Here is a 72,089-nt window from a genome sequence, read left to right on the forward strand (position 1 = left end):
TGTGTAATTGTGTAATCATTGTGACACGTGTCATTAACAGGTTTGCATTTGTGGGCTTCTGATTATAAAGACGTAGACGTTTTTCACTTGTCATCCATACTGGTGCACTGTGTTGTATAGCTGCAAGAAATTGTTGCAGACAGGACTTGAGAATAGAAGGTAGAGAATCAGATATCTAGCTCGTGGAGTAAGTCCTGGGTATTATTATACATGTGTCTGTGTTCAAATCGCTGCCTGGTAAAGTGGGTATTTGACGTGGAAGGGCAATGCAACACTTGTACGAGGAAGCTACATGAGGACTTTACAATAGTGATTACTTGAGTCTTATCTATAATGTTAGCATCTGATTCATTGTACACTTTGCAAATGAACAGTTCTGCATTCTTTAGAGCTTAATCCTCCAAGACACCTTTTCTTAGTGTTTTAAGAAGGTAAAGGTTGCGCAGGAAAACGTTATTGCTTGTTCTATTGATGTGTACCCAAATGTATGAATTAGTGACACTACAAACAGGGCGTGAAATGTTAAGATGGAGCCCAACACAGCTAGTCCAAATGGAAGTTGTTTCACAACGGCATCAAATGAGACATACGTTTTCTTGAAATATTGTCGTTGGTTCTATTTTCTAGTGGCCATCTTGTGTTTCTATATTTTGAATGCTAAACACTAAAGTTAGAATTTAGCAAACGATAAATTTAAGATTCTCCTTTTCCAAATAATTTGCAATGAGGTATTTAAGAATTTGTCTCACAATATATTATTTTTATTATTAACATTGGTTTGATTTTCTTATAACGTCACTGTTTCACTGTATTTTAAAAGTTAAAAATCAAACATGAAACCCGATGGGCAACAAAATTGGATTCAAAATTAAAATTATATATTCAAACATCTAATACCGCCCTCTACATTTCGACACACAGTTACACAACCCCTTTCAAACATGTGGTCAGCTTCCGGTCAGTTACCTCTTTCTTTGTGAACCTGACGATGACCGAAGAAGGTCGAAACGTTGTTCGCTCTTCTATGTAAAATATTTTCTCAACCCAAACGAGCCGTTTTTGCATATAAATTTCTCAACAAGTGGGTTTCTCGACATCACTGATTAAAATTGGATTCAGTTCAGAAAAATTACGGAGAAAAAAGTTTTCTGAACTTTTTTCTCAAAATGTCCCAAACTTTAGATTTTCCCCAAATCCAACTATCCTATATGTATTTATTAGCTTTATCTATTAGGAACAAGAAATCAAAATTTAGTTTGTTGGAGACCTCAATTTTCACTCCAGATACCTAAATTAGAGACGTATTCGTTATCTTCATTTAATAAATTATATCTTCGAGAATACTCATTGTCCTAAACCTTCTCAGACATAAAAATTTCGACAAAAATATGTAAAATAATTCTTTTTTCATTCTAATGCTGGATTAATCATGAATAAATAATAGTTTATCATATGGTTGTGAATTTTTTTTAGCCAAGAATTTCACTGTGGTTGATGACTGTTTCTAAATAATTAGTCACTTCTTATATGGTCATAAATTGTTCTGCTTATCTATCAATACTTTACTTTACGTCTTTTGGTAGCTCACTGTGAATTCTAAAGGCTTATAATGCCTTTTGATACGGCAGACAGAGTACAGATATGCCCATTGTGTAGCATTGTGTTTACCAATAAATAAACACTTCTCATTTCATCTATAATTTCAGTTTGTCTTCTGGTGACTTCAGAAAAGTAAATTAATTCTCATGTACTTACAAATATTTGACATAAAAAATAATACAAGGGAATATTATGTACAAAATAATTTTGAACCAAGAAACAGAGGAAAAACAATGGCAAACAAATAAATAAAACAATAACTTTATTCATTTAATAACTTGAGATAAGCCTTTTTCTACTTCCCAAATTAAAAAAATATATATATTATGGTGTTAGGATGGTATCCCATAATCCTTTGATTACCAGCATCGAAGATAAAAACACACTTACTTGTTTCGTCCTTTGAAATGAGCGTAACTTCACTTTAGCGAAGTGATACAGAAACAATGGTAAGCAGGTCTTAGCAATATAATGCAATCTCTACCTAATATACAGAATTGATACATCGGTAAAACTTTCGTACAGCTAGTTTATCAAGAAAATAGTAACTGTTTGCAGAGCGTTTACACAAAAATAATAAAAAAAGATGTGTAAAGAAACCTGATGAAAGGAATAATTTATATTATTTATTGAGGGATAAAAATATGAGATTGATATCAACACATTTTATTATAATGCCTGACGAACTGATGATAATTGCAGTTATGGCTTAGTAGCAAATTTTTCCTGATCCATAATTATTTCTCAACGATTAATCGCTTTTCGTGAGATTAAAAATTGTGTTATCAAAATCCCATAAAATATAAACTAACCTTAATCTCTTACGGTATGTTAAAACGTCTGAAAAATCTTGCTTTAGGGAAATGAACTAAATACCATATAATAGACTTTTCTCATTTTTCAATATAATCAGAAACCTGATGTTGACCGACTAGAAACAGTTAATGTGCTAAGTGAACTGTTAATAATTTTAAAAGAAGGTTTGTCTTTTGCAAGTGTTTCAAAGCTTTATTGTGCTATAGAAAACGATGGGCGGATGTCTTGTTTCGTTGGCTCCAGCCCAGAGTCTATGTGTAGAAAGTTGTTATTTTTAACTTCTCTACCCAATTAACACGGTGGTTGCCTGGCAACATCAACACGTCCCTGACATGATGATTCCACAAAACAGCCTTTGAGCACGATCGGGCTTGCCACTAAATTTTGGATGTGTAAGCGGAACCGACACCAATGGATGATTCAGAGCATGCGATAGGATTTCACGAAAACACAGGGCTCATTTCCTTGTCTTGTTAGATATATATAGCTGTTTATAAACACTTTTTCCTCACATTTCCTATAATAAAAGTGACCTCATCCCTCTCTAAAATGTGGAATGTTCTCGAATGTTCTTTGCTCTCAAGTGTCAAATTATTGAAATAATCAAGAGCTTCTGATGAGTCACGATTTTTAAGGACATTATGTACGTCAAACATCCAGGTGTTTTCTAATACCGTACATAACAAGAATATTTTTAGAATTTTTCCATAGCCAGAAGCTATTTCTTCCTTCCAGATATCAGTATTACAACTAATCATAAACATAAAAAATGGTGCTACAAGTTACCTGTAAGCTATAAAGGTAAAAACACCTTTTAGTGATGATAAATACGGTTTGTTCGACACATCTTGAATCGCAGTAAAATGTTATCCTTTCTTAATTAATATTTATTTTCTCCCAAAACACATTATTTTACTGTACTAAAATATTCATATGCGAAGTCCATAGTTGTCTTAATATTATCCAAGTTAAACGTTCGATTTAATTATGAATTTAGTGTATACGTAGAATACAACTACATGACTATGATAAGTGTAATTTAGCACTTAAAATGTTCCAGTCAACTTGCTTTATTAAAATCTGTTTCAATCTGACGAAAAGGATATTTCATTTTTAATTGTTCATGAGAGTGTTTTACGTTAGACTTCATTTACTATACTTTACCCCTTTATGCTTTTATTTGGCTCATTTGTCTTTAGAAATTGACTGACATCAGCATAAATTAATTTTTATCAACAATCTTAAAATATTTTGACAAATGTACTATTTTCGAAATTTAAAAAAGTGCACTGTTTATTTTAAAAATACACTACAAAAATAGACTACTATACAAAAAACACGTGGAAGAAAAAGTTTCTATTTTAGAACATCAAGTCTGCTTAGAGTGAGGTTAATGATTCTATTATATTATATTATATTATATTATATTATATTATATTATATTATATTATATTATATTATATTATATTATATTATATTATATTATATTATATTATATTATATTATTCTCAGTTCTGTTTGTGTTAACCTAAATTGCAATATGAAAAATATTGCAATAATTTCGCGTATAATGAATTAATTTCTCAACCACTTCTCTAACCGGAGTTCTTTTGATAAATGAGAAAACAGTCGTTAGAGAGGTTTAAAGAGATTCACAGAATATTCTGATTGTTATAAAAAAAAAATTAACGTGCTCAGTAAGGCTTCAACGACTGTGAGAAGCACGCCAGAGCCAGCTGTTTGTTTGAAGTTTCCATGTGTGTTGGTTTTTTTAGATCTTAAAAGCATAAAACCACACTCTAAACTAAGGCTATTTTGAGATTTTTTGTAAACATTACGTGACATCTATTCCTTTCATCCACAGCGTCCGATAGGCACATAATTAAAATTAAGGGTATTTGAATATATAACACACAATTATCGTACTGGGGCTAGTAAATACGTGATTTCAACTTTAACACAAAACTAATATAAATAAGCTGTATTGCTATACTATCATAATACAGAGGCAAAGCAACCTCTTTTAATGTCTTTAACGACACTATTACTAATTTTAACAGCTGCAAAGCATGAAAAAAGATGTAACTTTATTCGCACGTAATCCTATGATATTAAAGCGGATTAAAAGTACACGTGTTTAGTCTTCGAATATATGTCAGTTAATAGTTGTTAATTAATAACATTATTTATATCTGCCACATAGTTCGAGGATCAAAGAAACAGCTCTTATAAATATACTACCGAAGAATTCATAAATAAGACGAAGTGATTAGACAATCTTGTGTTTTAAAAAACACCATATAACACGTTTGTTTCTGTGTAAATACTAACAGAAAAGCTTCTTCGAACCAGGAGTACGTGTGCTTGGTTTTCAGTAACATATTCTAAAAGTAGGTTGATGTAATCATTACATATTTATTTTACACTGTTAATACTCAGCAACGTGAAGAAATACTAGCATTGAGCGTCAACAGTTCAGGTGTTGGAATGTTCAGCAGATAAAGTTAGTTTCGTGCGGAACAAGTAGATTTATTCATAAGGATATAAGCATACTTGGTGTAATATATTAATATTTAAAAAGAAAAGTTGTTTTCGAAAACTAATCAAATTAAATATGATTAAGATACACAGAAGATATAAAAAGACGCTGTTAACATGAAGAGACTGGAAGAATAAAAAATGGATTTATTTTCATTCATAGCTTCAATACACGTGTTATAATTCCTTCCAAATTTAGTATGAATATAAAAAACAACAATGATAGAAGTATTAAGGAAAGGTAGATCATGGTGGACTTCAAAATACATCCACGATTTTTATTTGTATTTAAACCACGGCAAACTTTTCTTTGTTTAGCACAAATGTACAAAAAGGGCTTTTTCTTTGTGCTGTGTCCCTCCCGAGGATCCGATCCCATATTTTATTATTCGTCAGAGAAAGGTTGCAGAAGTGAACACACACAATTTAATACTAAGCGTCCACTGATGACCTCTATTCACCTTCCTGTACATCAGACCCATGCTGGGACAGCGGTAAGTCTTCAGGTTAATAACGCTAAAATAATGGATTCGATTCCTCTCGGTGGACACAACAGACAGACCGATGTACCATTGCTATATGAAAAACACACAAACATACTCCTATATATCAAATACAACTACTTGTATTTTGATGTGGGATTGCACACATAATATTTTAAATGCATAGGTTTTCCCATATTTTACTTCTAACAACAGAAAAAAACTTACCTTAAATAGATATTGATCAAATGCTCATAATCTTACGATCAAGACCTTAAAACACTTTGGCATATGAACTTCAAACCTACTTACCTCAAAATTTCTGTATTTTCATTAGCCAGTTACGTATTTTTTTCATTGATGTTAACTGTAAAAACAAATTGTGGGCAAAAACAATTTAGTCGGCCATTTGTATCTCTTATTTTCTGGCCGTATTTGTTTGCTAAAAAATAAAACAGACGTAAGCATCTCTTTCCTTTCATCAAAGTATCTAATTTTTTAGAACAAGACAAATTTGCATTTTTATCTGAAGTTGTTTATTAAACAAACTACAGTTAGAAATAATTTCAGACTGTCTAGTTAATAAGACAGGCATGAATTATGAACAATCATCTATCTGTTATTCCTGAATTCAACACCCTAATTGCACCAGAATGAATGGGCGTGTGCCGGATCCCACCTACGACTTCTGTTAACTACTTGGAACACATCGACAGCTGACGAGCAGATCTGCTTATATATATAAATATATACTTAACTATATTTAGACACGTACTATTTGTCTCTATGTCTTATGAGGAAAAGAGACAAATACTACTTATAAAGTGAACAAGTACTCCTCGTTTCTTTTATGACAGGCTCTCGTCCACCCCCCAACCCCACCTTTTTAACTACTGGCCTTGCTCTTTGTTAAAAATGTCACTTAGTGTACAAACGGATGTTACAGCCTCTCGCTTGTAAGAACGACTCCGGCAAATCATCAACATAAGCATTGGTGGTAAGAAACGTCAAGTGGTAAATTTCTCATTTGTGAATATAGGTTTTTTTTAGGCTTAGCAAGTATTTTTCACGTGTTGATTTTTTTAATAAATGCTATATTATCAACCCATTAAATTAAACTGCGTTTCTGCTTAAAGTTATTCGTTTTCTTACAAAAGCAAAGAAAAATATATTAAACATGAAGCCATGTTTTGTTTTATAAATATTAATAATATTTTTTCATCTAACTTTTTTTTTTTCTTATTTCCAACACAATTACTTTCGTGGAAATATCCTTTCACCTCTACAAGTTGTACAATACTGTAGCTACTCTTACAAGCTTTTGCTAGATCGCACAGTACTCGGTGAAGTGGGCCAAGAAAGGAGACAGACTCGAACAGCTCACATAACTACTAGGACAGGGGCGGGTGGAAGCAGAGATAGCCACGTCAGTTTTGTTCTACTCAGTTGGAGACGGCGAACTGCAGTGAGGACGCTCCTCTTATCGGCTCCAGAGATCCGAGTATAGATTTTCTTGGCTCGTCAGCTTGGTGAGTCTTATTCACCTGAAGTAGTGTTGTTTTTTGTTGTTTTTTAGTTAATCAAGATAGGAAATTTTTTACTTATAAATATCGTCTGGAAAAGGATTTTTCAGCTAGTATCGTCATGAAGAGAAAGTGTATAATTTATGCAACATAAAAACCGTTGTAAGATAAATTAACAGGTTGTTTGTTTATTCTTTCATGTGGATAATTTAATTTCAAGTTTATGTAATAGATAAACGTTATCTGAACTACTTAATTAGGGCAAATAATAACCAACACCTAGGTAATAAATGATAAGATTTTCTGTTGTGCTTCATAAAATATGGACATTTTATATTTAGTGTCGTGGAATCAGAAATTAGTTTCTGACAGTCGTCGTAAATTTTTTTGTGAATATAAACTTTCCTTTCCAGTAAAATCCTTTTGGGGCTCTTAAGATTTAAGAACCATGGATTTCTTTCCTGAAAATAAAAAAAAAAATTATCATAACAACGCATGGCATTATAAAATGACAATCAGTTCGTTCTATTCCTACATTATTAATCTGTATGTATATACAATGAAACTTGCGCTAACATCTAATCGATCCTACTGTTTCAAATATTACAAATTATGAAAAAGGTGTATTGACTTCCATTTATTTATTTTAGATTAAAGTTATGTACACGAGCTGTAAGCTGTCAATTATACATTTAATATCAAAATATCCTGATTTTTTTTTCAAACTTTGTCAAAAAAGAAGTCAACAAACTTCATTTGAAATAATGTGCTCGTCTCGTAATCTGAGGATCGCGGGTTCGAATACCTGTCACACCCAACACGCTCGCCTTTTCAGCCGCGGGAGCGTTTTATGTTACGATAAACCCCACTATTCGTTGGTGTAAGAGTAGCCCAAGAGTTGGCTGTGGGTGGTGATGACTAGCTGCCTTCCCTGTAGTCTTACGCTGCAAAAGTAGGGATGACTAGCGCAGATAGCCCTCATATAGCTTTGCGCGAAATTTAGAACAAAACAAATCAACACCACAATTTGCTTTTCACGTATCAGACAGTAACTGAAACATGGAATGACATGACGTTACTGTGTAGATTTTAAAGGGTTTATGCTGAGAGAAATGTAAAAAATCTAATACCGCAAAATCAATTGTGCTGATTTGTTATTACAAGTACATATTTTTTTCAACGTTATCACAAGTCTCTGCAGCTTTGTGGTCGAGTGTCCTACATGTTTTAATGTTGTAGTCATACTTGAAATCTTTCTGTGCTGTTTAACAGGAGTCGTAGTGTTGCATTTTGATGAGAATGTTAAACACCTAATGATTAATTAATTCGTTAAAGCACCTGTTTATTGAGTTGCTTGGCACCAGCGAGTTCCTTTTGGACAAACTTCAGAACCTTACATTACATATTCACTCACAAAAGTAAAATGTAAATAAACCATTACATCAATTTTATTTTTTGTGTATGCATGGATACTTAGCATGTCATTGTGAAAATTAATATTCTGATTGCGTAAAATCATACATACACTAAAGTAAAAATTTATAGTAATTATCCTAAAGTGAAAATTAACGGTAACATCTCATTTTTTCTTCTCCCATTGGTAATACATTAAATAGGAATAAATCTTAAAAAATACAGTCATCAGACTGTCAAATGTAGAATAAGGCTTAGATATAAAAACACTTTAGCACAATTTTAAAACAAAGCACTTTTGTATTTATACTGTTACAGTACGATGCAATTGACTTTTAAAATATTCGCACATCGATTTTTTTACGTACATGAGCACGTGCAATATAAATATGTCAATAAAAGCACCTAGCTTGTTCTCAAGAAATTATAATACTGCTTTAAAGTGTGTGGTTTTTCATTTACAATAAAGCGGCATGCCAATTTTATAGAAAAAATAAAATATTTATTTTGGTATATGTTCACATTAGAGTGGACTGAACGGCAATAAAGCAAATAAAAGTGTGTAGTTGAACGTCTCAAGTCATACAATGAATGTTCGATTATGAAAGCACATATCGTAAGCAATTGGTTATCCTTGCAAGTACGTAAGTCTTGTATGTAATTTATATATGTAATAAAAAAAGAGCAAAAAATTATCTATGTTAACTTAGCGATGTCAGCAAACTGTATAAACACGTCTGAACTGAAACAGAATGAAGTGTTGTGTGGGAAAATGTGATACAGATTGTAGTTTTAAGCTGATGAAATAATGTATAACATGAGTAAATCCAACAGCGGAAACCATACTTAAGTGGATACAAATGCTATGCAACCGATTCATTTAACATTTTATCATTAACAGAAACGATTACCGATACGCAAGTGAAAATGAAACACATTTATTGAAGATCACTAAGTACATATACGTTATCGTGTGAGTTAAATATTTCTTTTTATTATTTTTCTTTTATGCGTTTAAGTTAGCGTTTGAAACTTGAAACTTATTAGGTAATCGAAACGCTAGTACCGTATTCGAGGTCACGATATGTGGACATAAATGCTACAATTTACTCATGCACTTTAGCCCTCGTGTAGCTTTGCGCGAAACTCAGAAACAAACTCGCGCACTTTTAGTGCAGATATTTTCCAAAGCTTTTCTCAATATTATGTCGACTGAAAATTCAGTGGAATATTATGCGTGCCCATTCTACAATATTTTTACGATTGCATAATTGAATAACAAAAACAAACTTGATTTTTGTTAATGAGACAAAAGTCTCTTTCTGACCTATTCAAACGCTTCGCGATAGATTTTAAAAAGTTGCATTTCAGTGATTGCCCAACATTGAATCCCACTCTGTCTACAGTTTGTTCTAGGAAGGAAATGTGGTTGAAATAAAACTTTGTCTACACGGACTCTTTCACATGAATATTAGTCAGTAGGCGTTTACTGTAACATCACAGCCCCAAAAACAAAATCAAATACATCTTATCACGTACCGAATTTTTACATTTTATTACTTATTGGGTTTCTAGATTTCATCACATTTTAGATATTTACATTTTTTTTTCACCTAGACTTTTCAAAGTTAAGCACCTACTAGATTTTTACCAAAACCGAGTAAAATTGGGTGCAGAAGTAAAATTATATTTTATATGCATTATGCTAAATTCTGATGTAATGATATGTTTAGGGCCAGTTTTGGCGCATTCAGCGTGTTTCATTAGTCGACAGCCTTTTCTTTCTCTTCGAACGATGAATAGAAACTTAACTCTAGTGGTAGTAACAATAGACGTCACTGGACAGTGAACTCCTAGTCATAAGCAGTAAAACGAGAATGGCGCATTGTTTTGGACAGAACTATATAATTAAACTATTTCTTAATTCTACTAGTAGTACATAAAAAAAAAACACACTTACTAATTGTTTACCAGTTCATTGACTCTTGTGAAAGGTCACTAGGTCTTCAAATGATTGCACTTGAAATTCTATTCTGGTTGCCTCTATGAGCCTTTTGTTTTTTAAGGCACAGAATGTTAAATATCATATCAGTTTGTACTGAGCCGAACCATATCAGACTTATTTAGAATACGTATGTAATTACGAGCATAATGACTGATAACAAACAATTGCTCTTAAATTTAGAATATTATTAGAAATCATAAAATATTATAGACGTAAAAAACTTTAAACCTCAATAAAACAATGGCGATTCACTTATTATAGAAAATATTTTAATCAAAAATGAATAGAACAATTAGTCGTATTCATTCCAGACTGTACAAACTAAAACAATACACTTTGTTCGCACACAACTGGTAAAATACCGGAAAATGTATAATAATTTAATCTATGAGAGCATATCATACACTTTTCTTGCTCTTAGTCGAATTTGACTCTACGTTTCGAACATCTTAACATTTCATCATATTACAACCAACACCATCTCTTTTCTATTACGAACAGGGGCCGGCATGGCCAGGTGGTTAAGACGCTCGACTCGTATGCTAATAATTTAACTAGTGTTTTATTCCATGTATTTTTGTTTAAACCCACTCTTTAAAGTGGGATGAATAAAGAGAAAAAAAGTTCGACTCGTAATCTGATGGTCGTGGGTTCGAATTCCCCTCACACCAAACATGCTCACTCTTTCATGCCATGGGGGCGTTACAACGTTACGGTCAATCATACTATTCGTTGATAAAATAGTAGCCCAAGAGTTGGCGGTAGATGGCGATGACTAGTTGCCTTCTCTCTAGTCTGACATTGCTAAATTAGGGATGGCTAGCACAGTTAGCACTCGTGTAGCTTTGCACGAAATTCAAAAACAAACTATCAAGAACAGTAATGTCAAAAATAGCATCAGTTTCATTGTTGCAATTTCTCGAATAAATGTGAATAAATGTTTTGTATTTAAATAGTTTTTATTTATTTCAGTGGTTTGTAAAAAACAATTGACAAATGGAATGGCACCATATATTTTTTGAGTAAAGTGCTAAAAATAAATGTTATGATGACAATTCATAGATAAAATCTTGATAAAACTGTAAGTTTTTATAGATATTAAATATAAGCAGAATAAGCCATAAGATATTCGTCATCCAGCAGATGGTCACAAAGAAGATGATGGTCTTTTTTTTTTTTTTTGCAGAATATCGTAATTAATGCTTCTCTTTGAAGGTTTGACATTCCACATTTGAATAAGACCGCGGAAAACGGATGAGATTTCACTGAAACTTATTTTTGTTTCTCCACTTAATGTGTGAAAAGTTGCGTTATCGGATAATTAACAGGCTGCACAGAAAAAAAAAGATTTGGGCAGAAATATGTCGAGAATGTGTTTTTATCGTTTGAAAGATCATTACTTATGCGTGACAAGTTATGACTCACTTATTTGAAGGTTTTTAAATGTTTTTGATTTAATATTTATGTCAGGACGTCAGGTTTTTACATTATATTATCTTTTAATTAAAACATGTTTGTAAAGAAGCCTAAAAATCAAACCTTACAACACACGAAGGCCTGGAATGGCCTGATGATGAGAGCACCCAGCTAACAACCTACAAATCGTGAGATCGAAACCCATCAACGAACATTCTCGCCTATCAGTCATGGGAGTGTTATAATGTGACAATTAATCCAGCTGTCTATTGGTAAAGAGTAGCCCAAGAATTGTTATTGGGTAGTATTGACTAAATACCTTTTTTTCTAATCTACCACTCCAAAATTAGACAGCTAACGTAAGAAGCTCTCAAAAAGTTTTGATTTTTGCATCTGCATCATGCTAACGGTAATATCATCACTACTTGTAGTAGCTTTATCAAAGATAGCCTCACTTCAAAAACTTTTAGTGTCATCCCGAGTCATTTTGGGATAGTTGTTTTGAATTGCGGTTGTGGTGTTTCCTGTTGTTGTTAAATACAATGCACAGTGATTGACAATAATCACTTTTTTGTTTATTTATGCAGGCTTCTGCAAATGAGTTTTTCATTTTCTTTACTACATAGGGTACAGGATTGACTACATTATATTAAAACGATTTCTTAATACCAAATCAATAATCACGTGACATTCATAGCAATTATGATCGTTTTGTTTGTTTTGTTTTTGAATTTCGTACAAAGCTACACGAGGGCTATCTGCACTAGCCATCCCTAATTTAGCAGTGAAAGACTAGAGGGAAGGCAGCTAGTCATCACCACCTACCGCCAACTCTTGAGCTACTATTTTTACTAACGAATAGTGGCATTGGCCGTCATATTATAACGCCCCCAAGGCTGAAAGGGTGAGCATGTTTGGTGTGACGGAGATTCGAACCCGCGACCCTCAGATTACGAGTCGAACTCTTTAACCACCTGGCCATGCCGGGCCGTCATTATGAAGTCATAGTGGAAGAGTATGTACAGAACTACATTTTAACATTGTGTGGTGTTACATACATTGTTTTGCTTTTTTTGCAAAGCTGCACAGTGGAATATCTACGTTCTTCCACGGAGGAGAATTTAACCCTGAATCTTGGTACTGTAAGTCCATAAACGTACTGATGACCCCATGGGGGCATTTACGTAGGTAGTTTGTTGCTACCGATAATTGAAAAGTTTCAGGAAGTTTTAAGATAATATGGATAACAACTGGAGTAACCAAGTGTTGAAAAAATGTGTTTTAATATTCATAAATAAAAACCTAAGAATGATATATTTAATAAGCTATACTAATTAACGAGCTAAGCTTTAGTGCTGGTCTATGTTAGTAACTATCTTTGATCGTAAGTTAATATTAATTAATTAAAGTTGTCAAATGCTATACTTTCCTATGCTAAATATGTAGTTGACCTACAATGAGGCGAGCTTTATTTTTGCGCCAACGAAGCCAGAAGTAACTGAAAACGTAATGCGACACTTTTTGTTTAGATAAATTTGAATTCGCACATGAGACTGTAGAAACGAGATAAAACTTTAGAATTTCAAATATTCAAACAGGAAATTTTCATTTAATCTCAAGCACAAGCTTTCGTACATGTTAAATGTTGTGTGACATAAACATTGTCGAGTTTGTTAGCTGACGAAGACACGTGAATATGTTGAAACACGTTTCTCAGTTTCTGTCTGGTATTTCTTCAAAAGTTTTTTTTTTTTTACGTTATTGTAGAAGGTACATACATAGAGCTTGAGTTCCACCTCCTAGTTTTGATTATTTTCAACATCGTACCTAATAAGTTTATCTTCAGTGTTAAATTATCTTTCATAAATGTCCTTCAGACATCAGGAGGCCCGGCATGGCCAAGTGTGTTAAGGCGTGCGACTCGTAATCTGAGGGTCGTGTGTTCGCATTCCCGTCGCGCCAAACATGCTCGCCCTTTCAGCCGTGGGGGCATTCTTATGTTACGGTCAATCCCACTATTCGTTGGTAAAAGAGTAGCCCAAGAGTTGGCGGTGGGTGGTGATGACTAGCTGCCTTCCCTTTAGTCTTACACTGCTAAATTAGGGACGACTAGCACAGATAGCCCTCGAGTAGCTTTGTGCGAAATTCAAAAACAAACAATCAGACATCAAGAAGTATGCGTATTTTGTGTATTTGTACATTACTCCCAACACTGAAAAACAGATAAAACACAATCTTTTGTTAACCTTTTCTTAAGATTCATTAAGTAGCATCGGGTAATACTTAAAAAAAATAATAATTTCTCAAATATCACGATGATTCAAGCAGATGACACTGAATGGTGGGGTGCGAGTATGTACCTCTTCCTGCATTAGCAGCCAAGAGGGCGGATGATGTCGTTATGGGAGACGGGGCGTAGTCATATTCAATTATTTCTAGTGATGGTATATGGGCAATATAGATTTAACGACAATTGTAATTCTGAGGATCACTGAGAATATATTTAATTATACTTAACAACTGAACATACTTGATTTTTGACGACACTTGCACAGTTAAACTTAATTAAATATTTCTTGCAAGAAGTTGCGTACAGTAATTACATATATATATATATATCAATCAAGCAGTTAAGTGAAATTTCCAGAAAGTGGACCTTGAATGATATACCAGTTCGTTACGTTCTAACGTTATATTATTATGTGTTAACCATTAAAGATTATGCACGAGGTGATTTAGAATACTTTCGTTTTCACACAGTTGGCTCTGGGCCATTATATTATACACTTCTATTGAAAATAAACAAATGTAGGCAAACTTGTCTAACAAGTAAGCATTTCATTTCTTCAAGGCTAAACACCGGTTTGTAATAATCTATTTCGGGTAAAGTGTACCATATCCTTGAGGATTGGCACGGGTTTTCACACGAACACACATTTTGAACTAGTATTATCTCTGTGTGAAACCTATAACATTCTACACGATACTACTATATACTAGTTTTCATAAAGTATTGTAACCGTTAGCGCTATTTTTCCGTATTCGAAGGTGTATAGTTATTTGACAAAACGCTATATGTTTTTTGATAATTAAACACTTTGTATGTGGAATTTACTATATATATAACTGAACATTTGTTCTCTTTAAGGAAAAAATTACAAGAATGGGACTGAAAAAGCTTTTGAAGATAATGTATCTGCTAGTGATGTTAAGTTTTCAGTCGAAGGGGGGAAACGGATGATGAAAACATCGTTCTGTGTAATTCTGCTTCTGCTAATAATTCGGTTTACTGTACCTGTGACAAAGACGGGATGGACGAAGCGACTGACATCTCGTGTTATATATTTGGTCCTGTAGATCGGAATAACGAGTTATGGAAGAGTTTCAGTAGACAAAGTAGAGTTACCACATTTATGTTAACCTCTCGCCCCTCTGACCCTCTTCAGTTTGTTCCAATGGAAACCCTAGCAAGAATACCACTGGTGGAAGAAATCTATATAAAGGAATCGTCCCTGGGGATCTTAGAGAAAAACAGCTTTGCTTATAAAGATCACTTGCGGACCATCATTTTAGAAAGGAACGAAATTACAGGATTGAGAAAATACACCTTTTCAAATCTTTCGGTTCTTACAAAACTTTCTCTCAGTGAAAATTATATACAAGAGTTAAAAAAGATGGCTTTCTATCACTTACAACGTTTGACATTTCTTTTTCTGGATAGAAATAACATAACGTGGATTGAAGATGATGCTTTTGTTCATTTGCCTAATCTATCCGAACTGGAGCTGTGGGATAATAACATCAGACAACTCACTCCGAAATCTTTAGCTGGACTCAAAAGTCTTCGTCGTCTCGACCTCTACAAAAATCATATAACTATTCTAGGAGACCGTATCTTCCACGGCACCCCAAGGCTGCAGGAACTCGACTTAAAGCACAATTACATTTCGCAGATCACTCCACATGCCTTCGATGGGCTTCCACTTTTAAGCACCCTCTATCTGAACCACAACCTCCTGAAGGAGCTGCCCGATCACGTTTTCTTGGGAGCCCCAAATCTCAGATATCTGGAGCTTTCCGACAACCATTTGAGAATTATTCAAGCTTCAATCATTGGAGATCTGAAAAACGCCTTGACTGAGCATTTTGTATTGTATTTTAAAGGTAAGCAAAATTAACTTTACTAAATTTAAATTTATTATATAAAATGATTTCATATTAGTAAATAAAAACTTGTATCAGTATAAGACACGTTAACATTTTATTTTAACAAATCCAGACACACGTTTCTAGAATGTTTCAGAATCTGTATGATTTTATCAAAATTATCAGTATTATTTATCAACAAATGTATTTAATATGGGTTTAATAATTAATTTTAATGATTTATTGTCTAATGTTGTAAAATAATTTAGATTAATTAGAATGTAGACAAAAACAAAACAAAACTTAAAGGCATGTTTCAATGACACGAAAATGCTTTCAATTTGCTATATTTAAGTCCTTTCCCAAAACAGGTTGTCTAAGTTGCTTATTCATTTTCAGTAAAGAGCTTAGAACTACACGTCCAAATATTTAACTTAGATATATAATCAAAACGCAATATTTACTTCTATAACCGGTTTCCGTAGTTCAGTTTGTTTGTTGTTGTTTTTTTTAATTTCGCACAAAGCTACTCCTGGGTTATCTATGCTAGCCGTCCCTAATTTAGCAGTGTAAGACTAGAGGGAAGGCAGCTAGTCATCACCACCCACCGTCAACTCTTGGGCTACTCTTTTACCAACGAATAGTGGGATTGACCGTCATATTATAACGCCCCCACCGCTGGGAGGGCGAGCATGTTTGGCGCGACGGGGATGCGAACCCGCGACCCTCAGATTACGAGTCGCACGAACAAAGTTGCACCGTAACTTCTCTGTGCTCTGCCCACAGCAGGGATCGAGCCCTAAATTTTAGTGTTATATTCTGTAAAGCTTACGGCTGATCCATCGGAAGGTCACTTTTCAAGAACTCGTTTCATTCATTATTTCATGATCGTGGACAAGGCTTAGCCTGAATTCAACCATTCTAAATAAATTCTTGCGCTTTCTGCGAAATAGGTAAACTAGTTTTGATCTTGTGATTATCTGTGATGCACACGTACTTGACAAAGAATATTCTGGCAGTCTATGCTTGCTTAACTGACTGTCCGTCAACAGTTGAAAAAGACAGGACATTGTTAAGTTAATGATGCCGGGAGATATAGAGCTACTCTTGTCTTTCCTCTTTTCAAGGTCTTGAATGCACTTCCGTAACCGAATATCCTTGTGTCATGTAGTTATATTAATTGTCTTACTCGAATATGTAACTTCAACTATAAAAAAAAAAACACTTTTAAACCATGAAACCCCTCCAGTGTGCACGAAGTGTAAGAAATACTGTGTATGTTCACCCTCAATGGCTCAGTGGTAGGTCTAAAACTTTTAAGGTTAACAACTAGGTTTCGATACCCGTTATGGACACATCACAGTGAGTTAATTTTGTGCTTAAGGAAACTGTGTGTTCTTTTTAATAGTATAAAAGAGAGATCTTAGAATATATTGTAATTATTTCATGTCTCTTCCTAATTCATGAAACTAAAAAGTTTCTTTTGGATGTTTTATGATCTGAGTTATAGCTTGAGTGCTGAGAGATATCGTATGTTGATTTCTCAGACGCGCAATTGTTAAAATGTGTGAGAAACTCCTCATGTCGAAGATTAATTTCCTGATCATCTGAAAAATATTTCGCAATATGTGTTACAAAAAAAGTAAAAAAAAAATTCATAGCATTTGCTATTATGAAAAAAAAATCATTTTCCATAATAAAAGTACTAGTGTTTGCTAAATATTTCTGTTAAGATTCTTAAATGTGTGAGTGTCTGTGGAAAGAAATATCAACATAAAAACAAATATATGTAAAAAAATAAGGCATTCAGTGACAACATTTATAGGAAGTTAACACTGTTAGATTGTTGTCTATCAAATGTATCGCGTTTTCTATACACTTTAGCGTATTATATGTATCAACAAGTACCAACATGAAAAAACGTAAAAAGCTCACATGATGAGATGAAACCTTTCCATGCTATTTTATAAACTGAAATGATAAAAAAATTGTCCATTATAGCGCATATTTATACACTCACACAAATAGAGAGGTTTTACCTGTTGAGTAATCAGAACCTAGAAAAAACTGAAAACTACCACAGTATACTTTAAAGAACCGGGTTAGTTTTGTTCCGTAAAATAGGGTTGCGATCCTAAAACTAATGTCGGTTAATATCGAGTGCCACTTTTTTACTGTAGTTTTTTGATGTGTATTGACAAAAAGTTATCATATCCAATTACAAACGCCACAGGTGTGTAAAAAAAAAAAAAAAGAGTAAGCGAACGACTTAAAGGAATGAAATCGAAATCAACGGCCGATCTGGCAGCTAAAAATTGTACAGTAAATATTCATTCAATACTTTGCTAGGCCTCGTATTTTATTTTGCATATCATTATTCGCCAAGATAAACAAAAACGCGGTTTACCTAACTAATGAGTAAATATTTGTTGTAAAATTATTATCAGTGTTTAGCTGCCGATTTTAATTTCATTCTTTTAAATTGTTCGCTTCATCTGTGTTTTTTAGCCGCACCTTTTCTTTATTTCACACCAAGGGTGTTTTTCATCAGTGTTCTAACACTTCCTATCACCTGTGAGATTCGATAAACATCATTTCTCTTTACTCGCTTAACACGTCTTACAATTTTAAAATAAACTATGAGGTTTTTAATATCAACGTTATATACAAGCTTATTTAATGTTCTAATACATTATAGTTTAAAGGTTTGCGTTTTTATCGCAAAACTGTCTTGTCATCATATATAAAGTTAAGCACCAACGCTGAAGAAATATTCAGAAGAACAGAAAATTCAAACAATATTCTGTACTTTTAGCTGAATCTGTTTAAAGGTTTAGGATATATTTATTATACATAATAGCCTATTCGCAGTGTTTTAAGATTATATAATGTATGGATTACTTTGCAATTACTTCTTTTAAGGACACCAGGAAATATTGTTTAACAAACACGTTTTAGAAAGACATCGTTGAAGATCTTTTTTAATATTTAGTTTATTCTGGTCCAAGTCCTCTTTCTGTTTGCTAGCGTGTCTTTTATCCCAGTGAGAACTTAACCAGAGTAAAGAGGTTTTGTTGAAGTGTGATTTCCTTGCACTGCACAGAACCTCGACTGACCTACTCAGTCTGGAGTTTATGAATATCATTTAACGGTTAATTGTACGTTCACCCTAGAAACAGATTAATATCTTTAAGCGGCTCCCAATTTGGCCTACATGAAACAATAACAGCCAATGGAAGACCCAGAGGGAAATGAACTCAAAACCTAATGACTAACAACAAAGGTATTCAGGATAATGATAGCAAAATGTGATACCTATGATGATAAACTTAATATGAGTTTCACTTCTTCAGTTGAGTTGAGGACGGAAATAAGAAAAAAAATTAATTATTTAAGTTTCAAAAACCGTCCCACTTACTTTATTTAATAGGCTTGTTTTAGCTAAAAGATTTAGAAAGTTGTCTATCAGTGATACTATTTGTTTCTTAATGTTCGAATCACTTTAGGTAAAAACAAAAATGGCCGCCCTAGCCATAAGCTCACTTTCATCAGAATAAATACAAGAATGTTTCATCTGGTAAACTCAACTGATATTTTTTATTTTCATAGTAAGCACTGTTCACTATATTTCTGCCTATACATATGCCGGTATACGGCATTATCTTGTTAAGAAAGTATTAACAACCAATCAATTTTAAGACTCTAATTTTTTCTACTTATTTTACCACCACAGAAAAACCTGTTTATATTTTCCAACACAAGCATTTCATGAATGAAGGCATCTCTTAACTTCACACGTATAAAGCGTAATGCAGTCTCAACTTATTAATACCTTACTACATCGAAATATTATAAAAATACCCTGCATATCTATCTTTTGACTTTTTGACAACTAATCTCATAGAAACTCTTACACTAGGCTACAATTCACATTATATTATTAGAGTCACAATTAAAGGTTTCTAGTTTTATCTTCCAGAAACTCCTTCAAATATTTAGTATTAAATATTGTAACCGAACACGACGTAATGCAACCAGTTCAACTAGTAAACAACTATTTCCATTTCTAAGGCTGAAATATAATCGCACGATCATCAAAATTCACATCAGTTACTTCACTTTTGTTCTTTTTTTTTTTGCCCTGTCAATACTAAACATGCTCTTCAGACGTTTAAAAAGTTCACGGAAATGTTTCATTTCTTGAATATCAAAGGAGTTATTACTTTCAAAACGATTTTTAAAGCAAATGCACGTGAAAACTTCGTTTTTTAAAAAACTACATTGATAATACTAACTTTATCTGCGCATAAGAAATCGTTCTATCATCGATATACAACTTAAACGATACATTAATGTAATACTTAATCGTTTTATATTTAACTCGGCAGTTAAAATAAAGTTATCATTTTATCGTCACGATCACGAAAAAAGAAGAATCAGTTCTTGTTAAGTCTACATTTAAATGAATGGCTGAATGCTGGGCCCGGCATGACCAGGTGGTTAAGGCGTTCAACTCGTAATTTGAGGGTCGCAGGTTCGAATCCCTGTTACACCAAACATGCTCGCCCTTTCGGCAGTGGAGGCGTTATAATGTGACGGTGAATCCCACTATTCGTTGGTAAAAGAGTAGCCCAAGAGTTGGCGGTGGGTGGTGATGACTAGCCGCCTTCCTACTAGTCTTGCACTGCTAAATTAGTGACGGCTAGCACAGATAGCCCTTGTGTAGCTTTACACGAAATTCAAAAACAAACAAGCTGAATGTTGTTCACCATCCAGTAAATAGCCTTAATGTCATCTACGATTCAGAAACAAGCTAAATATTTTTCACAACTTCTACAGACCAACAAAATGTTGTCTACAGCCCAATAAGATTAACGTTATCTACAAACTGACAGAGAACTGAATTCGTCTACGGTCGAGAAAACAATCCACAATTAATCAACTAATCTAAACATTGACCACAATTCTGGCAGATAAAATTATTTTGAGCTCGAGAAATAAAAGGAATGTCGCCTGTAGTGAAACCGATTACTTTGAGGTTTTCTATTTAAAAAACAATAAAGTTAAAAACAAAAGACCAGTAAATACAGCTTATTTCATGTACACACTTTACCTACTTGTAAATTATGTTACAATATGTTCTTCATATGAAAACAAACTTAAAACTACAGGATCCCTAAATACAGGTTATTCCCTCTACACACACCACCCACTTGTAAGTTATGTTGAAATATGTTCTTTATTATAAATATTTCTGTATTACATGTAATGATAGTTATTCGTTATATTTTATATACTGCGACTTTACTTTCTGAAAATACACTCCTTTTTACACGCAATGGTCTTAGAAATACACTATGCTCGGCAAAATGTGGCCCTAATAAAGTTATATCACTATTTACTATTAATTAATTTTAATATTGCCCTCAAAGTGGATATGACTTAAAAGTGATATATTGGTATGTAAACATGCCTAAATCTACAATCTAACTACTTCGAACAGAGTGAATTAAGAAAGTTCCTCAATTTGAATTTTTTTGACAACATTATTATAATACATAATCGGCTTAAAGCCCAGGCATTTAAGAAAAAATTGAATGTTAACCTTAGGTCACAGATTTTATGCAGACGTTTTTATAAACTCGATCCAGGTGTTAGTCTACGGGTTTGTAATTCCAAAATAAAATGCTGTATTTAAAGTGTTGGCCATCAAGAAAGACATTTAAAAAACGACAAAAAGATCATATCAGATTAATGTTAGTCTTTTTTTTCTGCTCTTCTTGTTTAGAATAATAAATAACTAAGAAAAAATTTACAAAAATATTACTTTATCTTGCCTGATATCTTGCCTTATTATGCCGAGTATGTGACACAACCCAGGAGATCGTTCACTGACCTCTTAGAAACCACGTCTATACACGTGCCATTATTTTGATTTTTCTCTTTTTTCTCGACTAGCTCCCTCTAGAGGGTATTTAATAATTAATTTCGTTTAAAATTAATTGATAAAATAAAACTAATTACCATATTACAGTCTTTAAAAAGTCTTAATATAGAGATACGAAGTCTAGTTTAATTAAGTGATAAGATAAAAACCATTTTCTTTAATCACAAGAAATAAGCTAGAATTGTATTCAAGTATGATGGAATTGTGTGTTCCACTTTCTTCCACTAAATATAGCGTAGATTCTTACGTATTTGAAATTTATACAAGTGTTAACTACTTGCTAAGGATACACGTTGTTGTTGTTTTTCCGTTGAGCACAGAATTAACCCTGTTATACTCAGTGGCGGCGCAAGGAGGGCTTTGAAGGCTTGAGCCCCCCAAAATGACCCAAGCCCCCTCAGCCCCCCCCAATATTGTTACCTACATATATTCATAAAATATAGAAAACACTTCCTCTTTTACGTTTATGCATATTTTCATAAACAGATTATTTTTCATTTGTAATAATGAATTATTAATCAGAGTATGAGTTTCCAATGAAAACTGCATTGAAAACGCAGTTCAAAATAGCACACCTTTTTGAAATGTACCTTGGTATTTACATTATTATAATTTACCATCTATACTTCATATTGATGGCATTTTGGGAAGCCTATCCACAGTTTACCTCAGCTCCCCCCTCAACGAAAATATCCTGGCGCCGCCACTGGTTATACTTCACTATAGAAGTCTCAAATTATAAATAAAATTAGGCCTATTTTCATTGACATGATTACTACATAAGACAATGAGTTTCGGTGGTACAGCTATTGGCACAAAATCCAATATAAACCTTAACAGGTTGTTGTTGTTGTTGTTTTTTGAATTAAGCACAAAGCTACACAATGGGCTATTTGTGCTCTGCCCACCACGGGTATCGAAACCCGGTTTTTAGCGTTGTAAGTCCGCAGACACACCGCTGAGCCACTGGGGGGCCTTAACAGGTAATATGTATGTTAATATCGTGTATCACTCAACAGCAGGAAATATTTTCGTATTAACCATTCTAGAGTGATACATTGTAACATTTTAGGAATTATCTTGAACTTCCATTGCCTCATCAGCGTTTGATATTTTCAGCCAAACTAGAGTGCTCATGTTTAATAAAGCTGAAACTGGTTTGTTTCTGTCAATTCAGGTCTCGGATTTGTTTTTATTTAAAAGCTGCATATGAGTGAGACTCTTTCTGGGAGAAAACAAATTGAAATTAGTGTTTCCTGTGGTTCTTGTGCTTAACAAAACACATGTCGTAACCATCGTGTCTCACGCGTCCTTCAGAGGGTTTGGATTGTATCAGCGGGTTATAAGCTTGTCGTCATAAGTTATCGACTGCTGAAAAATCTTAGACAAACTTTCCCGCTGAGCCTCATGCTAGCCTACTTGTTTAGCCTCGGGGTGAGTGAAGAATGGAGGACAGTTTGTGAGTGGAATAAGCTATAATCACCCGTGCGTGGAATCCTTTGTTTATTTGAGTAATAAATATAATATAGAACAAGGGCGTTCAGTAAAGACTTCTTGGAGAATCTTCTCCTACTCAGACATCTCATCTTTTTTCCTGGGAGTCTCATTATATCCATCATCGATTATACGAACAAATGTATAAATTGGTACAATTATATCATTTTGCTAACCCTATAAATTTGTATGAATGTTTGAAAAGATCCACCTGTTTCCATTACGAATGGCCAGCAATCTCATGTCTTTATCGTTTATTTTGTCAGTGCGTACAAATACTTTCCCCTGACGTATGTATAGATTTAGTTTCCTAAAGACCTTGCGTAAACGTAAACGAAAGCTCTGCAATAACTAGGCTGCGAAGTAAAGCGTTTCCTCTATCGAGAAGCCCCCCGGTGGCTCAGCGGTATGTCTGCGGACTTACAACGCTCAAATCCTGATTTCGATACCCATGGTGGGCAGAGCACAGATAGTCCAGTGTGTAGCTTTGTGCTTAATTCAAAACAATAACAATATATCGAGAAAAGTTATTACTTTCAATGCCCAATTCTAAAGAAAAAGTTATAATTTTGAAAAAAATAAAAAACGAAACACTCAAGAGGGCAAATTAACGGCCAACATATTTTATATTTAGAAACGTCCGTTGATTAGTTATTTGGTGCTTTAATAATAATAATAAATACCCATGTAGCTGTTGATTACTGCTGAATATATAAAAAAGTTGAACGTTTTAGATAAATTTCTAAGTGCTAACACTTTTTAAACTTTTTTATTGTGTGGGCAGGAAGGAAATGGTTCAGTCTCACCCACAAAGACTCGTAAACGAGGCTGTGACATTTCAAACAAATTGCCCTTTTATTTAATGTATACTACAGTTTAATGGGAAATTATTTTAAGTGATTAAAATAAACTTTTATTATTGTAGTTGTCATTTCTTAATGCACTGAGCAAGATTAATAACGTTTGTCTAGTGAAAAATAAACACTACGAACACTGGTGGTTATTATTAGTGAAAAATAAAACGTGTAAAAAGTTTTACTTAGACGTATTTTAGTCATTAGTGAAAAACATTATGTCAAAAAGTATATATTTTCAAGGTGATAATTAAGAAAGATAATTAAATTTACGAACTATTTGTCTTGGAAAGGAAAGGGGTACGTCACTAAGTAAACATCGATTTAAGGATAGTTTAAATACGGTATAGTTTCAAAGCTCTTAGAATACATACCAGAATTGCTTTTCTCGTAAACAAGCATTGTTCGTATTTCTGTTTTATTCAACAATACTGGATCCGTGATTCTTATAAATATTTCTCAGTTTGCAGGGTCGTGTAATCATAGTTAAAATCTGCGTCAGAATAGTGGCAGGTTCACTTTGATCAAAAGGAAATATTAAAGGGAAGATGCAAGTCTACTTCCCAGCGTCAAACTCCCTCATAATTGCGTCAGATCTTTGACTATGTGAGTTTCTCAAAGGGAATGCCCGTGTATACATTATATTAAAACGATTTAGAAATCTCACCGTGTCGTTAACGCTTACAAAACATAACCTCGATTTCTGACTGTTCTCTTATACACATTCAAAACATTATAAATCATGCTATAGAATTACGATCATTGTTCCGGTCAAGAAAGTTTTGAATAGCTGAAAAGTTCAAAACTAAATATGACACACAGTTCAAGTCTTCGTGTTGTGGTGTCTGTCTTACATGCACTAAAATAAGTTCAGTATTTGTGCTAAGTTTAACTGAGTCGATTATTGGTATACGTATGACCCGTAATATGAATTGTCAGAAAATAGTGGAATTAGGGGCAAACATACACTCACTCGTCTGACGCAACAGTTTGTTATAGAATAATCGAGACATTTGTACTAAATTAAAAAAAAAAACAAAACATTTTGATACTATTATTATCTCCAACACAATCTACAGAATGTTTTAGTATCATTTATTTCTTCAAGTGGGTTGTGCAGAGTAACACATAAGGAATAAAACTAAATCTCACTTAACAATACAGGAAGAGTATTTTGATACTCGAATGCAAGTTATGTGGCCTAGGCTAATAATTAGTGGTGATTTATTTACGAACGTACAACCCTTAAATTTGTGGCTTCGTTTTCCATGGTAAACGAAGTGCAGATAGTTCATTTTGAAGACTTCCAATAAAATAAAATCAATCAAGAACCTGCATTGCAGTTGTCATTTTCCATGTTTATTACATCACCAGCATAAAATACTCACACTCTGCTGCGAGATTCCAAGATCCTCTTGTGATTCACAGAGGACTCAGCGTACCATTCAAGTCTCCATTATTTTAATATTTACCCTAATGCGCCAATTCTTTATTTATATTTCGTTGTCATTTTTCGAACTTAATTCAATTCAACTGTTTTAAAAGCAAAGAGTTTTTATTTAATTTAGATAAAATTAATTGAAAAAGACATTAACTCTTTTTACTTGCACAGTAATTCAGTGATAAAATTTTAAAATATACAAGTTAAAAGTTCTACACTTTTCGTTGAAAATAATTCCATCATCTTCAGGAGATTATTATGTTTTGAATTTGGCACAAAGCTTCACAAGCGTTATTTGTGCTATCTGTCCCCTAATTTAGGAATATATTACCACCCACTGCTAACTCTTTGGCTCCTCTTTTACCAGCAAATAGTGGGATTGACCAACGCTTTAAAACGCTTTCAACGTTGAAAAGGACAAGCATGTTTGTTGTGATGGGAATTCGAATCTTCGACCCTCAGATGAGGAGTCGAGTGCCCTAACAACCTGGTCATGCCAGGATAATAAACGTCAACCTGCAAAGATTATTATAAACCTACGTAAATGTATATTTAGCATGTTTTTACAGTGGCGCCGTTTACAACAACGATATCCAAAAATTTGCTTTCGTGGCTCCTGAACCTAAATCTCGACTTACATTCATTTTGTTTTTAACAAGTTTTAAGGATTTTCTTAGTTTAACTTTTTCCGTTACCTGTTTAAATATTTTTTTACATTATCCTAGTCAATAACACGTAATATTTGCCACATTTTCCGTCAAAGCCACTTCACCCATTTTTTAATTTATTTACCTCATTTTCGTGTTCTTTTATTCTAAATTTTAAATTCCTACTGTCTGTCCAACATAACTTAAACCACAAGTTTTAATTTAACTTATCATATTTGTTTTTTCCTTCATATATTTTTATTAGAATTATTTTAATTTCCTAAATTATCCAATATTCTCTGATTAATACTTTCAGTTGTTTCTTCCCATTTTTCAAACTTAATTCAATTCAACTTTGTTAATTCTGATATGCATAATTTTCTTCCCATGTTAGTGTTCAAAATGAGTATTTGACACAAAATCTCTTCATTCGTTCAGTAAACAACATGATACTTTTCTTTTGATCTTCAGGAAACAGAATTATAGGAGTTAAAAGCTACAGGGCAATGAATAAAGCAAGCATTTTTTTAGTCAAATATAAAAACTAACGCTCAGATGCATACCCTCATACTATACTCTCTTTAGTATCTCTAAAAAGTATCAGGTCTTTAGGCTCTCTTCACTTGGAATTTTGACGGTCACGCCCACCCACACAGACAGACTATTTAATTATTATAGATGTATGTATATATATATGTCTATGAAAGTAGTTTTAAACAGTATCTTGCGTTAATCTTAAATAATGATAATGTAGACAATTTATAATTTACATCCACGATCATGGAAAACAAGGAGCATTGAAGACAATAAAACAAACATCATATGGGCACGAGCGAGAATGCAAATAGTAAAAATGTTTGTTTGTGAATTTCGCGCGAAATCACACGAGCACTATCTATGCTACCCTTCCCTATTGTAGCAGTGTAAGACTAGAGGGAAGGCACCTGGTCAACACCATCCACCGCCAACTCTTGGGCTACTCTTTTACCAATGAATAGGGGGATTGACCGTCACGTTGTAACGCCCCCACGGCTGAAAGGACGAGCATGTTTGATGTGATGGCGAGTCGAACGCCATTCCGGACCGGTAAAAATGTCTCTTTGGTGGAAGTGAAGTTGACACTGCGACAACCACCGACGCCCTTCAGGGTACAGATTTAGCCAGATGGAATAGCATGAAATGAATAATTTAAAATACAAATGCACTATGAATTACATGACGGAATTTGTTTTTTAATTTCGCAGATAGCTCTCGAGTAGCTTTGGAGGGCGAGCATGTTTGGTGCGACAGGAACTCGAACCCGCGATCCTCGGATTACGAGTCGAACGCCTTGACACACTTGACCATGCCGGGCCCTGACGGAATTTATACAAACAATGAGCAGAAATATATTATCAATCTTCTGTTTAAGTACGCATTAGCTGGAATGAGCGTGACCTATTAGTAACCATGCGAGTGTGTGGATCTGAAATTCGGGGTTCGCGTCCTGTTACTGCAAGACAATCACGCTATGCACTTCGGAACCGAGGAGATGTTATAAGAGTGACGGTCAAATCTCACTATTTGGTTAGCGTAGCTCAAAATTTGGAAGCAAGCGATGTCAGCTAATTTCTTTATCTCTTGCCTGTTAGTTCAAAAAGGTAGTGACTATTAGCATTTTTTCGCAAATATCCGAAAACAAACAAACTAACAATTAACCTACACTTGAACTCGTGGGACACTTTGTATGAACCATTAAACATAAGTCACTGAATTCATATTAAAGCCTATTTGAACTGATAGGAATGAAGGCAGAACTTATTCTAGAGTTCATATAACTTAACTAAAAATCATAATCTAGTGACAAAACAAGTACGGGGCTATTAAAATTTCATCTAATTATCACGTTTGAAGTACAACACGTAAGTGTGTCATTTTTCTAGGGTATGGCACAAAAAAGGATATATATTACGTCTCTTTACAAGAACGTTTATAAAGCTTACTTGTTTTTGAGTATTTAATATAAAAAAAAAGTACTGTAACTCTGAAAGTTAGGTTAACAATATTCTTTGAGATGGATATGAAACAAAAACATATTAATAATTATGTGATTCATTGGTAAAGACTATATTTTCCTTTAAAGTGAATTTAAAATTACCAGTTATATTATGCCATTCAAGTATATTGATATCCAACAAATAGCCAAATGTATCGACAAAAACGGTGTTTCAAGAAATATTATGTAGGAAATACATATTACATGGACATCAAAGAAACAACCAGGCAAACACAAGTGAAAAAATCCTTTACTCACAAGAATAGCGTTAATGTGTATATACTTCACTTTTTACTAGTTCTAACTTTCCTGTTGTGACTTCACTGGCTGCTGAGACTTGAAAAGCAATCCAACCACACTTGTACAGGACATCGACAGAACAAATAATTGTAACCACACAGCATAAGGAAAGGAAACATAAGATTGATAACAAACTTTGAAGTTATACAAACAATTTTTACTGCGGTTTTACATAATCCTCAGATTAGTTGAATCAATAACTAAATAACATATTCAAGAAAGAGAAATCTAAACTCATACCAATTAGTACAAGTGGCTGTGCTACCTTTGAAATGAATTTGCACACTTTTCTACGGAATAGCCGTTTCCCTATACAATCCTCACCTAAGCAGAAGGGAATAGAACATGTTTACGATTTTTGGCCATCCAGTTTGCAAAGATGTCATTAACTGCAAAAAGTACGAAAGGTCGAGTTAATTTTACTATTAATTCAAACTTGTTTCAAATTACAATGACAGTACGTGGAACACATTCCGTAAAATTCGTTGAAGTGCCTAAAGTTCAGACTTTCCGGACACCCTTATAAATATATTCTGAACTGTTAATGTAAGGGTGAAACTAACAGTTATTCCAATTGTCACATTTCTTTGCTGCTTACCATTACAAATTCTGCCCCCCCCCTTCAGCGGCACAGCAGAATGTCTGCGGACTTACAACTCTAGAAATCGTGTTTCGAAACCCCTGGTGGACAGAGAACAGGTAGCTCTTTGTGTAGCTTTGCACTCAATCCAAAACAGAAACAGCATTACAAAATTTATAGTAAACTGCTTGTATATAGATAGATAGATATTTGTTACTATTGATATTCTAGTGTTTCTTATTTTCTTATTCTATTTACAGGTAATAAGCTACAGTGTGACTGTCGATTAACGTGGATCAAGAGGTATGCAGAAACTGCAAAAAACCATTTGTTTCAGCAAGAGTTGCAAAACATAAAGTGTCAATTTCAAGGTATAATTTCTATGAAGAACGACTTAATTACTGTAACAAATTTGACTGAAGAAATCCTTAAATGTCCAAAGCATATTACTACAAGCACAACAACAACACCATCCACAACAATCACAGAACAGCCTTCAAAACTCAAAGAAACAACACAAAAGCAGTCTTCGTTTCTTAATGACGATCCAAAAGAATCTAAACAGTCTAAGCTCGCTTATCAAAAGACTCCCCACAAAGACCACGCGCCTGAAATAGAGATCAAGACATCATCTAAATCAAAATCTCATGTAGCACCTAATGATGAAGACGGAAATCTTGCATCAGCTGTTTTACCACAACTGATGCTACAAATAAATACAGTACTGTTAATTTGCTTATTGTGGCTGTATTAGTGATAAATATATTTCTGAACTCTGTGATAAACAGAACAAAATCACGTTTTAACTCTTCGAGATTGTTTAACAGAAAAGGCTAACCAGATGTTTGATTCTTACGTAACTTAGGAGTGAACTTATACATTAACTGATTTTTTCTCGTGCCATAACTGCCAGTGTAGTTTGTTTGAATGTGTAAAAATACTTTTATTTTCACTAAGGACATGATTTTTACATTATTCATGTTCAGTATTCAGAGCACTTAAATTTTAAAATGTGTATATCTATGTTTCTATATTTAAATACATTATAAAACTGCCAATATGATGAGTTTTGAACATTGGAAAATATTGAACACTTTTACTCTTAGATTTAGTTAAACTAAATATGATAAGGCTCTAGTCTGAAATCCATTAGGCATTTAACAGCGGAAGCTCGAATGTTTAGGATCTCCAGTGGCACAGCAGTATGTTTGCGGACTTACAACGCTAAACACCTGGTTTTCGACACCCATGGTGAACAGAGCACATATAACCCGTTATGTATGTTTGTGCCTAATTCAAAACAACAACATAATATGTTTTAGAAGAAAAAAATTCTCTTACTAGTATTCTGTTTATGTTTCTATTTAGAAAGTTTTATAACAGGTTCATTACACGATAGTATTCCATATATGTGGTTTTTCAAAATGTTGCTTAATTAATCTTCCTTTGCAACAGAAACTGAGATCTCACTGGATTATCAGATTCTGTGTAATGTTTGCGACGGTAAATGGAACAAAAATTAAAATATTTGATTACTGTTTCCTTTCAAAGCAATGCGAGGAAACGTTAAATGAATTAATAATCTGACTAGAAACGAAAGGAACGATGAGCAATGAAACAAAAACATTAATAAAGTTTAAGTTTGATGAACGTTAAGCTCATTAGCGGAGGTTCTCTTCAAACGAGACATATCATTTATGGATCAGTGACTACTCTGAAATGCACTTGATCGTAATCTGATCATTCAAATAATTCTATCAAATTCTGGTCAAATAATTTTTCTATGTATGTCCCTGTAAGGCAGATTTTTACCTCACAATACGGCGTATTTTGGTTTAATCAGAACTCTCATTTCCTATATATATATATAGATAGATAGATATTTTTATTAATGTATTTAAGTTTTTCATCACACATTATTTTAAGGTGGTGGTATCATATTTAAATGTTTTGAACGTTTTCTATGAGGAAACACGATTATTTTAAATGCAGTATATATATTAAAATATTGGCAGTTTATTATAATATTGTTATTCTTTTTTTGTTCCACTTTTACAAGTATTTTAAACAGTTTTAAAGCTACGTCAGTTCTCGACGTTACTGAAGCTTTCACTTCTGTAAATAAAATATTTTTGTCTCTAAGATATCTATGTATAAAGTTACTATTGACAGTTGGCTTGATTAAGAAAGTATTTGTATAGTATTTTACTTGATGCCTGTGTTTCTGTTATTTACTTGTTAAAAAATGATTCAGCTGTTTAATCTCACTTGCGTACGACAATTGTGTCGTATCTAACGGTATCTGTTCAACGAAAGCTTGCTGAATAAAGGAGTTTGCAACTATATGTTAATCATTACCTTTACTCAAAGAGCAAAAATAGTTATGTGAAATTAACACGAAGTAGTATATAAAACAGTAAATCAAAGAACGTGATTATGTAGAAAGACGCAAAGTTTTATAGTTGTTATGTCAAGCTTGGCTTTACGCCTATTGAAACTTTATATTGCAAAAAAAGGCAAAAATTAACATAAAATACAAGGTTTAGCAATAGGCAATAAGTTACTCGTTATTTATTTATTTGCACTGATTAATGTTACACATAGAGAAATGCATACATAGCACATTCTCAACAACCGACGGTGCAGCCCCTTTAGGTTATATAATACACTATACTTCCAGTTGTATAGTAATAACCTTCATACGTAAGATGTGGGGTACTTGTTATAACTAGAAAATATCGGGAAACGAATGTGTTGTTACTCTCGCAAAGGGAAATCTTATTGTGCTTATGTCTTTAAAACCTTTACTTTCATATCTTAAAAATACTCATGTTAATCTTTTCGTTTTGATAAAAGTCACCTTTGCACTCCAGATAAATATATATAAAAGAATATACTTGTTTTCAAACCAACGTTTCGCATTTGCGGCTTCTTCAGGGTTTATATACATAGCATTGTATATTAACTCTGCAAAAGCTGTAAAGAGTACAGCGGTAAGTCTACGGATTTACAACGCTAAAATCAGGAGTTCGATTTCACTCGGTGGGTTCAGCAGATAATCCGATGTGGCTTTGCTAAAAGAAAACACACACAAAGTTGGAACATTGGTTTAAATAAAATTACATTCTTTCATATTTATCTGGAGTGTAAAGGTTGTTTTCTTCAGAACAATTATCAAAATGTGCAAATTTCTCCAGAATGCACTACACATTTTGAAAGGTAACAAAATTTTCCAGTAATAGTTTTATTGAAGGTAATATCCGCAGTAAGAATTTTGTGGCCAGTTTTAAACTTAATATTGACATTGATCCAATATGAATTTAAAATAAATATGCGTTCTTATGTTGAGAATTACGAAGAGTTGAAAACAGCAATATATAGACTTTTGTATTAGACGACAGTAATTCTGTCGTTATTTATGTGCAAGTTAAACGTGGGATTCCCTAATATTAATTATATAAAAACGTTTAAAGCATCCATTGTCTCTCAGAGTATTAATCGTAAGTATTAAGGCTTATAGTGCACACAAAAAAAACGGGTGTTGATGTGTGTGTTTGGTGCCGTGCAGATAGCCCGTTGTGTAGCTTTACGTTTAACAATGTGTCCATTAGCTATATTTAACCTCAAGAAACGGAGTACTCGGGTCTGCTTCAAACAAAAAAAAAGTATAAAGAAATGACAGACACGTATTATAAAACACAACTGATACATTTGCTTCAAACAGAATAGAAGTGTAGAGTTAAAAAAAGATAAGATATAACTGCGCTAAACAAAATAGATGTATTCCCTTCAAATAGAATACACTCATATAACAAACCTGCCGACATCGAAACCAACGAGCATAAACGAATTAGTATGAAACGTAATAGAAGCATAGCAGTAGTATTAAGGAGAATACAAATTTTTGTTTCAAGTAATAATGATCTGCTTAACATAATATACGCATCAATATCAAATATAATACATTAATTTATTTTACATTTAATACACACATCTGTAATAACATATTCTTTTCATAAGACTAGCAGAATTTCAGATCTAGCTAAAAATTATTTTAAATGTATGAAAATTTTCATGATAGTTTTTTCGTAATCTAATAACAGTCATACTTTCTTGTGCGCAAGAATAAATAATAATTATTTTAACTAAGGATCAAAGCTACACGGTTAATCTTTTCGTTTACGCACCAGAATATTCATATTTTTTATTAATTTTACAAGTGTAAAAAAAACAAACAGTTTTGATTGTTTATTTGAATTTCGCGCAAAGCTACACGAGGGCTATCTGCTCTAGCCGTTCCTAATTTAGCAGTGTACGACTAGAGGGAAGGCAGCTGATCATCACCACTCACCGCCAACTTGTTGACTACTGTTTTCCAATGAATAATGGGATTGACTGTCACATAACGCCCCATGGCTGATAGGGCCAAACAATTTTGAACAAAACAGTTATCATAAGAAAGTAAAATATATAGCTTGTTAGCTGTTTTATCCATAACATTTTTTTCTTTTATTAAGATTCTTAATAGCCTTAAAATGAGTTAAATTTGCATTTAAAAATTAATTAACTTTCGATACGTATCAAAATTTATGATATTTGCCAACAAGATTGATACATAATTTTCTTTCTTAATCATGAGACAGCGGTAAGTATTTGGGTTTGCAACGCTAAAATTAGCAGTTCGATTCCTGTCGGTGGACACTGCAAATAGCCCGATGTGGCTTTGCTATAAGGAAATACACACACACACTTTCTTAAGATAAATATATTTTAATATACAAACAAACATACAAGTTATAGTAACTGTTATAACAAATAATAATTTATATATAAAAATTTTATAAATTAATCTCCCGGTAGGTTATTGTGTGTGTGTTTTCTTACAGCAAAGCGACATTTGGCTATCTGCTGAGTTCACCGAAGGGGATCGGACCCCTGATTTTAGTGTTGTAAATCCGTAGACTTACCACTGTTCCCGGTAGAACAGCGGTAAGTTTTCGAACTTACGACGCAAAAATCGGGGATTCAACTTTCCTCGGTGGACTTAGCAGAAAGCCCGATGTCGCTTTGTTTTAAGAAAAACCCACACATCATTGTTTATGGGAAAGACTGGATTAAACAAAGTAACTGTTGAACAGTATCTAGTGAAAACATATATATCTCTTGCTGATATAATGTGATAATCCTAATTTTTTTATTGGTTGTATTCATTAAAACCAATGTGATCAATATACAAACATAAAATAAACAAGTTATATTAAACATATCGTTCTACTGCCTGATAAAAAATTGTTGGAATTAACATTATAATTCAAACCAAGATCAGAAAACGATGTATATATTAACTGAAATTCAAAGATCTTCATTTAACACTATTATACAGTATTCTCTATGTAAACACGAACTTCTCTTTAATATCATTACGATCCATTTATCAACACTTTGTAGCACTGCATGGAAATGTAGTTCTCAATTTATATTCTAAAAATTTTTGAACCAACACAACTCCATGGAAGCTCATGGATATTATTGCCAATACCATGTTGATGTGCGTATTGTTGGCAGCTGAAATTTTGTCGCTTTTTGAATTGTTTTGGTTTTTCGGATATGCTCAGCATGAAGACCAGAACCAATTGTGATGACTTACTTGATGCATGTAGAGAGATGGTGATACAAGTTAGAAGAATAAAACTTTAAAAGTTTACAATTCTGCTAAATTGGAGCAAATTTCCTTTGGAATATAATTATTTTTTGTGTGTCTTGAATGTTTTTAATTATATAAACATAGTGTAGGCATTTTGGTATCTCATTATCATTAATTATTTACGCAGTTTATATATGCTGTAACTGTAGCATTAGAGTGGAATTTTATTTGTAAAAAGATTTAATAAATTCATGTACAAAAAATCTTACATTTTATTTAAAATGACTTTTAAGTTATGAAAAAAATGTACTTGTTGAAATTATTAAATGAAATGTCATTATAGGAAAACAATGAACCCATAGTAAGATACACCGTACTAAATAAGTCTTTATGCCCCCAGTGGCTCAGCGGTATATCTGCGGACTTACACACTAAAATTCGGGTTTCGATACCCGTGGTGGGCAGAGCACAGATAGCCCATTGTGTAGCTTTGTGCTTAATTCAAACACAACAATACAATTCTTCCCGCGATAATACATTCTTTAATTATTTGAATTTAAAAATGACTTGTAGTTAAAACTCCTTATTTTTATCTTATTGTTAATAAGTGAGGAATAAAACTGACTCACTTTTCTCTGGTTTCAAAGAATTATTAGAAAACAAGTGAAAAACATGAGGTAAATTGTAATTTAATTACATGCAGTCTACGAGGCTTCACAGGTATTTTATAAGGACTAGGTAAGGCGTTTCCGATTGAGAAAGATAAACATTACTTTGCTACTGTTTCGTATAAAGTTTGAAATAATTTTTCAAAAGTGGTTTTGGTAAGTTGTAATTTTAAGGTTCATTGCTGAAACTTGTCCCATTAATGAAAACGAATGTAGCGTAAAATAATCTGATTTTCATTAAACAAATACTGCTTTAAGAATATAAAGTTTTATGAAAGTAGTAATAAACTTTTACTATTATTCACATCAAAATGCTTAAGTAAATGTGTTTTATTGGATTTTATTTGCTTTCAAAAATCATTGGTTAAAATAAATGATCTTAGCAATAAAACGTATTATCATGCTTCTATAAAACCCATTTAATGAGACATCTATATCCAATATCATAAAGTATGTAAAGACATGTAAAAAAAAGACGAAATTTACCATAACGGTATCACAGTTTGAAGATTTTCCTTACGGTACAAATCTACCTGCGAACAAGAATGTAAAACCTGATAAAAGCCCAAACAGTTTTAGATGTGATTAGAAATTATCTTGCTCCTTTTTGTTACCTATTATAATTTATTTCAGACTAGTCTCCGATTTAATATTTTACGCATGTTAAAGTATTACTATTTCAAATAACTTGAAATCTAAGTTTGAATTTATAAGTTAATAAAACGTTAATATGTATCAAATTTATGTTATTTGCCAAGAAGATTGATACACAAAATTTCATTTTTCAACACAAATATATTTTAATATACAAACAGAAAAACAATACCATTTATAATAAAAGTTATTACTAATAGTATTGCAAATGGTGGTTTATATTCAAGAGTTTTACAAACTTACAAATTGTACTGAATATTATATCTAGTTGAAAACTAAATCTCTTGTCGACGTTCACAGAGAGTAAATTAATTCTTCTTTGATACGCCTGTACACTTGTTTTGACGTCTAGCTAGCTTGGAGCATTCGTACACTTTCACCGGCGACTATATGTAATGTCCTCGTAAAAATACTAACTTTCAGAGTTATTCAGTAAAGTTAAACGATTTGTAATGTTCGAAATCTATAAACGTTCCTGCTCAAATTCTCTAGTTTTTTAGGGTTTTTTTCGATTAATAGCGTTAATCACAATTATGTCTTCCTAGGCCTATAGTACACAGACATTAGCTGTCCAATATTTGTCTCTCGGCGCGTCGGTTTTTGTATACCAATGACGCAAATTAAGAATTTTCAACAATGATTGAGCACACCAGCATTTTCGTAAAACAAGTACCGTTTCTTCTTACACTCCAGAATTTTCCATAAGTTTGGAGAACAGATCCTGAGTCTTGCGCAATACACAGTCAATAATATACGTCATATTCAAAAAAGAAAACTATACAGAAACAAGCGTAGACACTAAAATAAATGTACGACAGTAAATTTGTTACATTTTCCTGTAATGACTGATATTTCATTTTAGAAAAATAACATTTCCCGATCATTAAAAGAAAAGAAAATCATTAAGGATAATTTACTCTTTACGTGAAGAGTTTTAGAGATAGATAGAAACAATGATTTCTCGTGTAAAATGATATAATATACAAACATATAGGACAGGTGTGATTAGTGCAAATTATTTGTTACGGGTTTTGAGAAGACAAATAAAGATTTGTTTTTATCTCTGAGCTGATTGATAATGATGCAGCTGAAACACGATTATCAAAAATAATAATATTTAATTTGTGATGTCGAGAAACCCACTTGTTGAGAAATTTATATGCAAAAACGGCTCGTTTGGGTTGAGAAAATATTTTACATAGAAGAGCGAACAACGTTTCGACCTTCTTCGGTCATCGTCAGGTTCACAAAGAAAGAGGTAACTGACCGGAAGCTGACCACATGTTTGAAAGGGGTTTTGTAACTGTGTGTCGAAATGTAGAGGGCGGTATTAGATGTTTGAATATATAATTTTATTTATTTTATTATATTAATATAGGTATAAAGGCGTTCCTTTATATTGGTTTATTTTGGGTTTAGGTTGTTGTATAAGTAAGACTTCTTTAATTTTGCGTTTGTTTATGTTTGTTTCTTTATTTAGTATTTGAGTGTTTTCCATGGTTATGTTGTGTTTATTTGACTTGCAGTGTTCGAAAACGTGTGAAGGTGACTTTTTATGTTCTTTGAATCTGGTTTCCATTTTCTACTTGTTTCTCAATATAGAAGTCGTGGCAGTTATCACATTGTATTTTATAAATAATGTTGGTGTGGTGTTTGTCAGTGTAGTTTTTACATAGTATAGACCTCAGTTTTGTGCCGGGTTTTTGAATAAATTTGGTATTAACTGGAATGTCATATTTTGTTACTAATTTTTGCCAAATGTTGGTTATTTGTTTGCTGATGTCAGGAATATATGGTATACAGCAGTATATGGTTTCGTGGTTTTTTGATTCGTGAGCTGTATTTACTTTAGTTGGTTGATTTTACTTTCTGTCTAAGTGTGTGCGTATAATGTTTTCTACGGTTTGTGGAGGAAACTTATTGATGTTGATGAAGTATTGTTTTATTTTGTCTAATTCATCGTTAATTTTATCTGGTGAGCATAGTTTTATGGCTGTGTTTATTTGGTTTCTTAGTATGTTGAGTTTTTGTTTTGTTTCATGTGCTGAGTCCCAAGGAATGTATAGTCCAGTGTGGGTGATTTTTCGGTGGATTTCTGTTTTGAATTGTGTGTCAGTTCTTGTAATTTTGAGATTAAGAAATGATATTTGATTGCTTTCTTCCTGTTCACATGTGAAGTTAATGTTGGGATGTATAGAGTTAATGTGATTGAAAAAATTAAGTATGTGTTCTGTAGATTTGAATACTGCAACCGTGTCATCTACATATCTGTACCAGTATAGTGGTGGATGTAATGCTGTGTTAATTGCTTGTGTTTCAACTTGTGTCATAAAAATATTGGCTAGAACTGGTGATACTGGGTTGCCCATGCTTAGGCCATTTGTTTGTATATAGTTTTGGTTGTTGAACATGAAGTTTGTCTTTATCGTGGTGAATTCTATGAGGGTTGCTAACTGGTTACTGGGAATTTCTATAGTTGGGTTATGGTCTCGGATATATATCCCTCTTTACAGAAGTTCCAACCACTGAAGCCTGCAAGATAGCCTTAGAACTCTATATCAAATACTAAATAAAGAAACAAACATAAACAAACGCAAAATTAAAGAAGCCTTACTTATACAACAACCTAAACCCAAAATAAACCAATATAAAGGAACGCCTTTATACCTATATTAATATAATAAAATAAATAAAATTATATATTCAAACATCTAATACCGCCCTCTACATTTCGACACACAGTTACAAAACCCCTTTCAAACATGTGGTCAGCTTCCGGTCAGTTACCTCTTTCTTTGTGAACCTGACGATGACCGAAGAAGGTCGAAACGTTGTTCGCTCTTCTATGTAAAATATTTTCTCAACCCAAACGAGCCGTTTTTGCATATAAATATTTAATTTTATTTGGAAGCTTAAAAGATATTAACTATCACACATTCTATTTTAGCTAGATATTTCGAAATGGTTCATTTGATTAAATGTTGTAGGTTGCAGCAACAGGTAAAGTCTCGTTAAAGATATTTATAAGTTGTTCATCTGATTGTAGGTTGCAGAGATAGGCAAAGTTTTTTTAAGGATGTTTATAGGATTACAGACTGTTTTGCTCAAAATATTTTAAAGTGCTCTTGGCGGATTATAAAGCCTCTATAGACGATTCTTGGAGTAGTATAAAGAACCCTTCACGTTATCACTATAAATGGAAACCCTTATCCATCAATGGAATCCAAAAACAACTAGCTGTCCTGTCGTTAAAATATTTCTATATCACACAAGAGTCCTTTGTTCTCATGTTTACTTTTAAATAAATGTTAGATTTGTAAAGAATATAATTATTTAACCCCTTAGCTACAACAAAAACCGTATTTTCTATTATTATTTTGGCTAAGATGTCAAGGAAAATGAAACTTCTCAGTATGTGTCACAATAAACTTCTTTCATATTTGATGAAGTGTATGAAATAATATATTTGAGATTTTCTGTTAGAATATTATTAATTACAGTGTGGTTAAGTGTATGATTTTATTCAGTCCTTGTAGATGTTTTGTATGAGTTTATGTGGGCTGTTTGTTTGTTAATGTTTTTTTTAATTTCGCGCAAAGCTGCTCAAGGCCTATCTGCACTAGCCTTCCCTAATTTAGCAGTGTAAGACCAGAGGGAAAGCAGCTAGTCATCACCACCCATCGCTAACTCTTAGGCTACTCTTTAATAAACGAATAGTGGGATTGATCGTCCATTATAACGACCCCACGGCTGAAAGGGCGAGCATGTTTGGTGCGACGGGGAGTCGAATGCCTTAACCAACCTGGCCATGCTGCCGGGTCATTTATGTGGGTTGTCCTTTCATTTTATTATTATGTTTTTCCGTAAGAATATGGCTGTCTGTCACGAGTAATATGTGAAGCCTATTATAACACATTAGTTTGTAAAGCTATGTAAATAATTTAGTTGTTCTAACTCATAAGGACATTTTTATTGTTATTGTGTAACTATATCTAATTTTAGTGTTTGCTAAAAAGGTTCACCAAAAAGTATTGTTGTTTTGCGCAAGTTTAATCGAATAGCGTTTTCTTATGTATAGAAAACCTATTTCACATTTTGACATTTTAATCTGAACAGTACTTTATACGACACGTGGGCTAGACGCAGGGTTAAGCCACGGCCACTCTTAATTTAAAACTACTAACAAGAGGAAGAGGTACATTTAGCAGTGGCATCTTTACAGATGAAGTAAAACCGTGTTCAATGGCGTAATATTGTTCGAATCTTTGACCTTTTAGTCTGCTACCAGAACCTTAACCACAAGAATATGCCCTAGGCGTAAGCCAATGTTCATTCAGAAATAAAAAAATTGGGAATTGTGAAAGAAATATTTCAAAGTTTAGTCCCAAAACTAGTTTGTACAGAGCAAAACGTTTTTCCTATGGTTCGTTGAAAATAATTAAGTTGACTGTTTAAAAAATGATTGGTAAATTACACGAGATGAGCCTCGCTTCGCATGTTTGTGCTTACGGAACAAAAGTAAGCCAAACTTAAAGACACGGATTATGTTATGATGCTGTTTGATTTTAAAAGTGGGAAAATTTGTTTGTTTCGGATACTCAACTAAATAAGACAAGATCTATCTGCACTGGCTTTCCCTAATTATGATCTGAGATAAATTATATTGCCAGATCTGAGATTGCTTTTAATCGAATAGTGGAAGACGACCATCATTCTTATAATATAAACCATACACGGCCCCAAAGTTCATAGTGCCACTTTACAGATGCATAACGCACACCATAGGCCCTTTGATTCATAGTCTAGCACGTTTACGATTTTCTGTATTGATATTTAACATCGGAAAGGGCTGTTACACATCCTTCCTAAAAGCGATCAGTCTTGGGTGGTATTGCACTACTTATAAAATGTCACACAAAATCAAAATGGAGTTCTCATACATGCTTCACCACCACTACTTTATATTGGCTGGTGTTGCCAAGTGGCTCGTTGATCTATTTATTCAAAACTGTTTCAGTATAACCTACTCAACCTTCTATATTTTGCAATTGAAACAAACGTTGCATTGTTTAGTTATGGATCTGTGCTTTACGGTCTAAGAAATTGCTTGAAATTTTGTTGATTGAGTGCGAGAATGCATAGTACATCTTCTCACTGTGTTGAAAATTACGTGTATCCCATTGTGTTAAAAATTACGTGTATCCCATTGTGTTGAAAATTATGCGTATAACAATAATTTGAAGTTTATCAGACACTTGAAGTTTGAAAGCAAGGTACCCTTAAACCTATCAAAATATGGCAGATGAAATTGATATTTTATAAAGTATTTCGATAACACCTTGAAATAAGAAATAGTCAAATGAGCACTATCCAATAATAAATTACATTACTAATAAACACTTAATTATCAGACCTCGTGAGAAAACGAGCCAGAGAGTCTACGTTCTTGTACAGATAAAGTGGGATTGTCAATAGTAAACTTAAAGTAATCCATAAGACCGTAAAGTATAGATACTGTTGATATAATAAAGTTAAGATTCCCAGGTATAATTATTTGGATTTTATGTACCGGAGTTCCTCTGTGGACTTCTCAGTCATGACGATATTACTATGATGTCAGATGTTATCAACGTCAGTTGTCCAATTTATTGTGTATCGCAACACTATTTAATGTTTTACAGCAACTAGGTGTGGTTGTGTTTAGCTAGATGTGGTTATGTTTAACTAGATGAAGTTGTGTTTAACTAGATGTGGTTGTGTTTAACTACGTGTGGTCGTGTTTAACTAGGTGTGGTTGTGTTTAACTAAATGTGGTTGTGTTTAACTAGGTGTGGTTGTGTTTTCTTTCAAATATTTGCGTTGAGGTAACAACACCCAAAACGACGCAGCAAATGTAGAGATATCAGATTTGAAAAAAAAAACAACAATTGTGCATGGTTTAAAAATAAAATTATCTCATAGTCCATTGTCAGAAATGATGAAAACGTACAGGGAATCAAATGCTTAAAGAAATATAAAAAGGAGTGTTTGATTTAAACCGTGGAAAGACTGAATCTGATCCAAGAGTAGAATCTTATCCAAACTCAAAAAAGATTATCAGTCGGCAAGTATGGTTATAACAATGTTGTAAAAACTGTTCTTAGTACACTAAACATATTTTTAAAAAAACGTTATTTTCAAAACTTATGTTGTTATTCAAGACACACAGAATATGTTTTAACTGTTTATGAAAAATACTTTTGCTACCAGTTAAAGGGTAACAGTAAATAAGTGACTTCTGTTTCAAGTTTAAAAGTTAGTCATAACGGTAGTCTACAAAGAAATACGATTAGTAATCAGTTTTTCACTAACTAGTGTCAAATAATTCTCTTTACTAATTACCAACTGCCCTTCTCTGTATGAATACGGAAATAACGAATTACGTAAGCCATCAGAACGACTTGTAGAGAACTACAAATGTCACAGTTGAAATAACCGCTCTCTTCAACTTTTCATAGCTAGTCTACAATATATTTTCATCAGGTATAAAGTAATTATTCTAAATTGTAATTGAATTTTTCTGAAGATAGCTCTGACATTCTTGAAAACCGGATACACGAAGGTCATAAATGTGTACAAGTCCTCTTTCTTAAGTAAAAATCACATACTACGAACAATGGCTATCTCATAGAATTGTGTTACTGCCTCACACTGTGCAAGTGTCTACTCTTTGAAGAGGATTAAGCCAGTCTAGAGGGGTTGACTTAAACACGTGTGCGACTTAATATGCGTTGTAGGCTCTTCCCTTTGTACATGTTATATGGAATAGGCAGAAACGTGGGTAACATAATAATTGTTTACTGGGATTCTCATCTGATTGAAAGTGCAATATTACATTATTTCTCATCCTGTCCATGTCCTCTGGGGAGATGTTAATAAAGTCTTCTTTCTACCCCCTCAGCTAGTTTGAGTTTAAATTAAACTAGAAAATAATAAACTAGGTATAGTACACTTTATTATTGTAAAAGGAGATTTGTTATACTTGTTCGCTTCGGGAGTGCATATTTCTGCCACAGCGTTGATCATATTTGGTTCCCAAAAGATATAAAAATGTGTCCGCATGTCTCGTCTCTATAAACAGAAACGGACCATTTTAGGCAGAACAATGAAGAGTGATGTTCTGCATACATCCACCAAGTTTCATCAAAATCTGATTATTTTTGACGGAATTACAGAACAAATATCGTGTAAAAAAATCGGTCCTTATATTAACATACAGAAATTTTCTTAATAATTGTGACTTTTCTGCGACGGAGATCTTTGAGTTTGACCCTCCAAAAACTAATTTTTTCTAAGTAGGATAATAGTCAAAGTGTAAAACCAACTTTCTTCTAAACCCACTCAGCCTTTTTCAAGAAATCTTGCTGACAAACGCACATACACAGAGGGTTGAAAACATAATCTTCGTCCACGTCCGACATGGCCAGTGGTTAGAGGAGCTCACACGTCCGACATGGCCAGGTGGTTAGAGAGGTTGACAGGTCCGACATGGCCAGGTGGTTAGAGGGGTTGACACGTCTGACATGGCCAGGTGGCTAGAGGGGTTGACACGTCTGACATGGCCAGGTGGTTAGAGAGGTTGACAGGTCCGACATGGCCAGGTGGTTAGAGAGGTTGACAGGTCCGACATGGCCAGGTGGTTAGAGGGGTTGACAGGTCCGACATGGCCAGGTGGTTAGAGGGGTTGGCATGTAAGTTAAGGATCGTTATTGAATTGGAATCCCTATCGCACCAAACATACACGCCCTTTCATCCCTGGGGGCATTATAATGTGATGGTTGGTAAAAGAGTAGCTCAAGAGATGGCGGTGGAGAAGTCGATTACCAGTTGCCTTCTCTCTAGTCTTTCACTGTTAAATTAGTAAGGGCTAGTGCAGGTAACTCTCACGTAGCTTTGTGCAAAAATAAAAGCAAACCAAATTTCCGTCGACCTTCAGTAGTTTGGGTAACAACTTATATAACGAACGATTCGCTTCTCTGTATATTTCGAAAAACAGACGTTATTAGATGCTTATTGTGTAAACTTCAAGTAAACTTTAATTTTGGTTTTATTTTACTTCACAAACTACACTTTTTTTCCAAGCTGAAAATAATTTTAAATAACGTAGATGTAGATATAGTGTTATTAAAAATGCGATTCAAACACTACACAAGGAAAGACTCTACCTTATTCTGACAAAGAAAGAGTCTAGCTTTTCATCCTCTTTGATGTAATTTTTCAACTTTAGATAAGTAAGTTTACCTTAGTTAGCAACGTGAAATAAGTATGGACTATATAAACTTGAATGTTTTACACACTGTTGTGCCATCTATTAACAGAATTTAAACGAAATACAATGTATTTGATTTTTGTTTTACTTTTCAGAACATCTATAGAGGTTGAATGTTGTGTAGTAGCATTTTAAACGTTTTAAAAACCGTTGTCACAATAACTGCTAAAAACATTCAAGGTTTGTAAAAAGATTTCAACTGTTAACTTTTATCACTCATAATATTTTACTGTCCAATTTATATCTGTTAATTAAAACTGTACAGTTTTTTGTATTTCGCGCAAAGATACACAAGGGCTATCTGCGCTAGCCGTCCCTAATTTAACAGTGTAAGACTAAGAAGGAAAGCAGCTAGTTATCACCGCCAATACTTGAGCTACTCTTTACTAACGAATAGTGGGATTGACCGTCACGTTATAACGCCCCCCACGGCTGAAATGGCGAACATGTTTGGTGCAATGGGGATTCGAACCCGTGACCATCAGATTACGAATCGAGCGCTGTAATCACGTGGCCATTCCGGACCTAAAACTACACAGAGATAAGTGTTTTAAAACATTTGATTTTTTTTTATTGGTGCAAACCTCCAGTTTTGTGGTATATTCACTCGAAAGTTACACACACACACACCATAAAGTTTCTTATTGATAATGTTTCATTGAGTACAAAAGCCATTCATTAAACAGTTTGGCAAAATTCCAGTTATTATTCGAATATTAAAAACAGATAAATAAATTTTGAGTTTTAAATTTCAATAAGAGAACAGATTAAAAAGCTTTGAAAACGTGATGGTTTCATGAGCCAAATATTTAATTTTTAAACAGTTTCCTTTCATTAAATTTTAAGATGATATAAAAAAATGTCATATATTGATTAATGCAAAACTTGTCTCCACAAAACAGGTAATGCTATCTAAGGACAGAATTAAATTTAAAACTATGTGGTGCATATGCTAACCATGTATTCTATGTTGACTTATTTACTGTAATATTTTAAGAGTTTCTTTACTTATTTCTGTTAATGGTTACCTTTCACTCTTCACTCTTCAAATCAAGTGTTGCGATGCCACCTGTTAGTAGATACCTAGACTAATATTTATTTTTGTATATCCCTAATGCATAATGGTTTGTCACTAACTCACACGAGGGTATCAAGCAAATTTGAATAGAAAACTTTGAATTATACAACTTATAAATGTAATCCTGACTGTTTGCGGTTTAGAAGAAACTGAATCTTAAACTCCCACAATACGAAAAAGATATAATAGCATTCATTGTCTCTGTAATGACTATGTTTGTTTTCAACTCATAATTCCATAATGCGCAAGTATACAGTAAGATACGTGACAATACTGAAGAAGTAATATCATGCTTCAAGTATTTCATTAATTTCATTAATTTGTCCCCTGATGTATTATGCTGCAATGCAATCCTACATATACATTAATATATTAGGCATTACTCAATTAAGTGTGAAAGTTCCAGGAATTCGTGTTAATTCAACTGAATTATCTAGTACTTTGTTAATGGTAACTTCTAAACAGTTAGTACTACGACACAGCATAATTTCCACACAACAAACTCCAGGATACATATTTATCACATGACAAATGGAAGATGTTTCAACAGTAACAAAACACTATTACCATTTCAAAAGTATCGTGATTAAAAGTAAGAGGCCAGCATGGCCAGATGACTTGGATGGCACAATCCCAGGATCGCGGGTTTGAATTCCCGTCATACCAAACATGTTCACCCTTTCAGTCATGGGGCGTTAAAATGTGATGTTCAATCCCAATATTCGTTGGTGAAAGAATAGCTCAAGAGTTGGCGGTGGGTGGTGATGACTAACTGCCTTCCATCTAACCTCACACTGCTAAATTAGGGGACGGCTAGCGCAGATAACCCTCGTGTCGCTTTGCGCGAAATTCAAAACAAACAAACCTTATGGTCTTCTTATCTTTTCAGTTTAGCCCACATTAACTTAATGATATTCCTAACGGGATTTCGTCTAGGCCAGCCGTAGCTGTGTGTGTTATATCAATCTCTTCACTATCAAGATATCGTTTAGTCACACGTTACAGATTACTGCTTTGACGAAATATTATCCTTTTTTGTTTGTTTGTTGAACTTTCGTGTAAAATTACTCGAAGTTATGTACGCTTGGCGTACATAATTCTGATGTGATAAACTGAAAAAAAATGTAAGCCTTCAATACTCCCCTACCAACAAATCTAGAACTACTACTCACGGACGAATAGTGTTCTTGGTGCAAAACGATATGATGGATCAAAATCTGTCTGTATTCTTCCGTGGTTAGGGTGTCATAAAGTTTTAGTTCATTGTTAGATATGCTGTCATCATACAGTAATTACCACCCACCATGATTCACTGAAGTTTCGTACATTGTCTATGGTAGTTACTTTCTCTCCTGTCAAATAAACTGTTGTTGAACGTTGTCACACAATTTTCATTCGGATTCAACTGCAAGTCTCACACGACTCTAGTTTTGGTCATTTCATTGTATATGATCCGGTTCGTTTTTTCAGTTTTTTGGTTTGATTACTTCTTCTTCGCAGAGATTTGTGAGTACCTGCGGGTGCATCGGAGCTTTATTTGTGCTAACAGAGGTAACTCTCACATTTTTTCTTCTTTTAAAGAAATGACATGTACAAAATCTAGACTCAATTTTTGTGTATCTCGTAAACAGTATACTATGAGATGTCGAACATAATTTGTATAATTTCGGTTTTCTATTTCGACCACTTCTGTTATAATAGTGTCAATTTCGCATAGTCATTTTAAAGCCTTGCATACAGCTCCTAATGAAACTTGATGCAATTTTTCATATGAAGTATCCTTGGCCAGCCAAAACTTGGATTTGTTTCACTTTGTCATGAGTTATTTCAGTCTTGGGAACCATGGCTGGCTTTAATACTACTAGATTAATTTTATAGGCTCTGTACTTATATAACACACTCTGATTGGCTGGATGACAATCAATTATAGTGTAAATTATTAGTACCTTGACGTGTTTTTTTATACCCATTTTATTTATCGTGTCCAGAAAAGTTATTTCCAGTACTGTATACCTATCTACTAAAGTTTTTGTTATGCATATGTAGAGCTCAATCTAGACTTTAAAAAAATATCTTTATCTATTTTACAGTTTTTTTTTTCGTAATATAAATCTGTGTTTTGAGTGTTTGGGATCATTCATATTGCTTTTGCTTCAAATAGTAATTACATCATGTAACTTAAGGTAAAATTCTGTAATGAATTTAGTTGAAAGTATTACCTTAGGAAACCAGAATTATTCATATAAATGCAGAGATTTAAATGTGTGTCTGGAAACAAATTTATTAACAGAAACTTTCTATTAACTTCCTATATGATCTTACCATCATGATATCTTTAACAAATATTGTATGCAATGAGTTACTTTTGTATTCTAAACTACAATAATTCTGTGCACCTTATTTGAGTCCACGTTAAGAACTACTCTGAAAAAATATAGCAAAAAAATTATTTGAATAAGAGGTATTATATCCTCTAAAAGAACAAATAATACCAGAGAAACATAAAAATATCAAAATAAACCCAACTTAAGAAAGATGCAGAGATTCAGTTATATAACTAACCATTTTACTACATAAACTCAGGGGCCCGGCATGACCAAGTGTGTTAAGGCGTTCAACTCGTAATCCGAGGGTCGCAGGTTTGAATCCCAGTCGCAACGAATAGTGGGATTGGCCATCACAAGATAACGCCTCTATGGCTGAAAAGGCGAGCATGTTTGATGCTCAGTTCAGGCAAAGAGCTGAATTTACGTTTTCTTTTTGTTTTGTTTTTTAATTTCGCGCAAAGCTACTCGAGGGCTATCTGCGCTAGCCGTCCCTAATTTAGCAGTGTAAAACTAGAGGGAAGGCTAGCGCAGATAGCCCTCGAGTAGCTTTGCGCGAAATTAAAAAACAAAACAAAAAGAAAACGTAAATTCAGCTCTTTGCCTGAACTGTTTGAGTTATGAATGTAACTTTCTGCATATTGTGGGCGAATTTTCAATAAAATCAGTTTGCTATTTTAATGCAAACGAATTGATCCTCATAAAAGTTTCGTTGTTATTTTTTGGAATTAAGCACAAAAACTACACAATAAGCTATCTGTCCTCTGCCCATCAGAGGTATCAAAACCAGGTTTCTAGCGGTGTGCTACTGGGGACTACCTGACGAAAGAAACAGTGTGCTTACAATGCACAGAAAATTGGTTATTGTTTTTCATTCAGCACACAGCTATGCATTTGCAGTTATAATAAGCGTTAATAAATTTGTTTGTTTTGTTATTATGCACTAAGCCACACAAACGGCTAGCAGTAAAAGTCCGTAGACATACCATGTGCCACCAGGAGGTGTGGTAATACGAAGGGTGTAAACTACGTGTATTGGTTTGGGCTTGGTAGAATATTTGTGGATGCTGTGTTAGGTTTTCATCTTTGTTATTAATCATTTTTGTTCGTCATTTTATACCACAGTTATGCCATGTTTGAGAGTTATATCAAGTCATTTAAATTTATTAGTTGAATATCACTTTAACCAAAACTGTGGTTAAAAATTTATCTGAGGACCACTGTTTTGGGTATTAACACTTTTATCAAAATAAAGTTTTGACCTTATTAGATCATCTTTTTTTGCTAACCTGAAGATGGCCTAAGAAGGTCGACACGTTGTTCTCTGCTTTATTACTAAAAATGTTAATATCTATACCAGTCGTCCTGCGGTACATCTTTACTTCAAGTAGGTTTCGAGCCATCACGCAAAATTGTAGGTTTTTCTTTTTATATATTTCACCTCTAGACAGTATTTTAACGTTGCATAATCTCGTTGATTTAAGTGTTCACTTTATCTCGTAAACATTTTTCATTTTGTCTGAAATTATTTTATCCTTGTGTCACCAGAAAATCTGTCATAATAATATTATAACTTAAGTTCCTTTAATCGTTTAACCTGAAAAAAAAGTTCCAATCGTTTATAATATTCTAGACGCTGTTATAATACAGATTAACCTGCATCCCCAGTGTTTCAATTGCTAGTCTAAAAGTTCATAACATTAAAAATCCTTCCTGTAATTTTGTTTTTACAAAAAAAATTATTTACGATCTTTGATTACCCCAATAAAATATCTTGTCTAATTAATGACTTAGAGCTGAAAGTCACATAATCATCTTTAATTACTCGTTTTTCTCTTTCAGAAGTCTCTCACGGGTACACAGGTAAGTCTACGGATTTACAACGCTAAAATCAGGGGTTCGGTTCCCCTCGGTGGACTCATCAGACAGCCCAATGTGGCTTTGCTATAAGAAAACACACATACATACGCACTCTTTCAGAAGATTTTTGATAGTTATGTTTATTACTACTGTTGTCAGGGTCAGCTACCATACATAAACCTTGTGTAGCCTTTAACAACTATCCAAAACAAATCAATCTTTTTTTTTTCATTCCAAACTTGTTCCATCTTGACTTTTAAAAACATCACTTTCATTTTACTTGAATACATTATGCTAATATTATAATAATAAACTAGCAAAAAACTGTTTATACTCATAATGAATCAATTTAGTTTTGGATAAACAGAATAAATACTTCAACGAAACGTTGATCTGCTTTCAGGTAAAGAGAAGCATTTTGTGGAAATACATAGTATGTTCCAGCAAAAATTAAACTACTTCATTATGTTCAGAAACCGTTGATTCCCGACTTATTATTACTTCCATTTTAAATGTAAGAATATATATATAAAAGTTTTAACATCAAAATCTATTTCAGAACGGATGGTGTGAATATTAACACTTTTACTACTAAAGCAGAGGACAACGTTTCAGCCTTCCTCAGCCGTTCTGAAATACATTTTTATTTCATGTGAGTTTCTTATAATCGAGAATCGAGAATTACTTTAACATCAAAACTGTTCCTCATTATAGTTTTAGAACACTTATCACGTTGAAATTTATATGAATGTGATATGTGCAACGCAAAAAAACGACAGCCACGAAGTTGCTTTCTTGTTATTTGTATTTTCGTAGCGTATTCAACTTCTTTTACGCTTTACTATATTTTCCAAGTATAATAATGCAAAACACTTTCACATCAAACATATTTGACAACTTCTTAACAAAATAGCTAGTTTTTTTTTTAGAATTACTTTCTCTATGTGACTATTTCTACTCATGTTAATAAGTTAAGTGGACAAACGAATAAAATCACCAGTTTCATAAAACCAACAACCTTTTAGGAACTCGCTAATTTTAAAAAAAAATCATTATACCACTACTCAGAAGTAAAGGATTTTTTCTATTTCTATGGTGCTATTTAAACATTAATATACATGACACCAAAATCGTGCAGCAACATCACATAAACGTATCAGTAAATTTTCACTTTTACTTTGGGCCATAATTGTGAACTTTGTTTTCTGAACTATTCACGACTATGTATCATTTTCTAATCGTATGTATTTATGTTTACTTGATTTTAGACTTCAACAGTATTTTACAAAGCAACTTGAAATTGTGCTTGTAAGTCATTTGGCGTGTGTTGAAAATTTACGAAATAAAACCAATATTCGAAAAAACTGTGAGGAGGCAGAAAAATCTGTGGATCAGAGAGTCTGGGAAGCTCTCAGATTTGCTTTAAATTGAAATTAGCATGTGAATAAAAGTTTCAAATCCATAACCTAAATTGATATTTTGAAGAATTTTTTTTTTCAAATCTAAATCCCCATAGGGTTTTGATATTCTCAGAAACAGATTTATCGATTTATTTTTTAAAATAGCATTGAAACGTGAGGAAGATCAGTTAGATTAAATGGCTACACAAAGGCTTAAATATTTATAGTGGAGCTCCTTCTGGTGTTTTCAGATTGGCTGTATGACTCTGTTTGAACATGAAAGTTCGAAACAAAGTGTGAGCATTTTCTCAAGCATTGGTTTAAAGATGCAACGGAAGATGAGGCTTAGTTTAATAAATTTGCCATTCAATTTACGAATATAGATAGTGACAACAAAGCGAAAAATCAAAGCAATAATTCTCAATCGTCACACTATCAGTCCTAAAAAATTGTATTAACGTAATAACAATTTAAATAATTTTGTTTGGTCACTTTAACTCGTTTACAAGTGATATAGTACAGTTCTGTTCACATGTTAAAGTAATATAACAATGCAACTACACTTCAAAAATAAATAACAAAACATTTTTTTCGCATAAATTATATTTACATTTCTTCCAACAAAATAGTGGAAAAGTAGTTTGCATTCCAGAAGTTATTCATTGATAAAAAACAAAAACTACAAATATTGATTATATCAACTATTTTTTGGCATAGTACTAGTTTTGTTTACATCCTAAAAAACTTACATAATTGAGTTAAATATCTACATACACTAAAAAAACCATGAAACGCGGTATTAACTAAACAATAAATATTACTTTCTGATTAATAGCTCACCATACCTTGGTAATGAATAGTAACGGGGAAAACAAAGATAAATTAGAAATTACTAAATTATCAAATCTGTTTCCAACAAATCGTAACTTCTAGGCTTATTTTCAACAGATAAACCCAAATCAAAGGGAAATGTATAGACCCTCTTTTTTCTCTAAAAATGACATTTACTCTCAAATATAACAATTGACCAAATATGTATATTTATTACATGAAAGCGTTTCTCTTCCGAACGCTCAGTTACTCATAAAATAATCATTGGTGAATATAGGCACAAACTTCACGGAAACTTCTTACACTCAATGTTTATTAAATAGGTTTTAGTTTTGTTAATAAATTGAAATTTCGCACTACTTTAAGAATCTCTTTAAACAAAGCAGTAAAATACACTAGTACAGTTGTTGTATATCGTATACTTGCTTTCTTCTCACTGGGACGTGTTCTTGTCAAGTAACTGCCTATGTCACTTGCAATAAATTTGCCTTTAATGGAGTGCTAACGTGTCAATTACATTCGGTCCATCCTTTTCTTTCCAAGGAACTTTTGTATGTCACGTGAAAGACACTTGTCTTTAATGAAGTGTTAACGTATTCTTTTACTTCCTCCTTCTCTTTGTTGTATTATCCTCGGCAAACTTTGGTTGTTTGGGGTGTTTTTACTTTACCCATTCTCAGAAATAATTTTTGTATCAAGAATCTTTTATGAAACAGTTATTGACTGTAAATATTTTTCCACACTTTTTTGTTGCCTTCAAATAGAAATTTGAATGTTATTCGTTCGTTCGATCTCTTACAAAATTGATCTTTAAATTCCTACTTTCTAACAGGTTAGCTATATCTTCTTTCTCGTTCAGTACAGCTGCCTCCAGAGGAGATACGCCAGAGTAATCCACAGTGTTTGGGGAAGCCCCGATCTTTAATAAAAACTGAACAATGTATTTGTCGTCGTCCATCACAGCATGAAATAAAGGAGTCCTTCCGCTTTTCCCGTCCTAATAAACAAACACTAATTAGTGGTTGAGGTATTCAATCAAAATTGCTGTCCTTCTTATTGTTATTCAGATATTAGCGTGAAATGAGTTCTTTAACGTAAAATAAAAGGCGTTTTATACATTAATTTCTATATGGTGAGTTAAGGAAAATATTAATAAAAAAACCTCACATAATACGTAGTAATGCGTAGGTTAGGTTAAATGTAATTTCTATTATAACATCTGGCAATTATTTTAAAATATGGTTAATCAAATAATAAGCTAGACGCGTGTGTGAGTATGTATACTCTACCGTTGCTTTAGATTTAAACTGGAGAGCATCTAAAAAACTCTTGTTCCAAATCATATTATTTAACCTGCATATCGTTATAAGCCTAACATCAAATATAAATATACAAAAAAGTGCAACACATACTTGGACATCAATATCACAGTTTGCCTTGACTAGATACTTGACTGCAGCAATAACCTTGTTTGTCAAGGCGACATGCAACGCTGAATATCCTGAATTATACAAAAGAAACCAAAAATATTTACAAACATTCTAACAGAGGAGCATCAATAGAAAATATACTTCTTCAAACAGTATTTACTTAAAATGCATTGCAAGCACAAAAGGTCAAGAAAAATATACATTATCATATTTTCCTAAAGACGAGTTTAATTACTAGAAGTAAAAGTAAAGCGTAATTTAAAAATAATTCATTCAAAAACTACGGATTTGTTGTAGAGTCCTTCTTTTGTTTCTCACAAGTAGGTCACGCTTTCACGGCTATCGTGGACAAAGTATTAAAGGCAATAACCATCATTTCAAATTCAAGTTATATACATTGAGCACTGATAACCTTACAACACAGACACAAAAGAAGAAGAAAAATGATAAGTAACTGCAAAACATACTAACAGTTAAATAGCCAAAAATAATTTAAATTTAGACATACTAGCAATAACTGTAGGAAGTCAGAGACAATGTTTGTTTGAAACTTTTTTTTTACTTAAGTGTCACGTGTTGTCCACAACAACTGTAGGAAGTCAAAGACAATCTTTGTTTGATTTTTTTTTTTTTTTTTGCTTAAGTGTCAAGTATTGTCCACAATAACTGGAGGTAGCCAGAGACAATCTTTGTTTGAAACTTTTTTCTTTACTTAAGTGTCACGTATTGTTCACAACAACTGGAGGAAGCCAAAGACAATCTTTGTTTCAATTTCTTTTTTGCTTAAGTGTCATGTGTTGTCCACAACAACTGGAGGAAGCCAGAGACAATCTTTGTTTGAAACTTTTTTTTACTTAAGTGTCACATATTGTTCATTAGGAAAGTAACTGTAACTATATCAAAAATGAATTACCTATTAAAAAATACGAAGTTTTCCACTCTAAACTTATTATGTAGTTATATTAAAATATAAAGCTGGTTTAAAGTTACAAATTGCGGGCACACAAATGTTGAAAGTTTTCAAAAGAAAAACTGAAACTCAACAATTAGTATGATCTTATTTCGTCTTAACTTTGCCTTTACAATGACAAAATATTCAATTAATAAATATCCTTAAGAAGTTCAGTTCTCATGAACACTTATTCAGATGTTCATATTTGTGACAACGTATTTTCTGAAATTATTTATAATAAAGGAAAACGAGACAAAACCCACATACTTACCATCATAATTAAGTGAGTTTAGAATCTGACGTGTAAGTCTGTTGCTAAGGAGAACCTTTAAACACTCCAGCCTTTTATATTTGACAGCAAGGTGTAAACATGTGTTTCCATAACGGTCTCGTAGCTTAGGAGAAGCGCCCTCTTCTAGTAAGATCTCTACAAGGTGTTGATTACCTACAATGACTGCTAGGTGTAACGGAGTCTTAAAATTAAAAAGTAAAGTTCTGTTAATTACATAAAAATGTTAATAAATTAAGCTTAACAGTGAGTCAGTTTATAAAAATTGACGCAGTTTTCTAATTTATACGAAAAGTTCACAAAATATGTAAATTGAGCGATTAAGTGAAATCTCTGAGAGCACAAAATCAAAGTTTCAACACCTTCTAATGATTACGGACTCTATGAATATAGGAAAAGTATTGATGTAATCGAAAAAAAAAAACATGAATTACACCAAATAATTTTAACTGTTTTTTTAATTATTTACCTCAAGTGTTACGCAATTGAAATATGATTATGTATGTTGTAAAACATAAATATTTGACCATGTAAATTATATAAAAGTTGTATCAAATAAATGTCATTTATACGCTGTTGAGAACCTTTTTATCTTCTAACTTATTTAGTAGAATTTAACGGAAAGAATATTTCACAAAATAAGCTTAAGAGTTATTTTATAACGTTATTTTACCTTAACGAAAAAAGTAGGAAAAAGATACGAAAGGTAGCGCTACAGTAGCTTCTTTTTTTATTCACTTTGTTCATTGTAACATACTTTTACGAAATGTTGGAGATGACTCGAGAACCGTCTGGAGTGCTCATTTGTAGACCCTGAGGGTCCGAGAGCCCCATTTTGAGAAACGTATACCCAAATAATTTCAGTATTCAATACGTCTTATAAATTTTGAAAGAAATAATCCTATCCTTGGCACAGAATAAGTACAAGGAAGATACGTTGTTTTGTATCAAACACAAAGCTACACAATGGGCTATCTGTGCTCTCCCCACCACGGGTATCGAAACCCGGTTTTTAGCGTTGTAAGTCCGCAGGCATACGGCTGAGCCACTGGGGGGTTGGGAAGATATGTTGAAAACACAATTTTCAATTTATTTGTAAATGAAAAAATATATTTGTTATTTGATTTTCACCGAAAATATTTATATGATCTTCGATTTTATATGTTTCCGTAATATAATATCAAATTAGGTATAGTTGTTGTTATTTTTCAACGCAACAACGTGTGCACTTAAAAAGTAATATTTGTCTTGTAATTATTATAAAATACTCTGGAAAGGATAAAGACATCTACAACACATAGATTATGTTATTCGTGTCTAACAAATTATTCTACTAAGAAGAAATTGCGAATGGCCCGCCATGGCCAAAGGGTTAAGTCGCTCGATTCCTAATCTGAGGGGAAACGGGTTCGAATCTCTGTCGCATTAAACATGCTCACCCTTTTCCCATGGGGGTGTTACAGTCAATCCCACTATTCATTGGTAAAAAAGTAGCCCAAGAGTTAGCGGTGAATAGTGATGATTAGCTGCCTTCCTTTTAGTCCTTCACTTGTAAATTAGGGACAGCTCCTGCAGATAGCCCTAGCGTATCTTTGCACGAAAAAGACAAACAAACAAAAGTCGCAGAATAATTTGCTAAATTGCTACATATTATAAGAGCTGAAAACTGATTTTAAGAAAATTAATTCGCCACGTTTCTTTCATTTGTTCCTTCAGTAACAGTCTAACAACGTTCCGGCTCATGAGCTAATCCAACGACTACATGCAATTGTCAATATATCAAAGTCTTACATCTTCCAAACTAATGACACGGTATTTCCGATTTTCTATGTTATTAAGCAGTTGCATAGAATAATAGAGAAAACTGGTTCCATTTGAAAAACATGAACAAAGTATGAACTCGTATTTCTTCGGAAAACAAAACTTGTTTCATGCAACAAACCGCATCAGCTTACCCTTTCCCCTACCGGAAAAGAAAAGAAAAATAAAGGAAGAAAGAAATTGATTACTATATAAGGTTTGTGAGAAATATCCCAAACCAACTTTTCAACTTGACAGTAAAACACAATAATTAACACAAGAAACAATGAGAAACGTGTCAAAGTTATAACACGAAACTTCCGGTCTTGTTGCTTGTGTCTTGGGGAATTCCCAATGTTTGCTAAGGTAAAATAACGTTTCATTAACGATAGGTTATTATCTTACTACAAACAATGTAAAGTTCAAAGGTAACTACCGACTACGACAAAACCTTCAGTCATTCATCCTTTGAACAGTTCACCTCAGGTTAATATGCAGCTATAGCTTTATGTTGAGGACATTGTCCAAGTTTTATACAAAGTTCTGGCTGTGCGTATTTGTATAACGCAATATTAATATTCGAGAAAAAAAAAAACTGATTTAACTTTCAATTAATATAAGGAGAAATGAGCTATATCTTGTAACTGAGCTTGTAATTTTGTTAATTTATTACTTTATACTTGGATAATCTTTTCCAAATTATAAACATTATTTTATGATCCATATATATATATATATATATTTGCTTGCGTTCTCTGTTACCACAAGTCATTTTTACCAAAATCTTTCTCACTTCGTTCACTAATTTAAGCAAAGGGTTAAAATATAATATTCAATGAAATTCAAACAAATGATTTAGTACAGGTGGTAATGAAAGATACGTTTTACAATGCAACTTGTTCGCAATGCTGAAAAATAATTATTCTATTACAGAACGTTTCGCGGGAACATTTATGAGTCAAGAAAGGTATAAAACAACAACATTTCAATACAGCCTTCAATAACGATGTAATTAATAAGAAAAATACAGTCTAAGATTAAGGTAAAAAAATTGGATGCAACGTGTCAGAATGTTTGCTTACCTGTCGTAGGTAATTAAAGACATCTACCGATGCCCCTACGCTCTTCATTAGGGCGCAAAGTCGCTTAACAAGCAAAACATCCTCGTGAACCGTGGCAATATGGAGCGCCCTGTGTTTGTAGAAAACATAATCAACTTCTAAAACAAATATAATCAAAACGCTATCAAATATACGTCATGAACTTAATTATGGCCTGATATCATTTTAATACAAACAGTCACAATGGCCCGTCGCACCAAACATGCCCGCCCTTTCAGCCGTGGGGGCGTTATAATGTTTGGTCAATTCCCATTATTCGTCGGTAAAAGAGTAGGCCTAAGGCTCTAGTCTTACATCGCTAAATTAGGGACGGCTAGCGCAGGTAGCCCTTGTGTAGCTTTGTGCGAAATTCAAAAACAGACAGTCACACCGGTGGGTTAGCAGTAAGTTCACAAACTTACGATGCTAAAACCCAAGGTTCGATTCCTTGCCATGGATAAAGGGCAATACTTTGTGTTAAAAACGGACCAAAGTAAGCTAAACAACATTAAAACTTATAACCGTTTTTCTATTCTCATATTAAAGTCACAGAAGTTTTATTTCCTATATGATTAGTAAATTAACTTATATTTTTAATAATAAAAAAACACGTTTATTTGACTTAAACAAACCTCTTTCCTTATAAATACGAAATAAACATTTAGATAAACGGACTTCAAATATTTGTTTTTCTTAATTTAGAATGGTTATCTACAATAACAATCTCTGTTGAAAAATTAAATTTCGACTTAATATAAAATAACGATAAAAGGTCCCTAACTGTTTTGGTTTTCTCAGTTTTGCTGGACTTACAATTTTAAAGGAATGCGTTACATTTCAAGCAGTACAAAAATGTCGTCATTTGTCACGTAAACTGCAATATCTCTGTCCGTATCAGATGTAATAAAAATTCCTTCTTGCTAAACTAGATAAATAACAGAAGTGTTTACCCTATCGTTGGGAAAAACCCTTATTGTAATTTTGATTGTGAAACACTCAAGAGAAAAAGTGAAGCAATCACCTCATTGAATGCTCTTCTTCTTACAAGTTAAACAGTTAAATATTCCTCGTTATACAAAAATATATATCTGCTTTTCGAAACTCTTCAATGTAATGTTTTTCGAACATTTTCAAGATCCAATTACTACCTGGATGAAAGTATTCCGTAACTGTATCGGAAACCAAATCTTCTGAATGAAAGTTCTTTTTTGTCCTTTAGATTAAAACAAATTCTCTATTTCCATGTACGCATTTCGTCAAGCATATCTTTCTATGCACACAATTTGAGAAATCAATAAACTTTACTTTATACTGCTCTGATTGTAGAATGTTTTTAAACGCACTTCAAATGAACCAGAGAACACTTTCACGAATTGTTCTATAAAACTTTTTTTAAAAAATCCATAATTATCGCAACAATAAGTGTTTAAGGTTTTTTGCTCCATAATATAGGTCAATACAGTTGCAAATGAAAGAGGTATCCATAATGGTATGTACTTAACTGAAAACTGTTCATACAGACTGTAGAAATAAGAAACCATGTCTACACAATTCAGACTTTAATTCATACTAAAAACATGTTCCTCAAAGGAGATGCACATTTTTTATTTTATATTTTACCCTAACGTACAAGACTGTCAGTACCTAAATCACCCAAAAGTACGTTCGCCTGTTAAATTATCACCTTCAAACCAGTATTCGTGATCAGAATTCAGTGCACATGCACTGAAAACAACTTGAAAACAACTTGAGAATTAAATGCTATGCCTTGATCTCAAATAATAGATATTTAACATTATAATTCGAACGGATACACGAACAAAACGCATGTAAAATATTGTTGAGAAACAGACCACTTTTTTCTTTTGCTCAGAATTATGTATGTGGCTAAACAGAAAAATATACTTTCGAAATGAGTCTATCTGTATACATATAAGTATACACAATCATTTCTACACACGATATGCTGCTTTATTTCAAAACAGATACAAACACATTTGCTAAAATAAAAACTAGCCAACGTTTGTAACTGTCTTCAGAAGAACTAAAATCATCCATCAAAATTCAGTGCTAAAATGTTTCCTTTTATAGTTTCTAGGATGATAGATTAAGGATATAAATACATGATAGGTTCAGGTTTATGCCCAGTACACTCGGTTGATTTGGAATAATTTAGGTTGCTTTATACTTCTACATAACATGCATTCAGGAAATTCAGAGCAAACAAAAAACAGTTAGTTTAGAGAAGGTTGATCAAATGTATTGTTAATGTAAAACGTAATGTTTAAAAAAATCAACTTTATATGTTGTAAGTGGAAAACACAATAACTTATTCAGTGTTAGAAAATTATTTCTCTTTAGGAAATTTGTAAAAAACTACCATTAGTGTGTGCATATATTTATTTATTTACCATTTTCAAATTAAAATTAATATAGCCTTAATGGCATGCGTGTTCATAACTATAAATAAAAAAATAGGTTATTGAAGGTACGTCCATGGAAATGTTTTTACAGTATTGTAAATTCATCAAAGAAGAAAAAAATTCAATAATAATAATAATTTGTACACAGTTCACTCTTTAACTCTTTACTGTAAAGTTATACGTTTGCTTAGTTCATTACGACAAATTGATAAATGATAAAGCCGTTAAACACGTATAGTGTGAAATCAGTCAGTGGCTGCTGACAAATAATTCAGTGTTTGACCCTGAAGAAAGGTCCACCCTTCGAAAGCGCTCGGGTTATAAGGGTTTCTATTTCAGTTTTATCAAATAATTCGGTGTTTCATCTAACAGCAAAGTAAACATAATTAAATTTAACCACCTACATCTGATTTTTTTTAATGTGTACACTATTAATATATTAGAATACAGTTTACTTTTATTTCTGTTACTATTTAAACCTGTGTTAAACGTTTAGGATCTTGTAATTAATCAGATTAAGCACTGGTAATTTAAACAATTGTCAAATACTTCTTTCGTGTAGATTTGAATGGATATATATATATATATATCCCAGATTTTCTCATTTTTAACCAAGATACAAAATATAAAACTTACCTATCGCCATCTTTATCAGCTATCATACAGTACTGGATGTCCAGGTTTCGCTGTTCTTCACAAGTAATTTCCGCTTCTATCGAAACAGTTTCTTTGGTGTTAATCTCTTTAAATATTTCCCATGTCGGTTTCTGAGATAAATTATTTCTATCCGAGCAAAAGTAAATTGACGAATCAGTTGTTTTCTGATTATATGAAATAGCATCCTTCGTAGCTTGGCTGTCACTGGACAATTTATTTAAATTTTGTAGCATAACCATGTCTTCGTAAAATACTTCTTCAGGTAATGGCTCTTCACTTAAACACTCTGAAGCGTCGGTATCAATTTGATTTGACCAATCAGAAATGGCAATACTATTCTCTGCTAGACTGACGAACCCCGAGTCTTGACTAACTATGGGCTGGAATTCACGTGAAGTGGTATCCATTGTGTCGAGACGGGAAAAGCCCTGGCCCTGGCCATGGTTAATATCTAGGTTATATATTCCACCAGATATCTTATGCGTGAATGAAATTAGGTCGTTTTGACGAGCGTTTTCAGCAAAAACACTTGAGTCTTTGCTAGCATTGGTTACATCAGAATTCACACACTGATTTGTATACTTTGAGTTATCTGACTCGGAAAACCGTCCGTGTATTCCTCGCAAAAAATGCTTTACAGGTTCTATCTCACGTGTGTAGCACGTAACATTTGGCGGTGAATCCTCTTTTAAACTCAGAATCACAGGTTTCACAAGCTGTTTTTTTATCGCTCCTGTAGGGGGCTCTGAAATAGTTCGTAGCCTTTTTCTTTGTAAAAAATTATCGTTATGTTTCACAAGGTCTAAGAACACATTTGTTTCTGAACTCGTTCCCACTGACGCTTTTATAAATTTGGTGGCACTTAAATTACGGTTGGCGCTGGACAAATTTTCGGTATTGTGTTTGCGTTTCGAATAACGGGGAATATCCTCTGTATTAAATGGAAACTGGGAGAGGCAACTGAGATCTCTTGTTTCCTGGCTTTCTAAACTACATAACTCGTGCTCACTTCCTTCTGATCGCCTACAGCTAATTCCTAGTTTGTTATGTTCAAACTTCGCGCTGGAGTCGTCCATTGATAGGTTAAAAACTCCAGACAAGTAGTATACAGGAAATTCCAGCACACTTTTCGTGGTACGCTATAAACACGTATAAACTGGCTACGTTGCGTACCGGGAAAATGAGCGGAAACAGAATAAGATATATATACGTAATACTGGGCGTATGTGTGCAACAAATAGTTAACATGTGAGCAGCAAACTTACAAAACCGTTATTTCGTTCTGAAACGTTTCAATCGTTGATGGTAATATAACACGGTTTCAACCTACAGAATTAACATACGAAAAAGATGACGAAATGCATGCTGTCAGAGGTTTGGAAAAATAATCGATTACTTCGTAGAAGGGTAAAGAATGTACTAACCGCCCATTTACCTTTGCTAATGTGCTCTTCAACCCAGGAATTCTTACGCAATTGGTGATTCACAGTCGCATAACACATTCAGGCTTCGGACAGTTTTTTGTAGAATTCCTGTTGGAGCTGGAAAATACTTTTATTCCTTCACTAATTCTTCATATAATGATCATTATTAAATTCTAGCTTTGGTTAGTAGACACGTAATTTATCTTAGCTTTTAGGTATTTTGTCAGACTATTACTTAAGTACAAGTAATGTGATGTAAGCACGTTTGTATTCAACTGACTCAAGATAAGAGAAGACATCAGTGTTTCATTACGCAAAACGCGAAGTGAAAACAACGGAACGATTATGGCACGTCTTTTGTAACTTTAGTTTCTACAGGGCACTGAATACTTATTACTGGACTTCAGATGATGCAAACTTATTAAATTGAAAACACTACATACCACCGTCACTACATGTATACGAAAGAAGCCGAATGGTAGAGCAATGTTAATACTGAATGAAATGCATTTTAGCGCTCTGTTCTCTATTGTGTGTTTGATGTTCTTGACTAACAAAGGTACACGTATTAGGGATTTCCCAGACTAGCAATGAAGTCATGCTAAAATTCGAGATAAACAAAACGCCTGATTGATCGAATAAGGTAACATTTGTGAGCATGCGTTAAATAATGACGTCACTCTGCATCAAAAACTTGTATCTGGATCGTGACGAACAGCATCTATGCATTACGTCATTGGTGGCACCAATTAAAAACACGTTATAGACTGTGGTTGTGGGTTTTTTTTTAATACAACGATTGCGCACAATCATTATTTAGGATAAAGTAATTCTCATAAAGAGTAAACATTGTACTGCATTAGATAAAAAAAAATTCAAATACGTGAAGCACTTATCGTTAGGTTTATCAAAAAAGCTATGAGTTCAAAGATAAAAGTTGACAAATAAGAAGGTAAGCTACTGGAAAAGTTATGTTGAAAAGTGAAAAAAAAATTATAATTTCTATTTCAAACATCAATAATTTCAAGGTGAAGACGACGAATCATCACATATGAATTCAAAGAAAAAAATGTCCTGTAACCAACAAAACAATGTTTCTGTAAAAGTATAAAGTGAAATACGTTTTCTGATATGGAATTTTGAGATATATCTTTAAAGAACGTAAACACCGACCCGTTCGTAAAACACGAACTTGTACGTCATACATCCAACTACATTTCACAAGATGGAAGATCATTTCCATCAATAATTTTAGACATATTTCTATAGTAGATTTAATTTGACTGTTGTTAAGCACAAAGCTACACAATGGGCTATCTGTACTGTGTCGAAATCCTGTTTACAAAGCTGTAAGTCTTCTTACTGCTGAGCCACTGTGAGGCATATTTATATTAAAATAAAATAAATAAAAATAGTTTTCTAGAAAACAGAACTTGTCAGTTTTATTTCACTAAAAAGTATAAACATTTGTATCCCTTTTTTTAGCAAACACAAAATGAAAATTTTTACGACCGTTCAACTTTTCATACATCATAAGAAGTCTTTCGCTGGCACAACAGCAGTAAGTATACGGATTTACAACGCTAAAATCAGGGGTTCGATTCTCCTCGATAGACTCAGCAGATAGCCAGATGTGGTTTTGCTATAAGAAAACACACACACTCATCATAAGAAATTTACCATTTTCCTGACCCCGTTAACCATTATTGTTTTCAAAGTCCTTAGATCACTCAGTGATATTCATGATGCTGACATGTTTATAGAAATCGCCTTGATTTCAAAGCAGAAGCAAATTTACTGAGTTTTGTTTCTTCCTTGCTACAGATCCTATTATCCTAGTTTCCATGCGTTCAGTGTAGTAAATAACTCATATCCGGTTAATCCCAGTAAAACATCAAACTACAGGTCAAAACACGTCGACTCGACAAGTTAATTACTGATAGTTTGCTCTAAACTAATCTTCTGCAAGCAGGCACACGTAGTAAGTTTTCCCTTAATCGTCATAATTCTTGAAAGTATCTGTATAGTTGCTTAATAATAAATACATTACAGAGAAAAATAATGGAATTTGCAGAAGTTTTAATTTCAAGTGAGTTTAATAAAAAGTTGTTATGTTTCTAGACGAGGAATTTCCAAAGATGTTCATACGATTAGCGACACAATGAAACTACCTAATTTGAAATTATTTGAATTTGTGGTAAATAATTTAAGCAAATATTTAGTCTGTTTTTCTTGAGTTAAATTTCGCATGAAATTAAAAATTTTAAACAACTTGTAAAAACCAACAAAGATAAAATTCACAAAAAAAGCCTTTATTTCGTTTTGACCACATAAACGTCCCAGTATACAAAACGTATTTCATACGAATGTTAGAAGGTTGGAGCTTAATTGTTAAGCTTTTCTCTCTCACAAGACATATTGATTCGAAGTTTACTCACCCTTTCAGCTATGTGGTAAAAGAGTTGGCGGTGGGTGGTGATGACTAGCTGCCTTCCCTCTAGTCTTACACTGCTAAATTAGGGACGGCTAGCACAGATAGTCCTCGTGTAGCATTGCGCGAAATTCAAAACAAACAAAGTGTTACACTGCTGTAAAAGCGATGTAGCCAGTCACATCAAACTTTCTTCGCTTATATCAATGAGAGAACAAAATATTTCCAATTTTTGCAGTTCGCTTGCAGAATAAAAATCTAGTGTTATCTTTTCTTTGTTTGTACTCCTTACCTGTGAAGTAAATACTGTATGATGCAGGCTTCTGTCAGTGACATACTATTGTAATACCCATTACGCAAGGGACCTTGTAACCTGTGTATGTTAGGAAACATAGCCAAGTAAATATCCCCACGACGGTCGACAGACCAGTTCAAGTGGGTCGTAGTAAGGCCACCGGAAGTAATGAAGTATTTTTTACCTCAATAGGGTCTTGAGGTTACTTGAACTGCCTAATAAAGTTTTGTTATATAGAATTAATAACAGTCTTTGATAAAGAAATAAAGTAACTATACATGGAAATCAAAAATAAACTAATGTTTTCCTAAATAATGAACCAATCTATGTATACACGATTTACTCAGTATTATAAGCTAGCATAAAAGAAAGCTGAAACCTATAATGAATAGAATGAATTGAATCATCAGCTGGATACTCTCGCTGTTAAAGTCGTTTTCAGCCATTAGCATAGCACGGTACACAACCTGGTGGTTAGGGCATTCGACTCGCAATCTGAAGTTTGACAGTTCAAATTCCCGTAGAAAAACATGTTGTCTGGGCCTACAAATTCCTGCAATAATCCTGAAAACAATCTAGATCCCATAAAAAAAAATGAGTTTAATTTACTTATTGATTTAAATTTCGCGCAAAGCTACACTAGGGCTATATGCTTTAGCTGTTCCTAATTTAACAGTGAAAGACTAGTCAGCACTACCTACTGCCAGCTGTAGGGTTATTCTTTTACCAACGAATAGTTGGATTGATCGTAACAGTATAATGTCCCCAAGGCTAAAAGGGCGAACATGTTTGGTAGGACAGGGATTCGAACTCCCAACCATCAGACTGCGAGTCAAGAGCCCTAACCACCAGGCCAATTTACTCAAACTAGATGAATTGTTCAAGTAGGCCTAACTGTTTGGTATAATAGGTTCACCAAGACTGTTCAAGCAAGTTTCACTATGAGTTACAATTGGGTCATCCGAGCTGTTTGAACTAGTTTCACTATATTATATAGTATGGTTCCCAAAAAAACAATTATCCATCTTTTAAAAGAAGATCAAACAATACATACACCAAAATATTTGTTATTAAAAATGAATTTAAAAATCAACACACCTCAACCTCAGTACTAACGCATGCGTATGAAACGCCCCATCATAAATTTGTTTCTGCCTATTTTTAAAGCAGAAAAAAATTCATGACTCTAAAAAATTCAATATTTAGAGTAGCGTAATAGTTAAAGGAATGTCGTAACACAACAGCAGTAAAGTCCGCTTGAATCTCTATTTTGCACGTGAGGGTTTAAAAATAGTGAAATAAATGTTGCACTTTTATTTTCTGTTAATTACTAGCATCATGATGAACTTCATTTATTTTGAGGAAGTTAAGGTGTTTTTGTTTCTTCAGATTTAAATACAACCACAAAAAGGTAAAGAAAGAAAGCACATCATCAAAATCCAATACATTTTATTGTAAACACTTTAAATATAGCAATGTTGACGACTTCCTGTAAATTTTCAGAGTAAAAGGTTATTATCCTTACATGTGTTTCCAAGATACCAACATCACCAAAAACATGTTTAGCCATATATAATCTCACTCTTTCGTCATAAATGTTATACAATTGAAAACTAACTTCTCTCAACTAGTCAAACTTGAAGACTAGACGAATACACGTTTCTTATTCTGTAATTCCTTTTCATATATATACAAGTGACATGCTCTTGAAATAATTAACGTGGTAGGATTTAGTTAATTAAAAGTAAAGGAAGTAAGTAAAAACAAACAATAACAGCAAAAAGTTCAAATACATGTTTAGGATACTGAAAGTATTTTAAAAGTGTGCTGTGAAGCCGTGTTGTTTTATTTATATTATAAACATACACAATGAATGGCATTGCGAAAACTAGGCGCGTGATATAATGTACACAAATTAAGACAGATGTCGATTTCAAACAAAGTTAGCTATTTTTCCCTATTACGCATAGCGTAAACATCTCGTAATTAACATGAAAGTATTAATAACAACGTGCAAAATACCATTCATATATAAAAAGAATGATAACAGTGTTCAAAACAATAGCCTTTTTACAATTTTGTGAGGTCTACTGAAAGAAAGTATATGAAAATTCATAGTATATTATAAAAACTAACAAGACTATGTTAAGTGGTAAACAGTTTGAAGGCAAACGAGTTAAATAAGAGAGACAGCGGACAAAAACTGCCCAAGTCATTTTAGATCGTAGAAAATACTTTATATTATAGAAACTTAAATATAACTACATTACTGAAACGTTAGGTTCTAAATTAGCGTCTTAGTGTGTAGCTAGCTTAAAGTAGATAATTTTTTATCCTAAAGAAAGCTCCACAACATTTATGTTTTTTGTGGTGGTGGTCGTTTTCTAACAGGACTTCATAAAGCGTATTTACTGTACAGGGCCGAGACTTCCTACGTGACATTTAATCACGTTACTAAATTTCTGTAGTGCATATTGGTGCATGGAAAACCTTTTAATACTAAAAATAAACGACCTTATAACATACAAACATTTTTATTTAATTGGGCATTCAACGTTTCACTTTGTTTCTAGCATTAAGAGCTTTAATAACGTATGATATGTGCAAGGGATTCTCTCATCAAACTTACTAAATTTAACCTCTTAGTGCTTTTTCTTGTAGAGTTTTACTTAACATATAACTAAATTAATTACACTAGTTAACAAGCTCAATTGGCATATAAAAGATTCTATTTTCGTCTAACCATCGAGCATGTGTAAAAATTATAAGGTCAATAACAATACAAAGAGAACAATGTCTTGTTCATGATTACGAGAAATCCACTTGAAGTAAAAATATATCTCAGGACGGGTGGTTTGGGTATCAACACTTTTACCAAAATAAAGCAGAGAACTACATTTCCACCTTCTTAGGCCATCTTCATGTTAACCTGAGATATATTGTCTTGTTTTTTTTTTGCAAATACAGCGACTACTTGAACTTCAGGCCCGGCATGGCCAGGTGAGTTAAGGTGTTCGACTCGTAATCTGAGAGTCTCGGGTTCGAATCCCCGTCACACCAAACATGTTCGCCATTTCGGTCGTGGGGACGTTCTAAAGTGACGATTAATCCTACTATTCGTTGGTAAAAGAGTAACCCAAGAGTTAGCGGTGAGTGGTGATGACTATCTGCCTTCTCTCTAGTCTTACACTGCTAAATTAGGGATTGCTAGCGCAAATTGTCCTCATGTAGTTTTGCGTGAAATTCAAAACAAAACAAACCAACTTCAATTTCAAGTGCATATTGCTTCCTAACGTAATATGGTTAACGTGCAGCAGTAAACAACAAATAATATGAAGTAAGTGATCATCAGAACGGCTAAACTGCGTATAGAAAAATATAAAAAAGTTGACTCAATGTGTGATTCAAGCAAAGCTATACAAAAATTAAAAGGATTTTGCCAAAATATTTTTGTCCAATTCGTACGTGATATGTAATTGTCTTAATAGTATTTGAAAGTTGGTTATATTTAGTGTCAACATTAAACAACGTATATGAAAAATAATTATGTCACATAACACAAAGGGAATTGTTAAGCTATTTCAACCTATATCTTCTGTGAAATAACGCTTTAATACATTTTTAATTTTAAATAAGAATATTTACTTGGTATCTTACAACTTAATCTGGTGTTTAAACGGTGAATAGTTCATTGTGCCTGAGTTGTGAGTTTGAACTTTTCAACATTAAAATCCAGAAATCGATCCTGGGGATGGGCACAGTGCAGATGAACCACTGTGTAAGTTTGCGCTTACAAACAATTGATTAATTAGATTCATTTTTTAAACTTATGCTCAAGTTCCACATATATTTACATGTTTCTTGGCATATTTTTAAGTTGCAGTTTTAAAATATTTTAAAACACTTTACAATATCATTAAATAGATTGAAATAATACTAGTTTCTATTAATACTATTGGTGCAATATTCTCAGGTACATGGATTTATTATAGGAAAAAATATTAGTTTCTGTGTAACAGCAACAAGTTCAACCGAAGTTCTTTAGTTATCTGCGAGCAATACTGGACTGAGCCAGATATGTGAACAAGATAAACAGTGGGGGCGCCAAGGGGGGCTTGGGGGGGCTTAAACCCCCCCGAATGAGCAAAGCCTCCTCATCCTCCCCAATATTGTAACCTACATATAATCATAATATATGGAAAACACAATCGTCGTTGTTGCTTAACAATTAACATCAAAAAGACTTAGATCTGTAGAAATCAACGTCTTCATTAAGACGGAAGTATGTGTCATGCATCCCATAGTAACGTACTGAATGCACTGAAACTCATGCGCTGTATTGCTGCTCCCTGTGTAATGCCATTCTATCTTGAGCTTTGACGAAGATTAGACAACCACGTTCATTTCAAGTTACAACAGATCAGGGAATTTACTTGATAAACCAAAGGTTTTACAGGTATTTACCCATTAATTTCATTTATTTTTTCTTGAAAAGTAAAACATAGCATGCATGTATAAGTATATGTATTGTGTATAGGTCAAAACTGTGAAGCATTTAGCCGGTGTTGTGTCCTCTGTGAGATCATTTTGCATTGTGTATGAGCCATCGAAAATTTGCTGCCGATCACCAGAACAGGCATATTGTTTTGAAGTAATATTGACTAAAACACAACTTGATGAAAGATAGTTAGCCTGATAGTGACCTTACTTTTCCTCAGAGTGTATTAACTTCACATGGGATAATTCGTTTCTGCTATGTGAACTATGTCTTTATGTTATATTTCTTTTGATTTGTAGCTTTACTCTTAATGGTATATTAAATGTTCAATCTAAGCTAATCTTGATTTTCTTTATTATTATGTATTAGCTTGAGTGGAATTTAGGTGAGCTTCATCTTTTACATATACGCATATTTTCATAAACAGATTATTTCTAATTTGTAATAATGAATTATTAATCAGAGTATGAGTTTCCAATGAAAACTGCATTGAAAACGCAGTTCAAAATAGCACACCTTTCTGAAATGTACCTTGGTATTTACATTATTATAATTTACCATCTATACTTCATATTGATGGCATTTTGGGAAGCCCCTCCACAGTTTACCTCAGCCCCCCAACGAAAATATCCTGGCGTCGCCACTGAAGATAAAAGAAAACTGGACTTATCTTTACATGTGAAAAGTTCTGAGCCAAGTGAAAATTTTGACAAGTTTCACGTAATTCACCATTATATGTTTAATAGAATAACGCCAAATCTCTTAAAGTGTATTTGTCACCCGAGTTCAAAATAGAGAGTCTTCAAATACACGTTCAGAACACGCACCAACGCATTAAGTACGGACAAAAAATTGGTAAAAAGGAAATATCTGCTTTTATAGAGAACGAACGAATGGTGTTTGTACTTTACCACACTGGTTTCGTATAGGAAGTGTAGATTTAGGTCATTTCCGGTCAAACTTACAACACATCCAGATATACTAGCAAAAACTTACTGTAAAAAACATCACAAATAGATCGTAAACTTTATGTCTTTTACTAAACTATTACTTGTACACAATCGGCTCCCACGCTCACAAAATGTCTAAAAAACAGAAGCAATTTTCACTATTGGTAACTTTAAGGGTAAAATAATGACACCACAAAATAAACATTTTAAACATCTTAATATTTTTAATAATAAGCTTTTAAAACTGCCATAATTTTTGTGGTATCAATTGCATATACATATAAATGCGTCTACAAGTAAACCTACTTATATATATATTATTGTTCTTGTGTATTTTACACAACACTGAATTGTTTATCTTAGCAATATAATTTTCCTTTTACTTGCCATCAAAACCCAAAAATATTCTCCTATTCAGCTGCAGCAAGGGCTTTAAACCATAGTGTTATGTAGATATTCCTCAATAGACAGGTTTAATTTTCTAATACTAAATTTTAACACTGAGTAAACACTCTTTGGATTTTCTGTCTCTCCTATAATAGGGGGAAAAGAGATAATATTAATAACGTACTGTATTATAACTTACTCGTCTTCAGGCTGTGTTTTGGTTTTTAATAACAGTTAAGGTAAAGTCAGCACATCAGTTAATATGTTATATCAATTGTCTCTTTTTACCTTTCTTTCTTATTGTTGTTTAACGCAAAGATAAACAAGCGGCTAGCTGTGACACGCATACCACAGGTATTAAAGCCAATTTTTAGTGTTAAAAGACCCAAGACTTACCGCTGAGCTCAAGAGGAGCGAACCTGTTTTAACATGACCAAACATTTGAAACTTTGATTCACTTATCTCCACATGACTAAAAGCTGTTGTTTTTTTTCTGATTGGATATTGCATGGAAATTCTCACTTTCTGAAAGTAAAATAAATAACACGTACGGGAATTACGTTGATTACATAACATCATAAACAGGATAAAAATAATGTGTAGCACACATTTTAAAGCAAGACCATTATGTCACTAAACCTTACCATGAAATTTTTAAATACATTTATAGTGATGACCACCAAGTAATTTTCATAGTACAAAATAATAATCTTCAAAATGAATATAATTCGTGGTTCTACTATATGAAACTTCTACATAAACCTGTAGAAAATCTCAGGTGTAAATCTATTGCATATTAATATACCTATAAATTCCTTAATATTTGTTTTTGGTTTTCAGGTTGGCAAGTGCTTGGCTGAATAATAGGAATACAATTATTAAAAATATATTTACAAGAGCAGGTTAACACCTTTTAGTCTATGAACTGTGTAACCAAAAATGCTTAGGTTAGGCTTAGAGACACGTGTTTCTGCAAGTATTCAAATAAAACTTTACATTTGTGTTTCTATCAAGTAATAAACTACTTTCATACTGTTTCATCCGTCTAGACACACTACTGAAATATGGTTGAACATGATAAGCTCTGGTTTTAGGCATATGGGTTCGTGGACAGCGGCGAGCGACACATAAAGAGTACCTTTCAAATGCCATTACATTTTACTTAATGGTAAATTGCACAAAGCTAGTAAAGGAAAACTTGTTAAAAAGTCTTGTCGTTCTAATTGTGGTTTAACATCACACAAAAATATAGATTCATAGATCACATTTTGTCAACACAGACGTTATGTACAAATACATATATACCACAAGAACTGAAGCATTAAATTAATAGATTTTTAGAAGAAGCCGTTGTTAGTGATTTCTACAAAGTGTGCTTCAAATCTACTCAATTTTATTGTAATAATTTCCTAATATGATATTCTTTCTTGGCTGAAAAACTATATACGTA

The 72,089-nt window shown here is 33.2% G+C and overlaps 2 protein-coding genes and 1 long non-coding RNA gene across 3 annotated transcripts; 1 reads left to right on the plus strand and 2 right to left on the minus strand.

The window, feature by feature from the left end:
* Positions 1-5,085: 5,085 nt before the first annotated feature.
* LOC143240094 (uncharacterized) lies at positions 5,086-6,053 on the minus strand. The gene is made up of 2 exons (XR_013021569.1): positions 5,748-6,053; positions 5,086-5,528 (listed from the first exon to the last, which is right to left on the minus strand). It is a non-coding gene; the product is annotated as an uncharacterized LOC143240094 (long non-coding RNA).
* Positions 6,054-6,156: 103 nt separating this feature from the next.
* Positions 6,157-31,579, plus strand: LOC143240093 (uncharacterized). The gene is made up of 4 exons (XM_076481947.1): positions 6,157-6,432; positions 6,725-6,964; positions 14,941-15,956; positions 29,497-31,579. Exons 3-4 carry the CDS (start codon positions 15,104-15,106, stop codon positions 29,988-29,990), a joined length of 1,347 nt encoding a protein of 448 aa, XP_076338062.1. The 5' UTR covers positions 6,157-6,432; positions 6,725-6,964; positions 14,941-15,103; the 3' UTR covers positions 29,991-31,579.
* An 18,305-nt stretch (positions 31,580-49,884) lies between these two features.
* LOC143237136 (uncharacterized) lies at positions 49,885-62,620 on the minus strand. The gene is made up of 5 exons (XM_076476044.1): positions 60,634-62,620; positions 57,557-57,665; positions 54,657-54,858; positions 53,416-53,504; positions 49,885-53,000 (listed from the first exon to the last, which is right to left on the minus strand). The coding sequence occupies exons 1-5, from the start codon at positions 61,728-61,730 to the stop codon at positions 52,779-52,781; spliced, it is 1,719 nt and encodes a 572-aa protein (XP_076332159.1). The 5' UTR covers positions 61,731-62,620; the 3' UTR covers positions 49,885-52,778.
* Between the last annotated feature and the right edge of the window lie 9,469 nt (positions 62,621-72,089).

The sequence above is a fragment of the Tachypleus tridentatus genome, chromosome 13 (genome assembly GCF_004210375.1).
Source record: "Tachypleus tridentatus isolate NWPU-2018 chromosome 13, ASM421037v1, whole genome shotgun sequence".
Lineage (NCBI taxonomy): Eukaryota > Metazoa > Arthropoda > Merostomata > Xiphosura > Limulidae > Tachypleus > Tachypleus tridentatus.

Coding starts and splice junctions, on each gene's coding strand:
- LOC143240093 (XM_076481947.1), top strand. CDS start 15,104: ATGGACGAAGCGACTGACATCTCGTGTTATATATTTGGTCCTGTAGAT. Junction 15,957..29,496: donor TTTTGTATTGTATTTTAAAG/GTAAGCAAAATT, acceptor TTCTATTTACAG/GTAATAAGCTACAGTGTGAC.
- LOC143237136 (XM_076476044.1), bottom strand. CDS start 61,730: ATGGACGACTCCAGCGCGAAGTTTGAACATAACAAACTAGGAATTAGC. Junction 53,505..54,656: donor AAACTCACTTAATTATGATG/GTAAGTATGTGG, acceptor TGTATAATTCAG/GATATTCAGCGTTGCATGTC. Junction 53,001..53,415: donor ACTGTGATATTGATGTCCAA/GTATGTGTTGCA, acceptor TTTGTTTATTAG/GACGGGAAAAGCGGAAGGAC.